This window comes from Suncus etruscus, chromosome 4 (genome assembly GCF_024139225.1).
Source record: "Suncus etruscus isolate mSunEtr1 chromosome 4, mSunEtr1.pri.cur, whole genome shotgun sequence".
Classification (NCBI taxonomy): domain Eukaryota; kingdom Metazoa; phylum Chordata; class Mammalia; order Eulipotyphla; family Soricidae; genus Suncus; species Suncus etruscus.
In genome coordinates this window covers 109,434,383-109,506,471 of record NC_064851.1, presented here as the reverse complement: position 1 = coordinate 109,506,471, position 72,089 = coordinate 109,434,383, and positions in this window count along the sequence as shown.

Below are 72,089 nucleotides of genomic sequence, written 5' to 3'. Positions count from 1 at the left end.
TCTTCTTCTTCTTCTTCTTCTTCTTCTTCTTTCTTCTCCTTCTCCTCCTCCTCCTCCTCCTCGTCCTCCTCCTTCTCCTCCTCCTTCTCCTCCTCCTCCTCCTCCTCCTCCTCCATCCGCTGCTGCTGCTGCTGCTTAGGCATGTTAAGTATTGGGGAAATTAGAAAGGGAATTCTCTTGACCTAAGAGATACCGGGTTTCTCCGCCCTTGAAGCATACTGCCATGGGACCAACTACAAGCTGCGTACACACTCAGGAAACTTTTTGTTAAGTTTTGGATGATAAAATCAGGCCTCTCCAACTAGAGATTTTTAAATTTACACAGGTCATAGGACAAAACCTAGGGTAGAGTCTTTCTTTACAGTTCTTGTATAAGTTCTGTTTCATCACTGTTGTTGTATTATAATCAGTCTTTTATAAATGGTTTGACCAATATTTTTTTAATTTTATTTTAAGAGATTTTATTGGAATTGTGAAAAGTTATCTAAAGAAATGAGATAGAAGTAAATAAACTGATTTCAGGTGTTAAATAAATGTTTTGCTATTTGTGATTAAATCAACATTGGACTATCTATGTATGTGAAAAATGTTGCAGCCAGATGTATTTGAATAAAAAGGGAAATAAGCAAGATTTATTTAAAAAATAGTACTATTGACAACTTTACATTACCATCAATGGGAGACCAGGAAGATAGTACAATGGCTAAGGTGATTGCCTTCCCATCTCTGATGTAGGTCTAATCCCAGCTCACCAGAATGATGGTCCTACAGAAAGTATCCCTCAGAGCAGATCCAGCAGCATTCCCAGAGTACTTCTGGGTGTATACTTCGAACCAATCAAAAACAAAAGTACTGTCAATAGTAGAGTTCGATGCACATAGCATTCCACCACGCCCAGCAAAGTGTCTCCCTCCAACTTTTCCCTGGGTCCTCCGTCAATACCCTGACACTGCCCCCACATCTCAACATCCTAGGTCTTTAAACAATGATTCCATAGACCAATATTATGTTGTTATTTTCATTTTCTATATCCATACAATAAAAGGTATTTCTATATAAATAGTTTTCAAAGCCTGAAATGTTTAGGCAATTTTCAAATCAGTTACAATATTGAAATACTTCTTTCTTATGCGCATTTCAGTATGAGGTGCTTAAATTTTAGGAATGGAAAGCATAGAGATTTTTTTAATGATTTTTAGACTGCATTATTGAAATAGCTTACTTTTATATTATAATAATACTATTCTCAAATTATGATGGCATATTATATTTTGGTTGTTGTTGTTTGTTTTGGGGTCACACCCAGCAACGCTCAGGGGTTACTGCTGGCTCTATGCTCAGAAATTGCTCCTGGCAGGCTTGGGGGGAAATTTGGGATGCTGGAATTCGAACCAACATCCTTCTGCATTCAAGGCAAACACCCTACCTCTATGCTATCTTTCTGGTCCTGGCATATTATCTTTATTCTACAAAGTATAAAAATGGGGACTGGAGTGGTAGCACAGCGCTGGGGCATTTACCTTGCACATGACTGACCCAGTATGGATGCGGGTTCCACCCCTGGCATGACGTATGATCCCAGAGGCAGGAGTGATTTCTGAGCCCAGAGCCAGGAGAAATCCTTGAGTGCTGTCGGGTGTGGCCTCAAAAACAAATGAATATACAAACAAAAAGGATATATAGTACATAAAATATGGATAGCATCTGGACTGTGATATCATTATTTGTATAAAACTCCTTTATTATATATATTGATATAATTTGCCTCTCTATTCTTACATCTCCTAATACATAAGGACCTGTTCTGGATTCTCTGCAGCAAACTAAATTAGAATATTGAACAGTCTGGCATCAATCAAAGGTCTGTTCATTAAAAAAATTGTGACTGGATTATTAATCCAAGTGCTCATGAAATTGAAATGCCTGAGGATTGCCTTAATGATTTTAAGGTAGTAATTAAAGGGAATTTAAAATTATCATTTCATAAATGATCTTTTTATTCTATTTATGAAAGAAATAGATCCATTTGTTTTCATCACTTCAGTACACAGAGAACAGCTTAGGTAATATCATATCTACTTGGCATGGAATTTTATCTCAGCTATTTCAATATATTTGCCATCAATGGCTGGTCCACAATTGTGTATCTAGCTGCTTATAGCCACTAAAAAGTGTGGTGATACCTAAATATACATACGTTTTCACATTTAAAACATTTTACAAAAAAATCTTTACAAGTAAATATATTGAGTACAAGGATGTTGCCACACATGCACATTATTATTTGAGCTAACTATATTGGACAATTTTAGTGAATTAAGTATTGAGTAAATTCATTTGTAATATAAATATTTCAATATTCTAGCCCTATTTAGAAATTTTTCTCAACAAAAATCTTCCCAAACTTTTCTATAAAAATTGTCTTACTATAAATATTATCATAGTTTTCTCCTAATTTCTTGAACAAGTGATAATATTAGTGATTACTGCCTTGCGAACTGTTATTCTTTCCAAGACAGCTGTTGAATGTGATTATCTGCTTGAAATTCTGTCACTGAGAGGAAATTCAAATATTAATAAGTTTCAAAAATACGATAGGTCTAATTACAGTACTGGAAATATCAATATATTGACATGTTAACTCTCACTGAAAGATTGTGTTTATCAGTATTTATAGAGTTTTTGATTTTATGTAATGCCACACATTATAATAATAGTTGCATTGTTTTCAGTTTAATTACAGGTATTTATGATGTGCCTCTGGAAAGAACACCAACTTTAATTGTGTGTCAGACTACATTATGCAAACTGATAGCCAAAGATGAGAATTTTGATTTCCAACACAGAGATAAATTAGTTCTCACAAACAAAAAAAAAAGGTTATTTCCTCCTGAACACCACCAGAAATGATGTGAGTGCAGAGCTAGGAGTAAGCCCTGAGCATTACTGTGTGACCCCCAAATAAGAAATAATAAAATATTTAAGTATAGTTTTGTTTGTTTTGCGAGGGTCAGAGAGAATGTTGAGTATAATAACTTGCTTGGGATGCCACTGAGTTTGTGTAGACTCTGGCACCACATATGTCCTCTGAGTATTCTGAGGGGTCATTTCTGAGCACAGAGTCAATAGTAATCCTGAGCACTGCTGGGTATTATTTTTAACACTCCCCACAAGCAATAGTTTTGCCAAGCTTTAGTTTTCTAAAAATATTTGTCTATAACCAAGGTTAAAATATCATGAATTATGTCCATCTTCCAGTGAAGAGAAACTAAAAAACTAAATATTATCAGATTATAGATTGTACATCCAAATTTTACTTTTAGAGATAGTGGGCTAGATTTTTTTCTCTTAGTAGAATGATTTTAAAAAATATAAAAAATAAAGAAATGTGTGTGGATGCACCTGGCCCTTAATATAGACTTGTGCATCAAGATTCTCGTAAGGATGAAGGCCAGGGATACAAGTTCAGTATTTGCTTGGGTTTTATTGATTTCAAGAAATTACTAATAGAGCAGCATTTTTCAGAGTTTCAAAGTGCTGAAAGTAAGTACAACTATTTGGTTTAAATGACCACTATAGAAAATAAGTCATTGTAAGTACTTCAGGCTTTCCTTTGAAGATTTGAAGGCTTTCAATAAGAGTAAGATACAGAAATAAATAAGACTTAAAAAAGTAAAATATAGCTTCAAATAAGTTTAGTCTCTGCACTAACCTATTTTTGAAAAAGTAACCAAAGGCAAAACTTAATCCGTTCAAGTAGAAAATAACATTACCAAAAGCTTCAAATTATTTTATTTTTTTTTTTTTTGGTTTTTGGGCCACACCCTGTGACGCTCAGGGGTTACTCCTGGCTATGCGCTCAGAAGTTGCTCCTGGCTTCTTGGGGGACCATATGGGACGCCGGGGGATCGAACTGCGGTCCGTCCTAGGCTAGCGCAGGCAAGGCAGGCACCTTAGCTCCAGCGCCACCGCCCGGCCCCCCAAATTATTTATATTTTTCATTTGTGGACTGTCTTTAAAAAGTATAAGGTAATTGTGGGAATAAAGTCATTAATTACAAACTAAAAATACACAGAAGTTCTGCAACTCAAGTTTTAAACTTTAATATTAAATTAATTTGATTACTACTAAAAATAAACTTTGTAAGTAAAATAAAAATTATCTTTAAAAATTTAATTCTAAAACTATAAAGGATACACAAATATGAATTAAAAATGTACTTAAGAGATCAATAGAAACACTAAATGAAAAGAAAGAAAAAAGAAACAAAATTAGGAAAGAAAAAATGACAAGGAAGGAAGGAAAGAGGGAAGGATGGGCAGGAGGGAAGAAGGGAGGAAGAGAGAAAGAAAAAGAAGGAGGGAGGGAGGAAGAACTAAAGACAAAGAAAAAATACAAAGCATATTTTAAGATGGAGCAGTATTTATATAATTGGAATTAATGTAAATGATGGTGGGAATAGTTTAGATATAATGCTGGAAAATTCTATGGCCTTATTTAAAACAGATAAAAATTTAGATTATATCTAAAATCTTCAATATGTAAAAGTAGATAAAAAATCTTTGTAAAATTTAGAAAATGATGCATCATTCTATTAAGTATTAGTCAAATTTGTATTGAAACCAGAGTAGCAATTTTTATATGAACATAATATAGTTTTATACAAAAGCAATATATAAAATACTATAGCAGAGAAAAAGAAATATAAAATACCTTGGAAAATGTAACAGAAAACATTAAATGAACATGTAACGCATATTGACAAATGAACTTAAATATGTGATCCTGCGTCAAGTGAATAATACACAAGATCAGCAAATATAATAAAATAGCACATTTTATATCAGGGTCTTCATAAAATTGTTGAATACAATATCAAATGAATTTTTTAAACTAAAAATTAAAGGTATAATATTTGTGGACTATTTTAGAAACTTGCATAGTTAGTTTTATATTGTAAACATATGCATTAAGGAAGATATTGATAATTTGAACTATTTTAAGTCATTTAATTGCTAGTAATCTGGGGAGATAAAAAAACAAAAAAATTAGAATATTGTATAAACCCGAAGGCTGGAGAGATAGCACAGCGGTAGTGCATTTGTCTTGCAAGCAGCCAATCCAGGACGAATGGGATTTTGAATCTTGGCATCCCATTTGGTCCTTGAGCTGCCAGGAGCGATTTCTGAGTGCAGAGCCAGGACTTAAGCCCTGAGCTCAGCCAGGCGTGACCCAAAAAAATAAAACCCTAAAATCAACAAAAGAGGCTGAAGAGATAGTACAGAGGTTAAGTCTCTTACTTGCATATAAACAGTAAACATAAAACATCCCATGATACCCAAAAGGAGTGATTTCTGAGCACAGAGCCAGGAATAATCCATGAACACATCTGGATTTGTCCCCTAAACCAAGCCAAACAAAACAAAATAAAACCAAACAAACAAATCGAAATATCACCTAAGGATTCTTATTCCGACTATATAATTTCTGTCAAAGCAATAAAAATAAAGATAATTGAAATGAGCAGAAAAAGGAGCAAGAGTTTCACAAAACTAGACATTACATATCTCTTTAGATTATGGATTTAAATAATTATTTTTGTGACATTTCCAGAAACTGTAGTTTTTTCTGATGAGATATATGTATGGATATATAGTTATATGGATTATGAATTAATATACATAGAGATTATAGATAATTACTCAAGTTGATAGCAACATTTTCATTAGTTTTTAAATAAAGACAAAAAGTGAGTGATAAAACTAGTAGACATCATGTTAACCAAGCATTTAAGGTTAGCATGGATAATAATAAAACTAAAAGCCCAAGCTATAGCGCAGCAGTAGGGTGTTTGCCTTGCACTCGGCTGACCCAGGATGTACCTGGGGTTCTATCCCCGGCATGCCATCTGGTCCTCACAGCCAGGATCAACTTTTGAGCACATAGCCAGGAGTAACCCTTGAGCATCACCGGATGTGTCCCAAAAACCGAAAAAAAAAAATAGAACTAATAGTATATGCACACTGCTAATTATGAATTGCTAATTATGACAACTGTTACTAATGTGCTATTTGTAGATAAAGTATATAAACTAATTCTAATAGTGATGCAGGATCAATTGTATTAACATATGACCTTTTTTTTGGTTTTTGGTTTTTGGGTTACACCCGGCAGCACACAGGGGCTACTCCTGGTTCTACACTCAGAAATCGCTCCTGGCAGGCTCAGGGGACAATACAGGATGCCGGGATTTGAACCACTGACCTCATGATTGCAAGGCAAATGCCTTAACTCCATGCCATCTCTCCGACCCTAACTTTTTTTTTAAATTTTTATTTTGACCCAGGTGGATTACAAATCTTTCAGAGTAATATTTTAGGTACATAGTGACATTGAATCAGGGGCATTCCCACCACCAATGTTGTCCTTCCTCCACCTCTGTTTCAAGCATGCATCCCATATCCTCCTTCTTTATCCCCCTACCCTAGGCTGCTAGTATAAGTGGTCCCCTCTGTGTCTAGCTTGTTGTAGATGTGGTATAGATTCTGTTGTCATTGGTTTTGGATTTGGTGTTTAAGTCTGATCATTTTTTATTTCTACTTAATGTCCATACAACTGTTTGGTTTGGTACCCTCCATTATTTCACCCTCAAGGTGTGAGTTGGAACAAGGTGCTTTAATTTGTATGGTTCTATTTGAAGGAAATAAGAGAAAAAGAAAAAGAAAATAAAGTGGGGCAATAATCAAAAAAGCAAAAATTGGGAGGAGTTCTTCTAGAACTATAATTATCAATTTAAGAGAAAAAAAGAAAAAGGAAGAAAAGCATAACAACAATACAAAAAGGATAAAAAACTCAAACAAAAAACTCGAAAAGCACCACAGCAATAAAGACAACAACCACACAATAACCACAGTCCTCAAATAAAAACAAAACCAAGCACACACACACACACACACACACACACACACACACACACACACAAAACCACTGGGAAAAAACAAACAACAATAACAAAACCAAAAAACCAAAAAATAAATTTAATTTGTGCTTTTTTTTATTGGAGAAATTAGAAAGGGAATTCCCTTTGCCTAACAGATACAGGGTTTCTCTACCCTAGAAGTAAACTGTCATGGGAATAACTACAGGTCCATACATGTTCTTTTACTCTCCCCTAGGTCCTTTTGTGGTGTCTGGAAATTTTTCTGCTCCTTTGTGGATGATAAAATCAGGTATCTGTAGCTAAAGATCTTGGTATTTGCACATATCAAAGGTTGGAACCTAGGATGGAATGAGTCTTTATGGTTCTAGACGTTCTGTTCCATCACTGTTGTTTTAATCATTCTTCTGTAGTTAGTGGTCTTGGTTTTTGCACTGATCCTAGGACAAAGAATAAGATAGTCTTTATTATGTTTTCAGAAGATCTGCTCAGTTGCAGTTGTCTCAGTTACCTCTGGAATTAGAGATCTTGGTTGTTAAATCAAGGCCTAGACTAAGGTTTTTTTATTGGTCCCAGGATAATTTCTGCCCAGTCTTGGTTGTCACAATCAGTCTTCTGTACATAGAGAACTTGACTTTTGTACAAATCAGAAGATAACATGTCTTCTGATTTCATCGTGTCATTAGGAGATGAGGTAAGACAACTTGCTCTTAGACCAAGTTGTTGCCATTTCTTCATTGTCAGGATGTCATTATCAAAACTGGTGCATGTTGGTGTCAGAGCAGTTTTAAAAATGTCCCAGGGGGGAAATTGGTTCCTGAAGCTGTTGTGGAGAACTGTGTAGGTTCTTTGTCTGGAATCTAGGATTCGGGGTTGGACGGTCGCTGTCTAAGTTAGGTCCACATGACATATGTTCAAGGTGGGAGGTGCCCCTGTATTAAAAATTTATGAGTTATCCCTAGTAGATTAGAGCTTGTGTCTATACGTAAAATTTTTCCTTTTTTTTTTTGTATGCCTTTGCAAGAAAAAAGGGTGCAATATTATATTGCTGGTGCATTTGGGGGAGTGTCAAGCTCCATCATCTCTGTGCCCTGGTTTTAACCTGAGCTATTATGCCAGGCAAGACTTTTCCTTGTAAGTTTTTGTATCAAGCAAAACCAGAACAGGTGGAGTTAAGGAGAAAAAAGCAATGAGAAACAAGACCCCAGCTGCAGTGACTAAGCTCCACAGGTCTGGCCTGGGTCTATCTCCCCTCACTCTCTACTTGGCAGAAAGCGTGGTTCAGCCACAAGCCACAGTGACTCCAGATGACATTTAAAAAAAATGGCCTGCACTTCTCAAAACAATGGCGTTATAATACAAAGGCAGTAAATTTTCCAGACTAAATTTTATTAATCATGATTTATACAAGTTTTCAATATTCATCAAATTTTATAGAAATTGTTATAGAAATATTTTATTTTTATAAAAATATTATGTTAATTAGTAATTTTTGAATAAATGTATTATAATAATCTAAATGAATGTGTGTTTCAAAAAGTATTAGTTTTTATGCAAATATAATAACATTTCTGTTAAAATCTAAATATATGCAATTTGAAGTGAAAGGGACATAATATACTTGCAATTAAGAAAATGTGTATAAGTAAACATATATGAAATAAAAAATAAAACCAATGTAATATTATACTAATATTTGTGTATAATGAGAATAAAATATCTAAGAGTTTTATACTTACAGTTTGCCAATTAGTTTGAAACTGTCAAACACAAACTTTCAAAAAAAAACTTACTGTATATGTCATATGTTTTGTGTTATTGCCATTTTTAGGATATACCCAAAATTTGCTCTGAGCTTTTTTCTGTTTCTGTTTTCAGAGGTCACTTATGGCAGGGACTGACAGAAGGACCATCTGAAAGGTCAGGTTTGAGTTGGCTTTCTACAAGGCAAGTGCCCTTAAAATAATAGTAATAAAACTAGAAAACAGCATTGAAGTCTAGAGTATACCCAAACTCTAATAAGTTATGAAGTCAATTAAAATTTTCATTATTAAGTATCTCTTGAGTTAGATGAACTCTAAAAATTTTTAGGTAGAAATTTATTTGTTTATATTGCTAATGCTAAAATAAAGAGTGAGTGAAAGGAAATAAATTAGCATGCCTTACTTTTTTAGAACCAGTTATATAGAACAGTAACCTGACTAATTCTTCTTGACTTAATAAAATTAGCTTGTGTGAATGAGGATACATCTGGGGAAGTTAGTGTTGATTGGAACATATGTGATATTCCATATTTTTTATGAGAATCGAAGCAAATTACTAACACCTCCAGCTAGAACCAAATTATTAAATACACTATGGAACTTGTTAATCCATCATTTATTCATTTTCTCTGATTATCTCTTCCTTAGTTTATCTCTCATCATTTACTTCTACAGTATTAGCATGATGTATATATATTCCCATGTGTTTTTATCTATAATATACTGTTTTCACTCAACTTCTTTTAAATGAAAACAAACATAAGATCTATCAATTTTAAAAAGCAATAATATTCACATGTGCTCAGGTACGGTTGAAAGTTGTTTATCAATACCAAAAGTGGTTGAACATATCCAAATGATATTAAAAGATTTTAGATAATTTAGGTGTTCGAATAATAAAAATAGGCTAGCCACATTCAGTCCCAACATCCCATATGGTCCCCTGTGCCTGTCATGAATAATTTCTGAGTGCAAAGCCAAGAAGAAGCTCTGAACATCAACAGGTGTGGCCCAAAAAGCAAAAGAAACAAACAAAACAAACAAGGAATTTTAGAAATGTCAATGAATTAATTTTAAACATCCATGTAGTCTTTCATTTTGATCTTAATAACTTGAGTTTCTAATAAAAATAAATGTAGATTGTTTGATTAATATATTTTCAAATAATTAAATTATCAGTCTATATACCTTGAATAATTCTTAATATATTGATTTACAAGCAAGTCTTTTCCTTTGCATTCTTGTACTATTCACCATCAACTGCCATGACATGGGCACACAAAAAGTTGATATGTAATGTTAGTGTAGTTATCATAACTACTTTTTTGTTTTTCAGGTCTAAGCAGAAATCTTGAATGCATTTCCCCATGTTTTATGAGAACAAAGAAATCAACCCTGCTTTATTTGTATGTGTTATGTGTTGCAAAGAGTCATGTCAAAAATAATTCTGAATCATCACATTAATTAGAAGTGTAAATTTAAAATTTATGGTGGGAAAATATCTATTTTTATCTAATTTTAACAATTGAGAAATTATGCTTATGTTGGGGCCGGAGAGATAGCATGGAGGTAAAGCATTTGCCTTTCATACAGGAGGTCATCGGTTCGAATCCCGGCGTCCCATATGGTCCCCCGTGCCTGCCAGGAGCAATTTCTGAGCCTGGAGCCAGGAATAACCCCTGAGCACTGCCTGGTGTGACCCAAAAACCAAAAAAAAAAAAAAAAAAAAAAGAGAAATTATGCTTATGCATGCACACATCAGGCATGTTGGCACCTGCATTTTTCCTTCCTTTTATATTTTTCTTGATCATCGGGCAGTCAAAATACTTGATACTGACATATTATACTAATAAATAGTGATCTGCATAATGTGATATATGCAGGTTTTCCTCAGAATCTATTCTTGGTAATTCCAGTTGACTTATCAATCACACACACATACACACAAACACACAAATTATTTTATTTTCAGTATCATTTTTGAAATATCCCTAGATACTGATCTGAATATTCTTTTTTATCTTTTTTTCTTTATTTTAACATCTTGATTACAAATATGATTGTGATTAGGTTTCAGTCATGTAAAGAACAATCCCCTTCACCAGTGCAACTTTCCCACCACCAATGTCCCATATCTCCCTCCATCCCACCCCACCCCCACCTGTACTTCAGACAGGCTTTCCAGTTCCCTCATTCATTCACATGCTTATGGTAGTTCTCTGTGTAGTTATTTCTATAACAGCACTCACCACTCTTTGTGGTGAGCTTCATGAAGTGAGCTGGAAGTTCCAGCCCTCCTCTCATTGTCTCTGAGGATTGTTGCAAAAAATGACTTATTTTTCTTAAAACCAATAGAGAAGTGAGACTATTTTGCATCTCTCTTTCTCTCTCTCCCTCTGACTTATTTCATTCAGCATTATAGATTCCATGTACATCCATATATAGGAAAATTTCATGACTTTATCTCTCCTTAGGCTTCATAATATTCCATTGTGTATATGTACCACAGTTTATTTAGTCATTCATCTGTTGAAGGGCATCTTGGTTGTTTCCAGAGCCTGGCTATTGTGAATAGTGCTGCAATAAATACAAGTGTGAGGAAGGCGTTTTTGTATTGTATTCTTGTGTTCTTAGGGTATATCTCTAGGAGTGGAATAGCTGGGTCGAATGGGAGCTCAATTTCCAGATTTTGGAGGAATCTCCATATCACTTACTATAGAGGTTGGACTAGACGACATTCCCAACAGCAGTGGATAAGAGTTCCTTTCTTTCCACATCCCTGCCAGCACTGATTATTCTCATTTTTTGTGATGTATGCCAATCTCTGTGGTGTGAGATGGTATCTTATCGTTGTTTTTATTTGCATCTTCCTGATGATTAGGGGTGAGGAGCATTTTTTCATGTGCCTTTTGGCCATTTGTATTTCTTTTTTATCAAAGTGTCTGTTCATTTCTTCTCCCCATTTTTGATGGGATTAGATGTTTTTTTCTTATAAAGTTCAGTCAGTGCCCTGTATATTTTGGATATTAGCCCCTTATCTGATGGGTGTTGGGTGAATAGTTTCTCCCAGTCGGTGGGTGGCTCTTGTATTCTTGGAGTCAACTTGACCAAAGACGTGAAGGACCTATACAAAGAAAACTATAAAGTTCTACTCCAAGAAATAAGAGAGGACACACGGAAATAGAAATACATACCCTGATCATGGATTGGCAGGATTAACATCATTAAAATGGCAATACTCCCCAAAGCATTATACAGATTTAATGCGATCCCCTTAAAAATACCCATGACATTCTTCAACGAGGTGGATCAAACACTTATGAAATTCATCTGGAATAATAAACACCATCGAATAGCTAAAGCACTCCTAGGGAAAAGGAAAATGGGATGCATTACTTTCCCCAACTTTAAACTGTACTACAAAGCAATAGTTATAAAAACAGCATGGTATTGGAATAAAGACAGACCCTCAGATCAGTGAAATAGGCTTGAATTCTCAGACAATGTCCCCTAGACATACAATCACCTAATTTTTGACAAAGGAGCAAGAATTCTAAGTGGAGCAGGGAAAACCTCTTCAACAAGTGGTGTTGGCAGAACTGGTTAGCCACTTGCAAAAAAGCGAACATTGACCCCCAGTTAACATCATGTAGGAAGGTAAAATCTAAATGAATTAAAGACCTTGATATCAGACCTGATACCATAAGGTATATAGAACAACACGTCGGTAAAACACTCCATGACATTGAGACTAAAGGCATCTTCAAGGAGGAAACTGCATTTCCAAACAAGTGGAAGCAGAGATTAACAGATAGGAATACATTAAGCTGAGAAGCTTCTGCACCTCAAAAGTGATCTGAATATTCTTTATATATGTTAACTAAGAACTAACATGCAAAATACACATCAATGTAAATACTTTATTTGCTTTTTAATATTTTTATCCTACCACAAAATGATAATTCACAAAGTTACGGATAGTTGAATTTTAGGCATTGAATATATTTTTTTTTTTTTTTTGGTTTTTGGGCCACATCCGGCGGAGCTCAGGGGTTATTCCTGGCTGTCTGCTCAGAAACAGCTCCTGGCAGGCACGGGGGACCATATGGGACACCGGGATTCGAACCAACCACCTTTGGTCCTGGATCGGCTGCTTGCAAGGCAAACGCCGCTGTGCTATCTCTCCGGGCCCGGCATTGAATATTTTAACACCAATCCTACCACCAATGGTAACGCCCATTTACCAATGCTCCTTACCCTATCCTCCACCCTCCTCCATTACACCTGACACCTTGCCAGGCACAAAATTCAGAGGTAGCAGATTAGATCTTATTTTTTCAGTGTTATTGAGTCTGTAATTTAGATTTGTAGCTCTACCCCTTCCCCACATCATCACTATAACCTGTTCTACGTTACTTCCATTTCTGATCTTCTTTCTTCCCTTTTAAAATTATTTTTTATTAGTTAGTATTGTTTTAGTAGAGGGATTTGATATGTAAAGTTAATGTAGATTTTAATAATGCATTCATTAAATAATAATCGTTCATTACTATCAATTTCACTGGAATTCAAAGCATTTATTAAATTCAGGATATAGATGTTTAATTTATTTATTTTTATTTGTTTATTTTAAAGAAGTTCATTTTATACTCAGCAGTGCTTATGGCTTATTCCTTGCTCTGTGCTCGGGATCCATTCTGGCAGTGCTGAGGACCATATGCAGAACCAAGGGTTGAATCAAGTTCAAGCTCATTTAAAGGAAACCCCTTATTACCTACAATACATTTCTTGACCAGGGAATGAACATATAACTAATTTAAACAGATTTCATATATGTCATCATCGCATTAAAATTTGTTTTAAAGATAATATACATTCATGCATGGTTATTAATATTACAATCAAGAATATTAACTCATTAATTTTCATTATATATTTACTAAAATTTCCATTAAGTTATGTGACTTTTTTCCTTCAGCTTCCTCAACTCTTAACTGGGAATTATAATACATTAAAAAAGTTATTAGTTTGAGGATTAAATATAATAATTTATAGCAAGTCTTAAGCTTGGAGCCTTGCATTTTTTTGATCCTTACTAGTTGAAAGGATTAGTATTATTTATAATAATTTTTAATTTCATTTCTTAAGTAAGTTAATTCTACTGTTGTTCAGTGTAGCACTTATTTAACTCATCAGGAATCAAAATGGTTAACTTGCTATATCACTTTCTAATAACAAAAGCTTTAGTGTTAATACCACATTTACGTAATTTACAAAAATTACGTATGGAGAAAATGCTTTATATTTTCAATATAGTGATATTTCTTTCTGATTTAATTTCATTTAGTACATATTATATATATATGAAAAGGTCTTGGATTTGTATTTACAATATTGACATAAAATTTTCTACTATACCACTTTTATTTCATGTTGTATTATTGATGTTGGATAAAATTAGTGTATAATAATGTATGATTGTATACCTTAAATTATGTGCACAATATAATCATCATGATAATAAACACATAGCAATACATGCACATAACAATATATAGATTATAAATATATACCAGTTCTTAGTCATTATTATAAATTTCTGTAATGAAAAGATGAAGAATATAAATTCTCTTTAGAAGATAGAAAAGCTTTTTAGAAATAGATTGAAGAAACCAATAAAGGAAAAGATTGAGAAGTTACTTTGTTCTAATTGGGACATTTTTTTCCCTCCTATAAATTTTGAGTGTAAAACCGGAATTGAGTTGGAAAGATAGAGAGGAATGGGTTTTCAGTAGATCTTTATTTTTTTTCTTTTTGGGCCACACCCTGTGATGCTCAGGGATTACTCCTGGCTATGTGCTCAGAAATCGCTCCTGGAGATGAAATCATAAAATTTTCCTATACATGGATGTACAAGGAATCTATTATGCTGAGTGAAATAAGTCAGAGGGAGAGAGATAAATGCAGAATAGTCTCAATCATCTATGAGTTTTAAGAAAAATAAAAGACATTTTTGCAATAATTTTCAATGACAGAAGGAGAAGGACTGGAAAGTCCAGCTCATGGCAGGAAGCTCACCACAAAGAGTGATGAGCGCAGTTAGAGAAATAACTATATTGAGAACTATCAAAACAATGTGATGGAATGAGGGAAGTAGAAAGCCTGTCTAGAGTACAGGCGGGGGTGGCATGGGGAGGAGGGATATTTAAGACATTGGTGATGGGAATGTTCTACTGGTGAAGGGGCATGTTCTTTACATGATTGAAACCTAACTACACTCATATTTGTAATCACGGTATTTAAATAAAGATATTAATAACAAAAAAGGAATAGAAATCGCTCCTGACCATATGGGTCTCTGGGGGGATTGAACCAAGGTCTGTCCTAGATCGGCAGGGCCAAGGCAAACGCCCTACCACTGTGCTATTGCTCTTGCCCAAGATCTTTATTTTTTATGAAGAGTTTTTTTTTTCTTTTATTTTAGGCAGAGATTTGGGTAAAAATAATTACAGTCAATTTCTTTATTGTGGATTAAATTACAGCATTTTGTTGAAGGCCCTTTGCTTTTTTTATTCGACAACCATGGTAGATTAATGTGACACTAATATTCACATCCTGGACATAAGACCAAGATTCTAGAACCTGGTGAGATAGTATAGAGCATAGACTGCTTGCTTTGCATGCAGCCATCCTAGATCCAAACCCCAGCACACTTCAGAAGATCTCCTATCAGCCTTATTAACAGCTCCAGAATTAGAAGTAAGCCCTGAGTACATTAGGTATATACCAAGAACAAAAACAAAACAAAGCAAAACAAAAAATAGAAAAGAAAATGAAAAAAGAAACAAAGACAGAAATGTTTTCTTCAATATTAATACAACAAAATAAAATTAAGTGCCTGTGATTGAGAATTTGAATTCATTTCTTATTGGTAGTTGTATGGTCAGTTCTGTGACAGTTATGAATGGCAGACATTATCTAGCTGAAGATACTAGATTCATGAATATAATGTTGGCTGAAGCTTTAAGAGAGCTATAACTTCAATGGTAATTAGTTTTAATCAGTTTGTGTTTATTTTTTGTTTTATTTTATATGGCTTTGGGGCCACACCCAACTGTACTCAGGACTTATTCCTGGTTCTACATTTTCAAATCACTCCTGATGGTGTTTAGGTGACCACATGTAGTACTAATGCTGGGGATTAAACCTGGATTGTTTGTATATAATGCAAGTACCTTATATGTTATACTGTCTCTCAGATCCCTGATTTGTTTATCTAACTGAGCAATTATGGTGACTTTGTTTTAATACCATTTGTCTCACTTTCTGTAAAATTAAGAAAGCTTTCACACAATGACATGATAGTGAATAAGTAAAAAAAAAAGAAAAAGTTTGTAAATAGGCACACACAGTCTTCAGTGTGTGATTCTCCACAAAGTAGAAATGTCATATATCTCATGAGGTGAAAATTGTTGACATGGTTATAAATATTTATTGTTTTCTTTTACATTTCATCACAAAGAAATTGTTCAGCATTTTCCATTCAAATACTCAGGGAAGCAATAATGAACAAAACTACAATGCCTGGTTGTTAAAGATATTATATAGGGAACACTGCATAGGATAATAACACTGTTACATAGAAACATAAATTTTATTTCATGCTTTTATCTTTATAATTGTTGTTATTTGGATTTTATTTTTCTTTTAATTCAATGCTCTTGTTGAGTGTTGCTTATTTTGATCTCTCAAAATTGTTTGTGAATTAATATCATAAGGTTTCTTCAGTGAGATCAAATGCTGACATACAATATACAAAGAGCATATTGCTAAATATTGAAGTGTGATTTCTAATTTGTACTAACAAGTATATTAAACATAACATAGCAAAAACATATTAATGCAATCTGGGCATATTTGAGTACTCAATGCTTCTGGGGTTAATCACATAGCTGAACATGGAATCTTCAGAATTTTTCATTTTCATGGAACCCTAATAGATTTTTCTCATGGTACTCAATATTAGTCAAAGTTTCCAAAGTATGGTACTGGAAAGATGATATAGGGTCTTGGGTCTTATTTCTGGCACTCATGTCCTACTGAACATTTACAGGATTAGCTCTGGAGCCCCAAAGCACCAGCCTGGAAATCCCTAGATTTTCAGTGCTGAAGGACCATCCAACAAACTCCCACATCTAGCTTTCAATTAATGGCCCAGTTTACCTAGTATCAACCTAAGTAGGCCATGGGTATCTAAACAGCACTTGAAAAACAAAGATACACACACACACACACACACACACACACACACACACACACACACACGGATACACAGGCAAACACTACAAAAATACTAGAGCAGTGACTTATCTACTTCTTAAATTTTTATAGCACGAAAGGTAAGAAGTATTTGAATTCCATTCAATATGACCTACCTATTTATATTTATATGGATGAATAAAGATTTTTTAGACTTTAGCTTGGTGTGCTAGATCATAATTTGCAGAATTAATCACTCCACAATTCAGAAAACACCAGGACTCCTAAATCTGTGCTTGTCTTCCTAGTAAACATTTATTAATTATGCTTTTGGCACAGAAAACTAATGAGTTGTTCTTTGAAGAAATAGATTAAAAATGATTTAATACATATTTCAGGTAACTTTATAATATCACAAGTGCCATGCCTTCTAAAGCTCTTTATTAATAATGTCATTGGTATTACCTGGTTTTTAGCATTATATCTTCTATCTTCTTGATATGCATTCCTATGGTCATTGATAAGGAAGTTTATGCAAGCTTCACTCCTCTCTCTGGCTGGCAGGTATCCAGAACTCTCCTGATAGTCTGTACTCACTTTTAGCAATGTGTACAGAGTTTTGATGAATCCATAGACACTGGTATTCTCTGAGAACTATCTACTCATATTTATACTATAGAAATATGTACAATAATATCCTATTGCTCTGTATTGCTCTACCCTTTCTCTTATATGCAATTTACCTCTGTTCTGCCTCCAACTTTTTGGTAGCTTTGAGAAAAACTAAGTTTTTAGTTTTAGTTCATGATATTTTTCTTTTTGTGAGTTAGAGTGGCATTCTTTGTACTGTTCAATCATCTGTTTCTTTAGAGCAGAATTAGAGCTCAAGTACAATTTGGATAGCTAGATTTTTAGGGGATCCCATTCTTACTTTTTTATAATAAACTCCCATATTGTTTTCTTTAGAAGGTAGATAAAATGGTATTCTAACCAACAGTGAAAAACATGTGCTATTTCTTGGCATAAGCCCACCGGCACTGGTAGTTTTCTACTCTTAATACCTGCCATTCTCATCTGGAATCAGATTATACTTTATTGTCATTTTGATTTGGATTATTATAGTACTAATTTATGATAAATTATGTATTTTGTTTGTTAGTTTATTTTCTTGGGGTTACACCTTGTTCAGCACTCATGAATCACTCTTGGCACAGTTGGGGGACCAGATGGGATGCTGGGGCTCAAACCTGGATCAGCTGCATGCAAGGTAACAGCCCTACTCACTTTCTATCACTTTTGGTCCAGTGATGATACATTTTTATATGCTTATGATCCATCCCTTTGTCCTCTTCATGAAAGAGGACATTCATATTCACGTTTTTTCTATTTTTAATGTGTTTATTAGTGTTTTAGATGCTGAGATTGGTGAGTGCTTTATAATGATTTAAAGTTCATCCATTATATTATGTGTTGCATGCTGTTGTCTTTTCCCAAAGGTTAGATAGCTTTTTACTTGAAGTAGAGTTTCTTTTTCTAAGTCCCTTTTTAACGTCATGTTAATGCCTCCCTTGAATTTTTATTTTAACCTTTCTGAGTGGAATCTTCACTGTGAGTTACAAATTTTCTGACCAAAAACAAACAAAAAATCAGCTTAGCTTTTATATGGATAAAAGCACAGTAAAAAAAAATAAAGTCATTATTTCTTAAACACACTTGAGTGTCACTAACAAAAAGGTAGACTAGACATGGTGTGTCCAAGAGAAGTTCATGGAAGAGCTGATTTAGTGCACAAACTGTGTTCATTTTGGGAAAATTCCAGAAACCTGTTGAGAGCTTGCAGCACCCTATGGATGTGCCAACTCAAAAATAAAGGCATCAAAAGAAGCAGGGAATGTCACAGCATTTCACCCTTGCCCCCCCCCCCCCCACACACACACTGTACCTTCACACCCATCTAACCAGCTAACACAGTATAACCTGGAGACAACTTGTCATTTGCTACATCTTACTGGGGAGAAAAGAGAAGAATCGTTTTTGAAGCCACAACTTGATCTGCTGTAGGAAGAGAACTATCAGAGGGGCTGCTTTAAATTTGTTTAATTTAGGCTCCTGAGCTACAATTTGCAGGACTGAAGGCAGACAAGAGTAAAGAAAGAGAGGGATTAACCATTTTATGTTAAATATTATAAACATTAATACTACAAATAGACAGCAGGGGGAGAAAGGCACACAGGTTGGAGCAGCAGCAGGCACTACTTCTAAGGTGCCCTCATGGCTCCAGTGAACAGAAAGAAGGACCCCAAGATCTCAATTGGACTAAATGGCATTTTTTTTCACAATATATAAATGCAAGAAAGAAATATCTTTAAAATACTTCATCAATTGAAAACAAGCACAGAGGTTTGTAATACAATATAGGGAGAGGTCGGATAATGCATTGTATGAATTGTATAAAGTTCCCACTCATATCAGCATTTCTCTGCTCCAGTCGCACATTTGTGACGATTGACAAAACATGAAACTGAAAAACAAAATTAATAACTTTAAGTGTCCTTTCATGATGCGATGTTAGTTTTGATTTTAGTGTTGTTTTTAGTGTTGTTTAATCTTCTGTTTCCTTGATTTTAATGAATGTATTTCATGAATTTGTCCATTAATCAACTGAATGTTTGTAGTTCTCAATAAACAATTATTGATTATTTGGGCAATCATTTAATAAAAATTGTTACTTTAGTGTGAAAGGTCTTTTTTGTTTGATATTTTCTTTTTGTTTGGTTGTTTGATATTGTTAATTACTTTAGCTTAATACCATAATGGAATACAATTCTAGATTCAATTTGTGATCAGAATCTATTGTGAAGAACAAAATTATTGCTTGTTGTATACCTGGGAATATATTTTTTATTATACCTACTCATTTTCAGTAAATAGATGTTCTCTTTTTGTTCTAAATTTTGTTTCAAATCATAACTATACTCCATCTTACTTATAAATAAGGCATCTTTACTTGTAGGTATTGCTTTTTGATTTTTTTAAAAGCATGTTTATAACAAACAATTGACAGCTAGAAGTTTGATAGAATATATTTAAATTGTAAGAATTAGCCAAATCATCTTTAATGAGAATGTTTCTTTTATATTCCAGCCATAAATTGATGTGATTTTGTTGGCTTTCAATCACACTAGTACATAGAGTCATTAATGTTGACTATTCTAATAAGAGGGTTGAAGGATCTTGTAGCTTTAATTAATTTTTCTAGGCAATGGAGACATAGGTCATTTATTCAAATTTTGTTGTTTTTTTATGAGACACATTTATCCTGGCTTAGCCCTGGTTTTGTGCTCAGAGATCCACCTAGGGAGACTCAGGGACAGTACATGTTGTCAAGGTTAGAACCAGTGTCATCATCTGTAATCAAGGCAAGTGCCCTACCACTGTACTATCTTTTTGGTTCTCAAATATTTACTTACCATTGTCTACTGTCTTTGGTGTAGTGGGTCTAATTTTTAAATTAGGTATATTTTCTCCTGGTTCAATTTTAAGTGGGTCTTAAATATTTGAGATAAAAGTATTTTATCAAATATTTCTTTTGCAATTTTTGTTTGATAGTTTTTGACTTTCTTCCTCTCTTGTCTTTCACAGAGCAGAAAATGTTTAATCCTAATGAAGTCGAGCTTATCAATTTTCTTTCATAAATTGTGTCTATAGGCCTATATCTAAAATGTTATCACCATATTCAAGGTCACCTACTACTCTTAATTTCTAGGCAGTTTATAATTTCTCATTTTATGTTTAGGTCTTTTATTCATTTGAACTAATCTTTGCTAAATATATAAGCTGTGTGCAACATTTTTTTTGTTTTCCAATTTTCCCAGACTAATTAGTGTAAAAATGAATTCTCTTTTTGAAAGACTTTGGTTATATTAATTGCATTTAAAACTTTTTTTATCAACACTATTTTATTTTACTCTGTTCTTTTTTCTGCTTGTTTTTAACCATAACTACCGTGGGGCTCAGGGCTCAGTCTTGGCATTGCACTTAGATATCACTCCTGGGAAGACTCGGGAGACCATATGTGATGCTGGGATCCAATGCCAGTCAACCATACACAAAGCAAACACCCTACCCTCTGTACTATTTTCTCAGCCATGCAGACTTCTATTTTTTACACAAACCATCCAATCTTGATTGCTAAATATTTATAGTAAGAGCTTCAATGTGAAAAAAAATGTTGAGAAAAGTCATCCCACAGCAAATGTGTAATACTGCTGAACTGTCCTTTAAAAGAGGTTAAGATGGTTAAGTTTTATGTGAATAGTTTTGAAGAAGAGTAAGAAAATCAACACATTTGCATGGAGGGAGTGTAGATGCAAAAATAATAGCTTTAATATAGTTGATATCACACTTAGAGGAAGTGCAATTCAGACCTGCTAAAAGTTGGTTCCTCCATGAAGAATCATGCAAGGCAAGAGCCAAAGAGAGTTTGGATGTCAACCAGTAGGGCAAAAGAAGGCTTGAGATGCCATCTGACTGGCATGGAGGTATTAACATCCCACAGAGCAATTGGTTAAGAGAGCACCAAAAAAATATTCAGGCCAGTTTTCGGGATCCTTGTTTATTGTGAAGAATAAAATTGTCGCTTGTTATAAACCTGAAAATGTACTTTTTATTAGATCTACTCATTTTCTGTAAATATATGTTCTCTCTTCTCCTAAATTTTATTTCCAAATATAACTCTACTCTATTTTACTAATAAATACTGTACTTTTACCTTTCGGTACTGCTTTTAATTTGTTTGTTTGTTTTTTTTTTGTTAAGCATGCTTTATATCAATTAAGCAATTGACAGTAGAAGGCTGAAAAAAGAAAGGAATAAAAGACAAAACAGGTTTTCTTACTTAGAAAAGTCAAATGACTAAGAGAAACTTTGACAATTGGCTAAATACCTTCTTTGAATTTCATTTTATGTCTGTTAATAATGAAGCTTAGTTTTATAGTTTATTGACCAATGTGATATTTTTATTTATGTGCCAGAGGCACTATTGTTTTGTTGCTAAAGAAGTGCTAATTATTTTAAAGCCAACTTATTCTGGAACTCAACACTTTTTGATTATATTGTCACCATCTTCTTTTCTAAATAAAAGAACACTAAATATAGGATTCACTTAGTTAATTTTCACTTAGTTGATGATGCTTTTCTCTACCTCCGTTCTTGTTTTCAATAGATTGTCAGAACACTCTGAAGTTATTCCAGGACTACTCTGGTGGAAAATAAACAATCTGCATGTGAACTGGAATGGGAGCTGCTGAAACAGAATTTACAGTAATTCAGTATAATGATAAGTTACCTGGAGGGAAATTAGGGGATTTGGTAATAGAATATTGAAGCTGTAATTTCTATCAGCTGATATGGTCAGATCTGTCTCTAGTTGAGAGAAAAATAAAACGAACAAAGCTAGAGTTTACTGCATCACTGAAAACTAGAAAGTGACATTTCCATATGTTTTATTTCACTTTTAATGTTACAGGGATTATCATGAAGCACTAGGTTTTTGCCCTAATTGAAGAACTAGAATTTTACAACAGCATTCAAGACCTACTGTGACAACAACAATAATAATCTAAATAAGTTACGTTCATTCAATTTGATTTTCTCTTCTAATTGATGAATATTTACAGTTCTCTTCTAATGCATAGTTTGATCAGATTTATTAAGGTTTGAATGGAATACATTATAAGATATAAGGTTAATGCTTTTAAAAATCTGCCATAAATATACACCTGAAAATCACCACAATAAGTTAGTGATCATTTTGCTCTTAAATTGTCTTGGCATTTCTGTTCTGTTAATGTTTGTTAATGCTAAATTTAGACAATAATTTCTTTACTTTTTGCCACACAGTAAGTTACATTTTCTCTGTCTCTCTAGCTAACATCTGTCCTATTTATTAAGAGACTTCTGTCTATGTTACATGATATATGATATAGTAATTTATATTAAGATACATAATATGCAGTAATACATATGTGATGTTTTGTACTTTACTTTTCAAAATCAAAAGAATCATTTGATAGTTATACCGAAGCATAACTCATATTTGTTGTTTTCATGTTTTAAACTTAAACTTTATTGTTAAAAAACATGGAGCATATGACCACAATAGAGTGGAAATATTTTAACGTGTTTAAATTTTAAAATAAATATATTTCAATTTAACAAAATAAGTATGTATATAAACAATGAAAAATAAACCTTACATGCAATGAATCATTATATTATGTAGACAATGCAATATTTTATAATTCAAAATTAAATGATTATCAAAATAACATTTCATTTATTTTAGTATCTGATGCAATTTTTATGCTTAATGGAGATAAAATTGCTATATTTTCATTATTTTACAATGGAAGATCAAGTAGGAGCACTGTCCTACATCATCTTTTTTTGCTGTCTTTAAAATGCTTGCTTTGAAATTTCTAATTTATACTAAAACAGCACATAAGAAAACTACCAAATCAACCTAAGAGACAATGAAATTGTATGTGTGTGGTGGTATTTGAGTTTGTTGATTATAGTGGCAGTTGCCAATAGTAAGAATGACCTAAATCAACTTTCAACCCAGCTTCCTAAAGTTAAAATCAAATACAGTATAATCTGACTATAGAAGTGATTTAAAATAAATTCCACCTAGAGTTGAGTTAAGATTTTGCCAGGTATTCAAATATTGCCTCTGAGGCTTTCTTTGTATTTCTGACTTTTCTTAGTAAAGGGCAAAAATGAATTGCCAGCAACCCAAGGTTATGTTCTATTAGTTTCACAACCACTGTGAGGAAAAGAAATTATTCCTCTGCGATAGTTCCAGGAGATGTTTAATGGTTCTGACTACTCGGATCCGATTCAACCCATTAATTAACCACTTTGGTCAGAAAGATATCATGTAGATGAGCTACTTGATATAATTTGGAGTCATGTAAAAGAAAATTAGAAGCCTGTTTAAAGAGAAAAGGGAATATATGTTGGGCAAAGGAACATAACAAATGTTCCCTAATAAATGAGTCAGGTTCCATATGGGAAAAGATCCCCCCTCTAGTCTTGCTGGAATAGTGAAATAGCTGTGTGAGCAAGATGGTAACTTTCAAATTGACAGGTAAACTGAGATAGATTATTGCTATTGGGATGTCCATTGTATCAAAGATTCATAATGTGCAGATGGATTAGTTTTTTGTTTTGTTTTGTTTTTGTTTTGTTTTGTTTTGTTTTACTTTTTTTACCAAAGTGTTTGAAACATTCAGGATGAAACAAAAGTCTTTGGTCATGGCCAAACATGTTATATCATGAAATAGGATTCCAGCTCCCATATCTTCTTCCTTCCCAGGAAAGCTAGGAAAGTTCAATGAGAAATAGACTAAACACCCAATTCAAGAGAACATTTTCACCAAGAATGCAGGTATATCTGTTTGCTGGATGTAAGAATTGACAATGCTAGTATAAATATAAATTATCTATGGCTTTTATTTTGAGGAGTGTAACATTGACCTATTAAACTGTATGTTACATTCCTTAAAGTAGATGTTATAGCATATTCGATTGCTAGAAGCCTTCTAACATGCTTACTGGTCTTGGTTTACAATCTAAGAAAAGAGTTTTCATTTTATATTGTCTTCATGTACATTTGTATTCTTCAAACTATGCCATCAACACTACTGAGACCAGGTTGAACTAAAAACGTAGTGACTCTGAATACGAAACTGTCTAGCCACATGGATCAGTTGTGAATAGGTGCTTTAAATCTTCTTGGATCATTGAGCTGGACGGAGCAGAAAAGACTAGTCAAGGTTCAGAGATTAGCCACATTATCTCTCCAACAAGGTTCCAGTTTGCATAGATCATTATGAAACAAGCCTGTCAAAACAGAATTGCATGCAGAGAACCCAGACAGGATAATGCTGCAGATATTTTCACAGGTGAACTTAGTTGGTGTGTCTAAGGGCTAAATCTATACATACTAAACTGTAGTTTAATGTTTATAAAATCAGTGAGTTTCCTGAATTAATTATACTTATTTAATAATTATTTTACATAATATAGATTCTAATATCTATAATTTAATATAAAAAAGGTTTTGGGGACACACCTGGTGGCTCTTAGGTACTCTGGCTCTGCATTTAGAAATTACTCACAGAAGCCTCTGGACACAATCTGGGATTGAACCCAGGTGAGCTACATACAAGGCAAAGGACCTATTTGCTATATTATTGACTCAACTCTGTAAAAGGTCATTAAATAAAAAATAAAAATAAAAACCAAAACTGTGGTTCCAAATAGCTGTGCTTGGTCCCAGTTAATCTTGGGGCTTTCAAGGTTATACCAGGTGGCATTTGGGGGTCAGGTAGAAATCAAACTCAGAAATCCAACGTAGTCTAGACCATCCACGCAGTCTAAAAGAGGTCGCTTTCAGTTTTTTTTTTAAATGACACGTACAGCTTTCAAATTGAGTTAAAATCCACTAAAAATGTTAACAGTGAGAGAAATGCATACATGCATTTCAATCGCTCGATAATATAAATATATTTTTTAGTTTGACGGCAGACATTAAAGAGCAGATTGGCAATTGGGCCATTACCATCTTTTTCAGGAAAGCCATAAGAATGTGTCACAGAAGAAATTGACATAGTTGCTTAAAATTACCCTAAACAGCCCCACATCAAATATTTTAGGCATTATTGAAGATGGTTGTCACCGGCAATATAAGAGGCCTGTTCTGAGATTCCATGTTGCCTTATTGTCTGAGTATGTAACTCTCCACATTGACACTAAATTGCTATCCTGTCAACATGTAAAAGGATGGATCATTTTATCTCTTGAGTGATGAAGTTTCAAATCCACAAAGCCCAGGCCGTCAGTCCTTTGAGGTGATTATGATGCTTCCGACCTGACAGCTTGCTCTGACAGTTTTCACATATTCCTGAAATCAAATTGTCCCTGTTTCTATTAGAAGACGGTAGGTGTGTTAAAGACGAGAGGCAGAAGAAGGTAAATAGAAAAAGGAAATGATGTGCCTGTTCGAGTAATGAGAAAAAGTTGTTTCCAGGGGAAAAGTATAGATATTGATTTTGTGTCTCCGTGTGGTGTGCACAGATGAGACATAAAGACCCCATGTGTGCCTCAGGATTGCCAGAAAAAGGGAATTCAGGAGAAGCAGATGGTAGTGCCTGGGCCATATGGCTACTAGCAATGGGCCTTTATTATGAGTCTTTGCCAGAAGATGCAGCTACAAGTATTTTCAGGCTGCTATTTTAAGCAGAACAAAGAATGCATACATGGTGGTTGACATGAAAAAAAAAATCTCTTAAAAAGTATGACAGCAGTGCTTTTATTACATGTTCCACCCACAAAACAACTCTTTGACTTATGTGACAAACTTAGGACATTCTTCAAATTTGAAAAACAACATTACATGGATTGACTGCAGGCTGTTAAACGTCAAACAAGAACTTCTACTGATTAAAGTTAAGCTCAATATTTTAATTATTTACATAATAACTCTGGCTCAATACAACTCCTTTTAGAGTTTACCACAACAAAACAAACTTCATGTCTCTGTGAGTGTTACTAATATTGTGCAAGCTTGATCGGAAATAAGTGTTTGATTTTTTTTTCATTTTATTGTGTTGTAATTTATACCTAATATTGTTGGGGTGTGAATCCAAAGATTTAATATCTATGATAAAATTATTAGCCAGCTGTTAGTTATCACCCAGAATATTTCCAAATCTTTTTTCTATTAATGGGAAACACGAGTATGGAAGAAGTACTGAATTTAAAATATAAAGAGTGATAATTTAGAACTTGATAAACCTAGTATAGGACAAATATAAAGCCAGATAATATTTCCATGTTTCAATTTTTCTCTCTCTCTAAAAATGTTTCTATCAGGATTCAGCTGATAAAAATTAAATAAATATAATCCCACCCACCACAAAGAACATAGAGTGACTTTAAGGTCATACCAAAAAAATCAATTCAAATCTCTTACTCTTCCCATTATAATCTTGGCTACTTTTTTTATTCAATGCTGCTAAAACTTGAAACACTTTAGGAAACCATGAGATAATTTCTGATGACTCCAGGCTATGAGACAAAATAATGATTGAGAGAAATCTTGACATAACTCTTTTATATCACTTTATCAAGACTGTGGAGGGACTCAGCAAGCCAAATCTCCAAACACATTTATCTACTGGATTCTTGCTAGGCTCTTGGTAGTGTCTTTTAAATATCTTTACCTGTTGACCAGCATGGTATAGTACAGCTCCAAGCTGAAGGCCCTTCTGCCAAGCTTAGGGGAGACTATGGGGCTCGGCCTCCCCACCAACAGCCTTCCTTCTTCTTCCTCCCAGAACTCCAGGGCTATCTCTGGGCCACTGCCCAGGGGGCCAGTGAGGTGGGTGCCGGGGAGGAGTTTAAAGGGGATCTCAGGCTTTCCCCAACCCCACCCTGCACAAGTAGGGCTGTCTTGGGGATGTTGCTGGTAACTTTCCTTCCCACCATTCTTCAAAGCCCCCCCCCCACACACACGTAAAGTATAGATAGTTTAATAGGGTATCATAGGGTTTCATCTATGCTTATAATATACAGAATGTCTTTGTTGTAATACTTTCCTTCCCCCACTAGCTCATCACCTTACAGGCTCATTTCTAGTCCTTTACTCTCACCCCCACTACCTATAACCCCACATTTAACCACTTTTACCCTTAGCTCTTTGCTCCTTATGAAACAGATCATTCTCCTCACTCAAGCCTGCTGCCAGCCGGCTCCCAAAGTGAAAAAATAGACTTTAAGCCTGAGAAGAAACTAATACTTTGTTTCTATTATTCTACTATCAGCAGCTTCCTATCCTCCACCTTCCTTCACTGTGTACCTGTGTTTGCTACCATACTCAGTTTCTGAGAAGCCCCCACTCAAAGACATTTCCTGATACTGGACTGCTGGTAGTTGTTTTCAGACTCCAGATGGTGAAATCTCAAACCAAAGTGGTGTCCTGGATTCAACCCACCCCCGGATTATTTCTAAAGACATAAAAAGAACATGTGTATCTCCTTTGTATATCTCAGATTCTCACATGTATTCCTTAACATCTATAACTCTTTATGAATATACTCTTATATAGTGAAATTTTTCCCACTGTTATTTTTTTTATTTGTTTGTTTTTTCCCCTTTGGGATCTGTTCAATAAGGAATTCTGGTAGAAGAGTCTCTCTGTTTAGAATTCATGTTAGAACCAAGTTACAGGGAACGTTGGACTTGTTCCCTCGGCCCCCAGATACACAGATAATACCTTGTGGCATTGTTCCTCTTTTGCATAGGCACATTAAAATGGGAAAATATCACATATTCAAACAAGTTCTTATCTAATAGAGATTGGCACACAAATTCTGTAATGCAGTTAGGCCTTATACCCTGAACATTGGCATAATGACTTGGCTCAGGCCTCAGAAAAATGGGCATTGCCCATACACCACTGAACCATGGATACCATCTATGGAAACAACCACAATTGTCTATAACATTACCAGGGTGCAAACCTCTACCAGGAAAGACTCTACCACTGCTCTGGCATTGACTTACTCCAAAGAGTGCTCTCTTAACACCCAGACAACTTAGAAACAGCAACAACCTGCTAGCAATGAAGGTCTCTCCGCAACTAATGATTCTCTACATCAGCTTGACTTCAATGAAGGAAGTGCATAGACACCAAAATCTATAACTACAGAAATCTGACACTAACAACAACTAATATGCAAAAAGTTTCACCAGGATCATGGAGAATGACTCAGGGGCTGGTCAGCCTGGTATGCCTGGATCACAGAGTTGGTCTGATGCCAGAAAACATCAGGGGTGAGGCCTCCTTATAATTAGGCCTAGGCTTTTTTTTCCATTTTCTCCATATTTTGCTAGGCTATGCAAACAACAGCGATTGCCACACTCACACCATTACTACTGAATTTTTTAACACTTATACTTTAAGAAAGAAATTAAAAAATAACAGCTTACTAAACTTAAAAAAATAATTGTAGTAAAATGCCTGTCTCAAATACAGGCAGGGGATGGAAAGGAGGGAGGTGGCATTGGTGGTGGGAATGTTGCACTGGTGAAGGGGGGTGTTCTGTTTATGACTGAATCCCAACTAGAATCATGTTGTAATCATGGTGCTTAAATAAATATAGAATTTATAATAACAAAATAAATACCTCAACTTGGTATAGATGTATCTCCTTATTTGCATACAGGGTTGTCCTGAAACCATACTGTGGTTTTCTCAGATGTGATTTTTCCAGCAAAGATGGTGAAAACCCAAGTTTTCTGACATCCCATTGTGTCTTAGTGTCTGATTGGAAACATCAGTTTCTATTTTTACCTGGCAAAAGAAAGCCCAGGATCACAAATATTTTTCTAGATTTTATGTTAAATTCCATCATATGCTGACTGCTGTAAGTTTCCTAAATTTGGCAACTCAACAGAATAATTTGCAGTAGTGAAGAACTATGTCTGCTCTCTCAAAAAAACAAACAAACAAAAAAATAGTACATAAACAAAAAGTATCAGCTTCTACTTGAAGCTGGATGCAGTGCCTGATGATTAGACACTAGGATCATTTTGTTTCATTGTTTTTATTTAATTCTTTATTTATTTGGGCAGTGCTATGAACTGATTCCTGAGCTTCACATATGCAAAACAAATTTCCTAAATATTGGTTTTATTGATTTCAGGCCACAACTCTGGTACTCATGTCATTTTTTTTTTTTTTTTTTGGTTTAGGGTCACACCTGGCAACACTCAGGGGTTACTCCTGGCTCTATGCTCAGGAATCGCTCCTGGCAGGCTCAGGGGACCATATGGGATGCCGGGATTAGAACCACTGACGTTCTGCATGCAAGGAAAACACATTACCTCCATGCTATCCCTGGTACTCAGGTCTTAGACCTTGCTCTACAGAGGAATCACTCCTTGAGGCTCAGGTCTTACCCGTGGTTCTACAGAGGAATCACTCCTTGGGGCTCTCAGAGGACCATATGTGGATAGAATATGCATCGGTGCATGCAAAGCAAGTACCTTACAGATGATATTATTTCTCTAGTCTCCCTGTTCGCTCAAAAGTGTATTTCTCTGCATTGGGTTCTTGACATTTGTATAAAAGATTTGGATTAACTTGGAAAATCAAAACTTTAGTTTGATTAAAACATAAAGTCCTGGGGCCGGGCAGTGGCGCTGAAGGTAAGGTGCCTGCCTTGCCTGCGCTAGCCTAGGACGGACCGCGGTTCGATCCCCCGGCGTCCCATATGGTCCCCCAAGAAGCCAGGAGCAACTTCTGAGCGCATAGCCAGGAGTAACCCCTGAGCGTCACAGGGTGTGGCCCAAAAAACAAAAAACAAAAAAACAAAAAAACATAAAGTCCTTTGTCTGGATCCCTCCCTAAATGTCCAGACCTCTCTATCACTGTATGATGTCACTTGTTCTGTCCCTGGATTCCTGGTCTTATCTCATGTGATCTACTCATCTCCAGAGTAGGTTGAACAGGTCATATCCCTGCATCACACTCTATTCTCTGGACCATTTCTTAATCTCATATTGTATACCTAGGCCTTTCCCAGACAATAAATACCTCAATAGTTCCTGGTCATCCTGCCTTGGTTTACCTTATTCTCCAGCCTGCTAATATTTGCTTGTGCTCTGTAGCTTTATTGGGTCTTTCACAACTTGTTATGATCCAAGTTGACACCCATGTTGGCTCTGAGAGATCACCTCTGATAATGCAAGGAGCAAAAGCGAATGTATTCAGCTAGCTGAGGTCCAAGTCTCATCCAAATTAGGAAGTCTTGCTAAGGACCATGAAGAAAAATCTTAGCTATTTTATAGACACCACAGCATTATTAGCATTAATACAAACAGTTCAACATTCACAGCATACATGATTGGTTTAGATCTCTCATCCCATATATAATTGGCTTGTAATATTTTGTGCACAAAGCATATTTTTCTTAGAATTGATGTTTCAACTATCTTTGACTCATCTGACTCAACTTTGATTCTTAAGGGGGCCTTATCAGGTGGAACATTGCAGACCCACCTAGTTCTTCTATCCTAAAAGAATAGGGAAGGTCTTGACAGTCCTTTATTCTTTCTGTGGTTTTATTTATGAGTTAACTCTGCTCATTTTGGCTTAGAGTGTAAATGAGTTAACTCCCTCTGCTTTAGCTAAAAATGGAAAAGTACCCAACCGTTTAACCTGCCTGAAGAACTGCTTTTAACCTGTCTCAGGAAAACACTACTTTTAACCTGTCTCAAGAAAGACTGCTTTACTAGAGTTTGTGTTCATTTTGTCCAGAGCCTTTATCATGGACCCAGGGGACCTTGGTCCTCACTAACTATAACCAAGCATGTCCTGTTGTCCTGTCCTGGCTTTTCACATCTCTAGACCTAGTGTGAATTTTGAGACTTCTGTGCTCCCTGCCTGGGCTACCAAGCCCTACCTGAACCTGAATTTCCCTGTAAATCCGAATTCTGCTTTTATTCTGCCTCTTAGAACATCTATGAGGTCAGCTTTTTTTTTTTTCTTAATATCTATGGTTTCTGGGACATACCTGGAGGTACTCAGGATTTACTCCTGATTCTGCTTTTAGAAATGACTTCTGGTGGGGACATATGAGATGCTGGAGGTCAAAAATGCAAGGCAAATACTCTACCCTCTGTACTATTGTCCTGTCCCTAAAATGAGATTTTTAAATAATGCCTTAGATTCTGTCTCCTTGACACAATCATGATTTTATTTGTTTTTTTTTCTTCATCCAGAGTCAACTACATGTCACTCTGAGAGTGTAATTTCTCCCCTTTACTTTAAGGTTCTCTTGACTTCAAGAATCACCAGAATCCCAACTTGAAGTGTGTGATTTCTTTCTCTTACTTTTATAAGTACTCTCCTTTCCTGCCTCTCTTAAACATATTAAATAAAATATTGTGCTTTTTTTGTCTGCTCATGGTATATTTTTCTATAATATATGATGAACCTAGTAACCTAGAGACCATGGACATTAAGGCTTTGAAAGAGGAAGCCTTAGTTTCCCCTTGCCAGCATCCAGGCCTAGCTCCATTTTTGGCTACCTCTGTCCTCCACTTAGAAACATTCTTAAAAATTGCAAGCCACTCAACTGAAAAGATAACTTTTCCCCAAGGCCATAGACACTACTCATTTAGATTAGGTCCATCTAGATTAGGAGACAATGGACAATGCCTAAGGCCAAATAGATAACCCAAAATGCCCCAGAAACAAGCCATACTACCTATATAATCTTGGCATTTTCTTTCTTTTCTTTTTCTCATCTTTCTTCTTTTCTTTCTTTTTCATTTCCAATTATTTATTTATTTATTTATTTATTTATTTATTTATTTATCTTTCTTTTTTTCTTTTTTCCCCTTTCTTTTTCTTTTCTTTATTTGAGGGGGGGGGGTTTGGGCCACACCCGGCAACACTCAGGGGATACTCCTGACTAGGCGCTCAGAAGTCACTCGTGGCCTGGGGGACCATATGGGATGCCAGGGGATCGAACCATGGTCTGTCCTAAGCTAGCGCTGGCAAAGCAGACACCTTACCTCTAGCGCCACCATGCCGGCCCCTCTTTTTCTTTCTTTTTTATTTCTTTCTTGCCTGCTTTATTGCTTTCTTTTATCCTACCTTCCCTTTTTACTCGTCTACCTTCTTTTCTATCCTTCATCTCCTTTCTTCCTTTGCATTTTTCCTGCTTTTTCTCCTTCCTTCCTTCTTGATTTGGGGGCTTATCTAGCAGTGCTCAGAGGCTGCTTCTGGCTCTGCACTCAGGAACTAGTCTTAGTTAAATAGATGACCATATGGTGTGCCAGAATTTGAACACAGTTGGGTTGGCTGTGTATAAAGCAAACTTCCCACCCACTGTACTATCACTCCAGCTTCAATCCTTGCATTTTCCTTAAACTTTCTGTTGATTCCTAAGAAAGGCAAGGACCCAGTTGTCATACACAATGACCTATACAAAAAAAAAACAAAACAAACTTTCACTTTTAAATTAGTTCTACGCAAAATTTCTTCCTGGCCGGGAAATTACTTTCCTTTAACTTGTCAACAAAATTTTCTGTTTTATCATTCGCTATCTGAACATCTTTTCTGCTCAGTATTTTTATTGTGGAAAGAATTGAAAACCCTGGGAAAAGTGGACATACACAGAAACCCACAACCCACACTCCTGCTTCAGCTTTAGTGCTTACCCAGAGCAGGAGCTGGTGTAGACCTTTATCATTCCTTAATGCCCATGTTCCTGAAGTCAGAACCTTCACAGACAAGCTTTTCATGGGCAAAATTATGGTGAATCAGGCAGGAAGTGCTGAAACACCTTATGTCTTCTCCCTTGCTATCTTATGTCTTCTCCCTTGCTATCTTGTGGCTCTCACACTCTCCACCAGAAAAGTTAATTTCACTAACTGACCTTGTTACTGCTCCAAACATGCCTAAACCAAGGATAGCTATGAAAGATCAGGAATCTCAAGGGTATCCTCTGTAAGATGAATGAATGAAGACCTCTAGAATTCATTCAAGTCATTCAAATTTCTTGGGTTCTGATGCCTCTATTACACTATGGCAAAGGTTATAAAGTATGCGTGAAATACTTTCCTCTGACCTTAGGAAAAAGTTTTCTTGTTGCTGTTTTTAAGAAAGTAACAGTGATTTGTTATGCTAGATTAAATATTGATGGCACTTGGCTGAGTTTAAAGTTCCCCCCCTAGGACTCTGAAGACTCAAATCAGCCACACACCAGCTGGATGGTTTGTCTCAACAAGCCCCAAGTCTTGACTTATTAGCACAAAGGGGCCTTCAACAGCTGCCTCACCTTTGACAAGAGATTTTTTTAAATGTATATCTAATAAAATATGCGACATGAAATCTTTTTAAAACTGGTGTCAAATATATGTATATAAAGAACTGTCTATTCATATGGATCTTTCTTTGTCATCTCCTTGGTGATTTATAAGGGCCAGTGAGAAACTATAAAATCAGTTCCACAGAGTTATTATTTTCAACATTAAGGAAAGTAAAAATTCTTGTTTAGACCCAAAAAGCAGTTTATGAAAAGTTGCCCTAGGGTAAATATATTGAAGTAGGCAGCCAGGAGGAGCAGTTACAGCTCAAAATGATCCCCAGGTCAGATCAGCTAAAAAGACAGCAGCATTTTGTAGTTAAGAAACGTCTACACCCTTTTAAGTATAAAGAGGATTGAGACACTTAAAAGTCATTTTTTTAATAAGAAGGATGTTAGAGGATATTTGAGGGATTATATAATTTATTAAGTAGTTGTTCCATTTAAAGTCAATTCAACACACTAACTTTGGAGTTTAACTAAAAGGAACTGTTCATTTAAATGGTGAGAATTGAAATAATAGCTAAACTCACAAATCTCAGTGAATTGACAAAATAAATGATTCTTTCTTTGCCAGTAGAATCTAAGACCTAAAGGAAAATTTTTCTTTTCTTTTCACATGTTCATTCAAGCATCTAATATTATCTGAGGTTCTTTTTCCACATAATTTCTGATATTACTCTGTATGATAATGACAATTGATCACAGCTAAAACCAGAACAAAAAATGGATAGATGACTGAATGGAAAAATTTTATTTCATGTTAGGTGTGTGAGAAACACTTTAAATCATGTGGAATATACTGTTTGTTTTGGATTGATTTTTCAAGCCAATCCTGGCAGTGCTCAGGGTTCCTTCTAACTTTTGTACTCAGGAATTATTCCTGTGTGCTCTGGGAACCCTATAGGATGCCAAGAATCAAATGTGGCTTGGGGTGTGCAAGGAAAATGCTCTCTCTGCTGTGCTATTGCTCTTGTTCCATTGTTCATTATTGTATCCATCATCACTGTATCCATTAGATCTGAGTATTTGAATTCATAAAACAAAGAGAAAAGCAAAGTAGCGTATATATAGGAAAGGCATAAAAATAACCATGCATTTTATGCTACATGCTCTGACATTCACTAATTAACTTTATTTAATTTATTTTTTTTAATTTTTATTTTGATCATAGTGGCTTACATATTGTTGACAATGATATTTTAGGTACATATTTACATAAAATCAGGGGGGATTCCCATCACCAAATTGTCTTCCCTACACCTCCGTTTTTGTCCTACCACCCATATCCTCTTCCCTCACCCCCAGGGTAGCTAGAATATGTGGTCTCCTCTGTATCTAGCCTACTGCTTAGTAGTCTTGCACCTGTTTGGTCCTGGTGCCTCCCTTGTTTCCCCCTCTAATTGGGGGGGGGCAGGACTAGCTAGTTCAAGTTACGTGGTTTTGTTTGAAGGAGAGAAAAGTAATAAACTGGGGTAAAAGTCTAATACGCCGAAAATAAGCGGAATTCTTCTAGAGGCTCTCAACATCGGTTTAAGAAACGAAGGAGAGAAAAAAGGTGAATGTAACACAGTATATACTCAGCCTCTTTCCAAGGAGATATTCTTTATTCTCATCAAGCCTCAACTGGCAAAAAAACTATCTGTTGCTCTTGAAGCTGTTGAGATGTGTAAATTATCATTTTTATCTGAGACCTGCCACTGAGAAACAAATCAAGAGAGAACAATATGAAGACAATGAAAACCCTTCTTCACAAAAGAAAGAAGCACAGGTATTATCTCAATAAAATTTTACCAGGGTTCTGGATGTGTAGTAAATTGGAGATAGAAATTGGCTTAGGTTTGCTCTTGATGAGAAAGTCTTTGGATCACTGTTTCCCTCAGTTTTTCTCCATCAACTGGAAGAACTTTATTAAGAAATCAACTTCAATTCTCCTAGGGAAAGTGAGTATTCATCTGAAACAAACAAAAAAAAATTGTGTCAGAGAATCCATTGTAGTTTAATTTTATCTTTAGTTATAGGAATTCAAAAAGAATATATGTTAAAATTGGTTTAAATAACTTAAGATAATTACATTTTAATCTAATTCTATGATTTTTTGGTTCATTTTACCCTGGATGGGGAGGGAATGAGAGTTGGTGCCACATTCAACAATGCTCAGATCTGTGAGTACTATCTCTGTGCTCAGGGATCTGTCCTATTCATATGTGGTACCAAGAATCAAACTCTGGTTAACTAAATGCATGACAAGCATCATCCCTACACTGCTATCCCTTGGGTCTTCAAAGTTCAATTTTATATTTTTGACTAACTGAACATTCTTTGTGAACTCCCAAAAAGTCATGTTGAGAAAGAGGCCTTCTTGAAGGAATATGACCTTTGCAGTCATCATTAAAATTTTACAACCAGGGTAATCACATTGTCCTAAAATTGACAACAAATAAATATTATTCATCTATATGTATATACAAATTTACTATTTTCTAGTAACATTTCTTACTCTAAAGTTTACTGTCCAATGGAATAATTATTTTATCAACAATGACATTAACAAAGGTAAAGCCTTTGCCTTGCATGCAGCCAACCTGGGACGAACCCAGCTTAGATTTCAGGCATCCCATATGGTCCTCTGAGCCTGCCAGGAGTGATTTCTGAGCACAGAGCAAGGAGTAACCCACAAGCAATGCTGGGTGTGCCCCCCCCCAAATAAAACAAACAAACAGGAACATCAAATTGTTTGTTCTAACACAAAAGCAACTGGAATGATTAAAAGTCAGGTCCACACGGATCAACTTGAAATAATTGTTCTATCTCTCCATGGTGTTACTAATGTCAATGTCTAAGAATTTACCAGGCTGTGGTAGTTGGTGTTAGTTGCTCCTGTGTTACTTATTATACTCATTGCACTCTATAGATTTCTATGTAATTTCACCATATGATTTCCTGTGATATTAGTATGCTAACACTACTATAAAATTTTTAGGACCACAAGAAGCATGCAGTGCAAATATATAGATCTGAAGCAAATTTGCTGGCTTGGCTGTTTGATAAGATTCCATTTCAAAGCTGGGCTGATTCTGTCTGAGGGTGTAGAGTGTGGCATTGGTTTGCTGTTGTTTCATTCAGAAAGGGGAAACTGCACCCCTCTTTCTGAAAATGCCCCAGAGATGTTTGGTTGAGAAACTATTGATGTCCTCCATTATTATTGGGTATTATTTATCATTTTATTATTATTATTATTATTATTATTATTATTATTATTATTATTAGAGTTTGGAGAGCACACCTGGCAGTGTGTGCTCTGGTTTACTCTTAGGTTTGCACTCAGGAATCACTCCTGGCAGGACTCAGGAATCATGTGAAATAATGTTAGCTCTATGCAAAGCAAGTGCTTTCCTTTTGTACTATCTGTCTGGCCCCTGATATCCTTCTTTACATTTAGCATATGCTCTGTCAATCAGTTCAATATTTTGTAAAAATATCACATATGATACTTTGGAATTTTGATTACAAACATACTCAAATATATAGATTCAAATACACATTCAAATATATGTTTCAATGTCTTCCAAAATGCAACCAAATCACAAGATATGTATTTTCTAGAAACTTATGAAATCTTTGGTTTGTTAACTTTCTAAATATATCTGATATTTAATGGGGAAACTGAAAAATAACAGGAATATGGATGTGAAATATGTTAGTATTTCTCTTTGTCTATAATTTCTTGACCCTATATTCTTCCACTATCAGAAATATAATACTTGTTTACAGATGAATTTAAAAAGTTTAACTACACAGTTTTCTATTAATGGCTTTGTAAACTAATAAATATTAGAGCATCACTAGATGTATGTGTTATCTTGGAGCATAGATTGGCTACAGATAAACTCTTTGGTGAAAAACTTTCTTCCAATATTTTAAAACTTTAACCAAATTTTTTCATATTTTACTGAGGCTCTCACTTGTCTATGGTATGTAACTTAATAGCAGCTATGATTCTCTAATTCTTTCATACACAAATATAATACTGTCAATCTAAAAAAATGCACATTTGGTTAGTAGAACTGTAGTGTGAAAAGTGTATAATTTTATTAAAAATATAGTTTTATTATAAATACATCTATAAAATTTATACATTTATAATAATTGCTAGAACAAAATGGAAAATAAATTGGAACAAATTTTAACTGTTTTTCTACCACAGATAAACCTAGCTCACTGTATTTTTACTATTATTTTAATGACTTAAAATGTTCAAAATTAAATAAAATTCTGAATTAAATACAATTTTCCCACTCTAATAATCAATAGTGACTAAAATGTAATTTATAACCTTTAGAGTGATGAATTTAAAGGAACAAATAACTTCAACTTATATATATATATATATTTAATAGGGATGGAGTGCTAGAGTCATGGGTAGGGTGCTAACATTGCACAATATGGCCAATCTTACTATTAATTTTTTTATCTTTAGCATCACATTTAGTTCTCTAGCTATCAGAGTTATCCATGAGCATAGGGTTGGGAAAAAGCCCTGAGAATCACTGGGTATGAGACAAAATAAAAATAAAAATATACTAATACTTTTGCTTAAATCATTTATTTGAAAATAATAAAGAATTATTTTATTAGCTCCTTAAAATAATGTAACTGTATTAAAAAAGATACTGAAAACTCTAAATTAGATCAAATAATGTGACGTCTAAGTGAACCAAAGAGATAGTACAGTATATTCGCCATATTCCTTGTACATGGCCAACATGAGTTTAAGCTGTTATTACATATGGTAGTCTATTTTGTCAGGAACAATTTCTGAGAACAGAGTAAAGAATAAGCCATGTGAACAGAAAGTATGACCCCAAACCAATAAATAAGTAAATATAGGAGATATAAATTTTCTGCAAAACAAAAATTGATCCAGTTGCCCAGTTATTGATTACTTTATATAAAAGAAAGTTGACTTATTAAGTGCATAGACTCCATTCTGTTCTCTCAGCTTTGGCATACATTTTAATATTTCTATAATGAAAATTAAAAGAAAGTTTCACTCAAAGCCAAATTTAAAATTACCTAACTATTCCAAAAAGAAATTTATTTTGCTGCATTCTATATGCCACATATGTCAAATGAAATGCCAGTCTACAGGGCATTGAAAACCAGACACTATTCATGTTGTTGTTAATAATAAAACAAAAATAGCTTAGTCTAATTGAAAACCATGTGTCTCTAAGAAGAGCTTTATGGCTTAAAACAACCTTACTATTAATTTTTATTTTGTTCTTTTTCGTTTACATTTCCAACTGAATATAGTTAGCAAAAATGTCTACAAAGAAGGACTCAATCACTGGCAATTCTTCACCTTCTATTTCATACCACTCTTGGCTAAAGCCCAGATATTACTGCAGTAAGGATGCTCAAACTGTGGCCACAGGAACAGCAGGAAAACTTTCTAGGAACAAATTATCAGCCCTACTTCAGATCATTCAAGGAAAAACTCTATAGGTGAAAAGGCTCAGTGTATTTAGTTTCTATTCATATGGAACAAAACACCACAAACATAGCAACTTAAAACAATACTCCTTTCTTGGATCACAGATCTGCTGGTTGAAATTCATTATGGCATGAATGGGTGTGCTTCTAAGGGGAACTCAAGACTGAAAATGAGGTGCTGGAAGAGTTCAGTAATAATTTAGAAGCTCTAGAGAAAAAATCTACTTTCATTCCGGTTGCTAGATGAATTTAGTTCCTTATAAGTATAGGAGTGCAGTGCCATGTACTACTCATATTTCTAAAATCTAGTGATAATTTTGTAAATTTTGTAAATCAAGAGGACTAGAAAGAGCCAAGTCTGGTAGGATCTGATAAAAAAGAAACCCTAATACCCTTTCAGTGGTAATGTTATCTTCTTTTGCCCATAGAGAAGGCAGAATGGACACCTCAAAAAGTAAGTCTAGAACTCCCAAACTATACAATCATTCAACTTCTTGGCATCTACCCCCAAACATACATACTCTCTGTCTCACTCTCACACACACAAATACATACACACACACTAAAATATTCATTTCAAAGATATATGTATTCCAACATTCATTATAGCTCAAGTACAATAGTCAAGAAATGGAAACAACACAAATATCCAACAACAAAGAAAAGGATCAAGATCAAGAAATATTGGCAAACATACAAAATGGACCATATGAAATAATGGAATCGTGTTAAGAAAGAAAGTGCAGTGGAAGATTCTTGTCTTGTAAAGAGATGACCCAGATTCAATCCCTAGAATCCAATATGATTCCCTAAACACCTTCAAGAGTAATGCTTGAGTGCAAAGCAAGAAGTGTGTCCTCAAGAAACAAACAAATAAGATAGAAGTAATTGCATTATGCTGTTCACAGCAATATAAATGAAATTGGGGGGTATTATATTATGTGAAATAAGATAGAGGATGAAGAAAAAATAAAGATGATCATATATCCATGGAAGATAGGGAGATAAAACAAGGGTAAAACATAGTGTCTGCCAATGACATATGTTGGCTTTGATTCCCAAAACGTTGATAAGCAGTGTCAGGAGATGTTCAAAGGTTTGTAGTTTGTTTATGATTATCAACTTACTCAGGAACAATAAAAACATATATAAAAATTAGTTAATGATTGCTATACTAAAATAATCTAGGTTAATTAATTACCATATAATGAAAATGACTTCAATTTTTATTAAAGTGTGAGATTTATAAAACCATATTTGAGAAATCAACATATACATATATGGAACCTATTATAAAGCATTAAATTTTATTTCTTTCCTAGCCTTCCTTAATTCAAGTCCATGAATGCAATCACTGAAGTATCAAAGTTCTTATGTCAAAGTTAATATGTTAAAATATGTTAGAACAGTCATTTTTCTCAAATCTAGTTCATTTTTTGAAAGACAAAAAATGGAATGATTGAGGAATAATTGAAGTAAGAGATCAACTGAAGAATTTAGGGTGGATTAAAGCTGTCATAGATATATAATCCTTTAATTTAAAAATGAGATTTCACAGAAGGTATATAAAAAGAAAAAAATTAGTGGTAAAAGATAGATGAAATCTGAATAGTGAACATGCAGAGAAACTGAAAAATCAGTTCAATTTGACTGTGCAAATATTAAAGTAATTGATGGTTTGATTTAGGAAGAAATTAGATGCCAATTTATTGGTTTATTAGAAAAGAATGTTATTTCCATTGAATTTCATGAATATCTGTTAATTTTGAATTATTAATTAGTGCATTTGTGCATTGACTGAATGAACAGTAAACTTTGCACAGTCAATTTAAAACTCACAAGAACGTTTGGACTATTTTCTTTTATACTCGATAGATATCAAGTACCACATGTCCTAGTTTTCTATGGGATGGCAGTAGAGTTGATTTGGAGATGATGGACATACTGCTATTACAAAAACTGCTTTACTTGGAGCAGCCTTTAAAGTAGTGGAATAAGTGGAAATTATCTTTGAAAGATAGATTGCAACAAAATAAAGGTAATTAAAAAGATACAACCATACTACACCAAGCACTGGAAAACAGATGCAATGCAATTGCTGTAAAAATCCCCATGGAATATTTTAAGGTGATAGACCAAATATTAAAACTTCATTACAGTAACAAAACTCCCTAAAAAGCCAAAGCTATCCTAGGCTTTGATATCCTAAAATACCAAAGATACCCTAAGCTATATAACCCTAACTCTACCCCTAATTCTAACCATAACCATAACCCTAATGAACACTGGGAGGTCTTATGAGATAATACAGCTTTGCATGTGGCCAACCCCAGTTATAATTAATGTAATGCAAAAGCTACTAGAAACAGCCCCTCAGCTCAGAACAAGAAATAGCCACCAAGTACTGGTGAATATGATCTCAGATCCCTCACCTCTCAAATGGAAAGCTTTTCTTTTCCTGACTTTTAGTTATATTATACATCTATAGGAATCAAGTCTTTTGTTGGATTAAAAGACTGTCAGATCAATGGAACATAATCGAGAGCTCAGGGAAAAACCATCATGTACATGGATAGCTAATCTTGACAACAGTGAATGACATGATGCAAGTAAATGTCTACAACAAATTGCACTGGCAATATGGGTTATATACATATCTCCATCCACTTCTAAATATATGTATTTATATATATCCATACTTATTCATATTGTAATTTTACTTAGTAACAACAACAAAATCATAATTTGCAGCTATGTGGATGCAAATATGGTGTGTAAAATAATCATAGGGAGAGGGCCAAATACAGAGTTATTTCTCACATGTGGTGTATAAAGAAACACTCAAGGAACAACAAATGATCAATGTCAGAAAGATATTTGGCCTATAGACCAAAATTTGTCAAAATGGTTGACTGGGTGCTTAATAGGGACATTGAGACTTTAGTAAAGAAACCATAACACTTTGTGGTGGATGTGGTTTGGGAACATTTTATATTGTGAACTCTAACAGTAATATTAATGTAAATCACCGTTACTAAATAAAAAAATAGAAAAAAACGGTGCCTAAAATAAAAATCTAAGTTAAAAATAAAGAAGAAAATTAAGATGAAATTTTTGGGAACGAAAGTCGAGTAACTTTTTTCTTGAGCACATATATGTCTTCAAAGAAGTTATGAGGAAGCAGCTGCAAGCATCCTTCTCAATGATGTCTGGAGAGCAGAGCAAATGCAGAGCAAATGCCATAAATGCAGAAGTCCAAAAACACATTGGAAAAGAAATTGGTATATCATCCACTATTTATTCTAAAGTAAATAACAGGAGATTGGAAAGTACGGTGATGCTGGACTTTAAGATAGAAACATCAATAGATTGGAGTTCATGAAACACATATATCTTTGGTCAGTGATATAGTTCAGTGCTATGAGATTTTTCTTGTAAAAAACAGGTCTTGGGTTCAATTCATTGAATAATCTGTACTCATGCATGTGCGAGCCAGCACAAACTCACACATACACAAACCACACATACAGTAGTTGTTCATTAATTTCATTTATCTTCTCTATATCCAGGAACCTTGATTTATTCTATGCCACAACATTTTCCTTTTCAAAGTGTGTATTATAATAGAATTATTTAATACCTGTTAATTTATTAAAAGTCATGTGATATGGAAAATAAAAATGTATATGCTGTTTCATTCCTGAAAGTATTTTAATTTCATTCTCTCCCTTCAAAAATAATAAATAAATATACCAGAGTTGAAATTCATTTGGTATTACTGAAATTAGACACTATATATCAAAATTTTACAATTCTTTCAGCTGTTTCTGCTTTCACAATTTCTTTTGAAAGAATAAAGTGAACACCCAAAATGATGATTAATAATGAATCATATTCTTGGGGAGTGACCTTTTAAAACATGACTTTCAGAATGCTTAAAGGTGACTATGTGTGATTTATTATGTCATGTATCTAATCCCATAAACTCTCCTGACTGTTTTTTAATTAATCTTATGGTAAATTTTATTCTTGAAACTATTAATAACATTTTCAAACACAGGACTCTGAGGGACAAGATTTTTGATGATTAAATATTCTATTGGCTAGCATTTAAAATGTTGATACTTAATTATGTTAAGATATTATGAAAATATATTTGTATTATGCAATTATGTTTCTCCTGCAATAATTTTTACAATATTCTTTTCTTCGTTATTGGCTAGTCATGTAACATTATAGTCTATTTAAAGTTAATCCTAAAATCTACTTAATTATTAGTTTTACATTATAAAACTTGTTACCTAATTTTAGTAGTGTTTAAATTGCTTCTACCTAAGATGCCTTCAATTTCTTGAATGCTTCTAGATGCAGGCCATATAGAAATCATGAATCTTTAATGAAAGGAATTATAGGTAGAGAATATTTTGGTCCTTTTACATCCATTACTATATGTAGGGTACATAATTATCATCAACAGTAAGTTATGAGAATACAAAAATACAATAAAATATTTTATATGTAATCAGCTTCCCCTTCTAATAGATAAAAATTACTTTTTTTGAACTATTGGTCTTACTTCTAATGATCTCAGAACAGATTGTCTATAAAGGTGGACTTCTGAACAAATGAGGTGGAAAGAAAAGGGATATTACTTGTTTTGATTACTTGTTTCATGAGAGCAGGGAAAGAAAATAAGATGATTATATGGCTTTGACTTATTTTGTAAATAGCTATAGTTATCTTTCATGGCCAGGATATCTTTATTATTAATATACGAAAACAGACAGAAACTACAAAGAAAAATCTGATATTTTTAACTCTTAAAGATAATCAAAACGTCTATGGGCTTTAAGAAAAATGAAAGACATTTTTAACAGTGTCTCAGAGACAAGAGAGATAAGGGCTGGTAGGTGCAGCTCATGACATGAAGCTCATCACATAGAGTGATGAGTGCAGTTGGAGAGATGACTACACTGAAAACTATCATGACAATGTGAATGAATGAGGGAAGTAGAATGCCTGTCTCGAGTACAGGTGTAGGGGGGTGGGGAGGAGGGAGATCTGGGAAATTGGTGGTGGGAATGTTGCACTGGTGAAGGGGGGTGTTCTTTACATGACTGTAATCATACAACTATAATCATGTTTGTAATCACAGTGTTTAAATAAAGATAATTATAAAAATTAAAAAAGATAATCAAAACAGAAACAGCAATCACCACTTTTTCTAGTTGGTTTAATTTATTTCTTACTACTTCTTATTGTTTATATATATTAATCTTTCTTAATAATATTTTATTTAAACGCTTGGTTACAAACATGATTGAGGTTGGGTTTCAGTCATATCTTGCTCAAGTTTGGTAACCATGAATAGGTGGTTGGCCATTGTGGTGTTAACAAAGCTGTACATAAATTAGAGCTTACATATTTTGTTATAATTATATATTTTTATTCAGTTGAATAACTGTTTCTAGATGGTCCTAATATTTTCAAATCCTTAGCAAATTATAGTTTCTCTGTTGCTCTGATATATTTTTCTAGAAATAAATAGAAAATACTGGAAGCACATATGTGCACACACATTCCTTGGAATAAAAGACTGCATGCTCTCATACTGCCAGTATACATATAATAAAATGATACCCATGACCATTAGATATTATCTGAGCAAGGAATTTGGAGTAGTTTTACTGTCTTATGAAAAGAACCAAGTTAACTATAGCTCAGCTAAATATAGCTATAGGTTGCCTTAACGATCTCTTTTCTTAGAAATGTTTATTTCTTAGAAATTTTTCAAGTTTTTATAAAGATTATGAAAATTTATTTTTGGATTTAGAAGCAGTAATAAATAATCCCTAAACCCACAACTCAGAGAAATGCAGTATGAGCTCGATTCCTCAAAGTAGATAAAATAATTAGTCAAATACATACAAATTCAGAGGATAATTTAATAAATTAGAATGAACAACACATAGGAAACAATAGAAGACATACAATTTCCACAATGATGAAAAATAAGTGACTCAGGGATTCCACAATGATCTTATTCAGATAATCATTAAATTATTGTTAATTCAGCCAATGGCATCTGTCTAGTTCTATAAATAGCATGGAATAGAGGCTATCGCAGGAGTCTCTTCTCATTTCTATATATTAATTATTAAAGTAAAAGGGAATGTCTAAAAGGAAATTTCTGAATTTGACTATCATTAATTTATTTATCCTAAGAATACTGTTTATTTGAAAAATCTTAAATGTTCAGATTTAAATGCTCTATGGCAAGGCAGTTTTAAGACCAGCATTAAAGTCAGTATGAAGATTGCTTATCTAGATTTAGAAATAAAGCACTTAGGTAACTTATTTTTATATTTGTTACAGAAGGAATACAATCTTAGTCTAGTCGTCTAAAGTTAGGAACTAATGCTTTATTTTTATTTAACTCTTTTGACTAAGAAAAACCATATATATATATTAAGAACTGGAACTTCATATTAATATACACCATCATACAGGTACAAACATACATACATACATGCAGATCACATACTATGTATGCATCACTCTTCCTTAAAAAGCATAAATCGGTATTATCTCTTTCATATTTATAGGGCCCTTCACTTAGAATCTCCTTACGTGTTTAATTATCATTATCTGATCCAGATTTTCATATGCTATTATGCTTTTTCTATTAGCCTAATTTCTGGTCTAGTGAAACAAAAACAAGAACAAAAGTTTTACTAAAACCACACATTCTAATTAACTATGCATATGTAATTAAGTGAACTTACTGACTGTATGTTCCAGATGTTTTCTTCCAAATATGGCAATCGTGCTTGGTTGCCAAACTTCAATAGCTATTGCCTATATGAAATAATTTGTTGCAACAACCATAATTCCAATCTCATCTTTAAAGTGAGTGTGGATGGCAGAAGCTTATTTTGGAAATGCATCATAAATTGTCATAGGGTTATCTCAAAATAAATGATATAAAAATACTTATTTGGGTCATCTACAAAGCACACAAACTTTTAAATAATACTTAAAAGACATTCACCAAACATATGTATGCTTAATTGATCATTTTCTTTAATTCAAAATGATAGGGATGCTGAATATATCTTTTTTCAAATAAAAAACTAACTCCAAAAGTTTATTTAACTTTCACATCCTAAAGTTTATGATTAATGAAGTTACAGAAATCATTTTCTAAAATTGAAAAACAAGACATTGGTATCCAGAATATAATAGAGTCTTCATCAATCTATTAGCAACCATCTACACATCTTTATTTTCACACATACTGAAAGACTTTCACTCAGTAATTGTATCCTAGACATTAGAGATTGGTATTCATATCACTGGGGATAAGTGTTGAACCTTAAATCACATTCTTTCTTCAGGTGACATCTTATAACATTGAATGATGGCATAATTTTCCTATCAGGGTTTCTTCAGTCTTAGGACTGTGACTTTTTCCTCCTGGTGTAAATGACACAATTACAGCAAGGACAAATTTAGTGTTTTGCTCTTTTGGTAACATGTTCTCTAAATAAGAACATCTGTTTTACAGTCACTTCCTGTTTATAGGGTAAGCTATTGTAGTTAAATTTCAAAATGTCAAACTCAATCAAAAATACTGATCTGCTTCAGTGTGCAAGTGAAATAGCTAATGTGTCTAAAGAGTCAATATAATCTAGTGGCAAGAATATTCTGCTGGGGACATGGAGGACTGTTTTCTATTCCCAGGTCTCTCGTGAATTTATTGTTGATGTCTAGAGAAGGATAGAAATGTATTCCAAGGACAAACAGGCTAATACACACAGGGATGAACCTGTTGTATGAATAGGAAACACTAGTTACTCTGACAAAAGTATTTATGTGCTGTGCTAAGGTCATACCTGGCTGCAAACCTCTACACATGGCCTGATTGCCTACTATGCCTCAATAGCTCATGGCAGACATAACATTAGCCTCAATATAAAAGAAGATTTATTGGCTAGAAATGTCTTGAAAAAAAAAAAAAAAAAGCATGCCTTTAAGCAAACTGTATTTCAGTGATTCGGCACTGGCAGGTTGTGAGATCTACTTGATGTTGTTCAGGTTTGGTTGGATTAAAGGAAGTGGAGGGAGAACATGGAAAGAGACGGTGAAAAGAAGTTCTCTTATGTGTAAGAAATTCGAAGATGCCTCTGCAAATATTTCACAGTGGAAATCTAAACTCTAAGAGAGAGTATGTTTTCTTTGGTATCTTTATTCATCTTGAACTTTTTGACAGTTGTAGTAAGTCCATATTGCCATCTGTGTGTTAATTATGTTTTTGCAAGATTCTAGTTGACCAAAAGCGTCAGGTGGCCCAGCCTGAACAAATTGCACTGCCAGATGCTCACTCAGAGCCGCCATGTGTATGTTCTTCTCTGAAAGCAGCGTTGCTTGCCTTACAGCTGTAAAGTGCCAAAGCTGATCCATTAGAAGTGAAGTCTTGAGTTAAATGATCTCATAGACATGCGGCTTAAATCTCTTTCTGCCTACTATTTCAAATAGGAGGAATCTGAATAAACCCAGAGCAATAAAAATTAGCTATAAAGGAAACATAAAATAGGGAAAATTCCCAAATTCCAAAATATGAGAACTTCTACTCAAGTGGAATATTTCTATTCATAGATGGAAATGGTATAGGGAACATTTTTTTTCTACCCATGAGCTTTTGGTCTAAACTAAAATTCTGCTGAGATTATTCAAAAGCATACTAAGTCAGGTTGATAGAGGACCAGAAATCAAATTTGCTGAATGACTATTTAAGATAGAGTGAAGAATTGTGAGTCAGCTCTAACTTCCTCAGGACCTTGAACTTGGTGGTTTTCATTCATCTTCCTTATCTTTCTCCTCTAGAGAACTCTGGGGAAGTTTTTCCTCCCAATTTTGAGATAATATTCACCTGTTTTTCCATAAATATCATTCCAGAAATTACCTTCAGAGAATTCTAATGATAAGTTCTCTCCCATATATTTCACCTTATATGAACCAGAAAAAAGCAAGTGTGCTTTATCTCTTCTTGCCTCTCTATGCAACATTTTATGGTGTGTTGAGGAATATCTGTGAAATGGAGGAAACAGCAAGCTTATTATTCCGGTTCACTAATTGAATTCAAGATGGTTTGCAATTACGAGTTATTGCAATTAGACTATTTGTGCAATTGTCATACAAGTTTCATAGTTTTCCTTTGTTTGTTTATTTGTTTGTTTGAACCACACCAGTGACAATCAGGGGTTACTCCTGGCTATGCGCTCAGAAATCGCTCCTGACTTGAAGGACCATAGGGGACACTGGGGATTAAACCGAGGTTCGTTCTGGGTCAGAAGCGTGCAAGACAAAACTCCCTATCTCTGTGCTATCACTCCGGCCCCAGTTTCATAGTTCTCTTTAGAGTGTTAAGCAAGGGACACTGGGGAGAAAGAATGTATTTAAGCTATCTATTGCAATTTTGGAGCCTTCTAAGTGATGCCTAGGACCTTCATGGACACTGCCAAGCAATTCTTGGCTAACTAAGCCTAAAGATAATTGTGGAGGCCAGGAGATCAGGTGTTGCTTGAACAATGTGCTATTCATAAATTACTGAAACCAGTACTCAGGGACACCTTCCACAATGCAAAATCGAGAAGCATGACAAACATCACTTACTCATGTATCTATTTTTCTTCTTTTTAAAAAATGTTAAATAGTAAGAAATATTGTTCCATCATGGGGAAATTTTTCCTACAAAGTGTGAAACAATAAATCAGGATCTCTAATCAACTCCATGTTCCATGATTTCTGGGAGAATCAAATAGCAAGTTAGTGTTTCTGGCAGAGGCAAAAGAACTTGAGATTGAGAGAAATGATTATCCAAAACTACCTTTATATTTTTTTTGTATTTCATAATCTCCTTGCTATACCCATATTCTACTTCTCTCTACCAAATTCCCCTTTATAAAAACAATTATCTACAACTTAAGAAATACAAGGGGAAAATGACCTAAATTTTTATGACATGTATTTTATGAAAATACATTAATTTACATTTAATTCATTAATAGCTTTATGTATGCCATCAATAGCTGTGCAATATGCTTTCTTATATAAAACATAATAATTTCATATAATTATTTTAACATTGTGTCTTCAATAAAACATGTCATATACCAGTAAAAATTTAATCATAGGTGCTAAGATATCCACTCCCTTAAAATTTTAGAATTTGAATTGGGAAATAAATAAGTCCTTAGTCTAGGGAGCTGGAAAGATAGCACAGTGGTAGGGTATTTGCCATGCATGCCAGGATGGATGGTGGTTTAAAACCTGGCATCCTATATGGTTCCCTGTGCCTGCCAGGAACGATTTCTTAGTGTATAGCCAGGAGTACCCTGAGCGCTGCTGGGTGTGATCCAAAAACCAAAATAAAATAAAAAGTCCTTAGTCAATTTGTTTTAATAGATAGATAGATAGATAGATAGATAGATAGATAGATAGAGAGAGAGAGAGAGAGAGAGAGAGAAAGAGAGAGAGAGAAAGAGAGAGAGTGAGTGAGTTAGTGAGAGAAAGGAAAAAGAGATTTAGATTCCAGTAAGAAAGATTGTCTGGAAGAAATGTAAAGACCGACTTTCCAAGCACTACTAAAATCTGTGTATTTTCCATGGCTCTACCTATCTTTGGCGTGGGAGCTTCAAACTCCATATATTGTTCTTAAGGAACATAAACAGAGAAATACTGCTTTTAATATTCTCAGATTATAGGAATGTAAAAATTTCATATCTTAAAATAACCTTTAATAAGTAGTTTATTCTTAGTAAAAGTGCAAATTCTGGCAATCCCCAAACATTCCAATTACCTCTTTAAATTTGCTTATAAATCATTAAGATATTTGCAACATGTATAAAAACGTTGTCATATAAAATTTCAAGAAATATATTTGTTTTATTCACTATTACACTGGTAATAATGTAGACAACATAATATTTCTAAGAGCATAACCTTTGAATGCAAATGATATCATTTTGCATATTTGCATCATTTATTTATGATTATGATTATAGATAAAATTATTTTCAAATAAATATTGAAGAAAGCACTGAAATGGTTTGATAAATATGCAAAAATACTTTGGTTAAGATGATCAATTTAATTCTCCATTACAAGATAAATTTATAAAGAAGCATACACATTAAGAAAATATAAGAAAAATTGTATTTACAAAATACATTTAAAGACACTCAAGTTTCATAAAAAGTCATGTTATAATTTTTTTAGAATTTGTTTCATACTTTATATATGATTCAGTTAACAGTATTAAACATTTACTATGAATAAGCAATGTTGTGATTTCACAAAGACATACATTAATAAAGTTCAGGTGCATGGTCATGGAGAAAATATTGCAAAAGGAAAAAATTCTTAGAATTCAAAGGGAAACAAAGAAATGAGTTATTTTTGAAGTTTTAATTGGAAAGAGGAACCAAAAAGGCATAAAGACAAGAGGCAAACAGATGTAAAAATGACATATTGCAGAGCTTAGAGAATCACCCTTGAGGACTTGAGATACATTTCACATATTTTCAGACAAGTAGGCTTAAGAATTAATAATCACCCTTATTTAATAAGTGTCAGTGAGCAATTTTAATATTGTCCTCTTCAAATAATGGCTAGAACCCAGAATTTTTTTTTCAGAAACTCATTCAAATTATCTATACAAAATATCATATGAGTCCTTTTATTTATTATTTTTTTTTAGCCAGAGTAAACACATATCTCTAACAAAAATTAGAGGCAATTGTAAATTTATTGTAAATCCTTTTTCTTTATGTGTTTTGGGATGCCTTTTTGTTTTTCCATGTGTATGTATGTATCAAGCACTGAGATAAAAAGAGGGTATTTTCCACCCCAAAGATGGAGACATATTTTATTTTAAATTTAGTATTTTGTTTAGCAGCAGGATTTATAAAGCTCCTCACATTTGAGATTCAAACACAGAGTTTTCTGAACTCCGCTGCCACTAGTGTCAACTTCCCTCCACTACCCTGTTTTCTCCCACCCCTGCCCCCAGCATACCTCCCTGATAGACACATTTTTATATTTGGTTATTGTAGTTCGGATCTTATGCTTCTGGTCTTGTTGGTTCCATGGTTCAGATGATCTAGTTACATACAGCTTTTCACCAGCAGTGTGTACAGAAGAAAGCCTTAACCCCTGACCCTGATCCTGCTCCCTCCATTCACCAATTTTTTTGCTTTTCTCCCTTCAGTTCTTTCCTATTCTATCCCCCATTCTATAGTCCATGGTGTTTCAGTCTAATCTGAGAATTATTTGTTGATATATTGCTTTCTCTTATCCTGTTATCAACGTATATAGATGAATATATCTCTCTGTATAAACCTGATATGTTTCCCAAAATATGTTTAGGGGTTGGACTGATAGAACAGTGCATAGAGTTGCTATCTTACATACAACCTACCTGGATTTCATTCCCAGAATTTCATAAAATTGTTGAGCCTGCTAGAAGTGATCCCAAAGAGAAATAAACCCTATATACCCCCAAGTGTCTCCCCAAAACAAACAAACAAAAATAAAAGATCAATGATTTATCAGCGTCTATCTGCTGTTAGTAACACCCAAAGCATGAGTTTATATAACATGTGTCATTTCTCACAATTGTCTCTATGATCTTTCTTATAGTATATTATTATTGCAAATGATCACATCATTTACCCTAACTTTTTTCTTTTTAGTCTAATTTTATGCCTAGCAGACTTTAACATAGAAAAATTAAATAACTCTCTTGTGCTTAGAATGTCTTGTGACTCCATCAGTGGTAAACTTTATTAGAGGGTGATCATAGTTTTTTGCTGATGGCAATATAACAGAGGGTTGGTTGTTCATATATACTAAGTGAAAGTATTGATATGATTTAATCCAGTATCACTTAAGTCTTAAAAATAATCCATCAAATCAGCCATACTCAATTCCAAACTTGAGGTCTGTCACTTTTAAGTTACCTTGTAGATTCATTGGATATAATCATGGTTCATTCCTCTTATAACTTTTGCTTAAACTCAATGTAAATTTTAGTATATCATTTCATTTCAAATGAGAGATACAATGCAGTAAAAATACTTTGAACCTCAGTGGCTACAATTCTGGCAACTCACATTTCTGTAAAACTTTTCTAACTCTATTCCACATTGTTATAATTATTATATGGCACTTGCGCAAAGATTCAATGCATATTTGTTCCTAATAGTTTGTAATAATTTTATAAGCTTATATTAAACATTATTATGCAAATTAAACCAAAGGCAATATTCTTTGATTTCCAAAAATATCCAGAAAAATAAGTCATATGAGATATGTGATAACTTTGGCCACAAAAACTAACAGAACCGATGCATGGTTTTCCGTTCCTAAAATAATGAAAACACTATTTGAAGGGGAAAAAATGATGTGTGTGCTTGGTGCATTTTTGTCAGAAACTCATAAATGTTCCCAGAACGAGTGATAGTATTTTATTAAAAATAGTTCTGTTTCTCACTAGTCTGTATGTAGGTAGTTCACCATCTGTAAAACATCCTAAAAAGAGCATGAATATGGAATAAGTGCAGGATGTAAGTATGCCCTATTTGCAAAACAAATTGGCAGATTGCATTTGGCTTGTTCTGGGAAACAAAAATAAATATGTTCCTTTAAACTCTTATTTATTCCATGTTCATGAACTAAAACAGAACTGTGTTACAAATACAAAACCTGAAGTTAAATAGAAATATCAAAAGGGAAAATTAGATGGTGCTTTCTTGAAATGAATTTAGTTGCATACTTCATTTATTTTTCTTGGAAATTATATGTCACTCTTGGAAAAATTCAAATTAAAAGGATTTTTTCCTATATATTTATATATATACATTATTCAAAATTGTCATTACTTCCAAATGTTTGCAAGTTTTTTCTTTGAAGATTTACATGTTTTCACTAGCATAATTGGACCAGAATATTAAATGCTGGGAAGCCAAGTGTTTGAATAAATTGTGTATAAACACTTATGTGAAAAATATAGTCTTTTAAAATCAGGTTTATATCTCTATTGTAATCATCATCTATATTTTATTTTGTTATGCAGTCTATTATATTAACTTTTAAATGATTTATTAGTGTCTGTATATTAATATATACTTAATTAATCTATAAATTTATACCACTAGAAATTTTAAGTGAACCTGTTTATTTTCCAAACTACATTCTAATTGTATCAAATTTATTTTTATAACATAAAGATTTTTATTTTTTTTTTGTATTTGGGTTTGGGCCACACCTGGTGATGCTTAGGGGTTACTCCTGGCTATGTGCTCAGAAATTGCCCCTGGCTTGGAGGAACATACGGGATGCTGGGGATAGAACCAAGGTCTGTCCTAGGTCAGCCACCTGTAAGGAAAATGCCCAACATCTGCACTATTTCTCTGATCCCAAAATAAAAAAAATTCAACATAAAAATAAATTAAATTTTACTTTATTATTTCTTTTCTGGATACTTTGTATATTTCTACTTTTGACTTGTGTATTTATATTGCATGTATATTGTATATATGAATATATGCATTTATTTCTATGTCATGATACATAGATATGTGATATTTGTAATACCACACATTTTACTAGGTTTAGATTCAAAAACTCCATGAGTTAAAAATCATGGAGTACTTGGACAAAATTAATACTGGCAGGAACATAAACTCTGAGACACTGAACGTACTTTTATTTTTTTTATATTTTATTTAAACACCTTGATTACATACATGATTGTGTTTGGGTTTCAGTCATGTAAAGAACACTACCATTACCAGTGCAACATTCCCATCACCAATGTCCCAAATCTCCTTCCTCCCCACCCAACCCCCACCTGTACTCTAGACAGGCTTTCTATCTCCCTCAGACATTCTCATTATTAAGATAGTTCAAAATGTAGTTATTTCTCTAACTAAACTCATCACTCTTTGTGGTGAGCTTCATGAGGTGAGCTGTAACTTCCAGCCCTTCTCTCTTTAGTGTCTGAAAATTATTATTGCAAGAATGTCTTTCAATTTTCTTAAAACTCATAGAAGTGTGGCCATTCTGCGTTTTTCTCTCTCTCTCTCTCTGACTTATTTCACTCAGCATAATAGATTCCATGTACATCCATGTATATGTAAATTTCATGACTTTATATCTCCTGACAGCTGCATAATATTCTATTGTGTATATGCACCACTGTTTCTATAGCCATTCACTTGTTGAAGGGCATCTTGGTTGTTTCCAGAGTCTTGCTATGGTAAATAGTGCTGCAATGAATACAGGTGTAAGGAAGGGAATTTTGTATTGTGTTTTTGTATTCCTGAGTTATATCCTTAGGAGTGGTATAGCTGGATTATATGGAAGCTTGATTTCCAGTTTTTGGAGGAATCTCCATATTGCTTTCCATAAAGGTTGAACTAGACGGCATTCCCACCAGCAGTGGATAAGAGTTCCTTTCTCTCCACATCCCGGCCAACACTGCTTGTTCTCATTCTTTGTGATGTGTGCCAATCTCTGTGTGTGTTTTTATTTGCATCTTCCTGATGATTAGTGGTGAGGACATTTTTTCATGTGCCTTTTGGCCATTTGTATTTGTTGTTTTTTTTTTAATCAAAGTGTCCATCCATTTCTTCTCCCATTTTTTGATGGGATTAGATGTTTTTTTTCTTGTAAAGTTCTGTAAGTGATTTTTATATTTCGGAGATTAGCCCCTTATCTGATGGGTATTGGGTGAATAGTTTCTCCCACTCAGTGAGTGGCTCTTGGATTCTGGGCACTATTTCCTTTGAGGTGCAGAAGCTTCTCAGCTTTATATATTCCTATCTGTCAATATCTGCTTTCACTTGCTTTGAGAGTGCAGTTTCCTCCTTGAAGATGCTGTAGTCTCAATGTCCTGGAGTGTTTTGCCTATGCGTTGTTCTACATATCTTATGGTGTCAGGTCTGATATCGAGGTTTTTCATCCATTTGGATTTTACCTTCATACATGAGGTTAACTGGGGGGGTTTAAGTTCAATTTTTTGCAAGTGGCTAGCCAGTTGTGACAACACCACTTGTTGAAAAGGATTTATTTGCTCCATTTAGTATTTCTTGCTCCTTTATCAACATTTAGGTGATTGTGTATCTGGGGAACATTCTCTCAGTATTCAAGCCTATTCCACTGATCCGAGAGCCTGTTTTTATTCCAATACCATGCTGTTTTGATAACTATTGCTTTGTAGTAAAGTTTAAAGTTGGGGAAAGTAATTCCCCCCATATTCTTTTTCCCAATGATTGCTTTAGCTATTCTAGGGTGTTTATTGTTCCAAATTAATTTAAAAAGTGCCTGATCCAGTTCTTTGAAGAATGTCACGGGTATCTTTAGAGGGATCGCATTAAATCTGTACAATGCTTTGGGAAGTATTGCCATTTTAATTATGTTAATCCTGCCAATACATGAGCAGGGTATGTGCTTCCATAAATTTATCAACATAATAAACAACATCAACAAAAAGAAAAATAAAAATCACATGATCATATCAGTAGATGCAGAGAAAGTATTTGATAAGGTCCAATACCCATTCTTGATCAAAACTCTCAGCAAGATGGGAATGAAAGGAACTTTTCTCAATATAGTTAAGGCCATCTACCACAAGCCAGTGGCAAATATTATCCTCAATGGAGAAAAACTAAAAGCCTTCGCTCTAAATTCTGGCACAAGACAAGACTGTCCTCTCTCACCACTCCTATTCACCATAGCACTGGAAGTACTTGCTATAGCAATTAGGCAAGAAAAATATATCAAGGGAATCCAGATAGGAAAGGAAGAAGTCAAGCTCTTGCTATTTGTAGATGACATGATACTCTACTTAGAAAACCCTAAAGACTATACCAAAAAGCTTCTAAAAACAGTAGACCCATATAGCAAGGTGGCAGGCTACAAAATTAACACACAAAAATCAATGGTCTTTCAATAGTACTTTTAATAGTACTCTCAATAGTAATAAGGAAGTAATGGACATTAAGAAAACAACCCCATTCACAATAGTGCCACACAAACTCAAATATCTTGGAATCAACTTGACTAAAAATGTGAAGGTCCTATACAAAAAAAAAAAAACTATAAAACTCTGCTCCAAGAAATATCATAGTTTTCTAAATGTATTATTTGGAAAGAAAAAAAATAAGCATTTGAAATCATTTAGATAGAAAAAGATGTCATCTTGTGAAACTCTATGAGCATTCAGAACTCACTGAAATTCTCTACATTAAGATATAATTGTGTTGAAAAAAGTATAATACTTAAATTGCATAACTTGATAACTCTTTATATGCATATATGTATATATTTGGGGTTTTTTTTGGGGGGGGGATCACACCTGGTGGCGCTCTAGTTACTCCTGGTTCTGAGCTCAGAAATCGCTCTCCAGGCTTGGGGAATGCCATATGGGATGCCAAGGATTGAACCTGGGTCTATCCTAAACTGGCTGCATACAAAGCAAATGCCGTACCACTGTGCTATCACTTTGGCCCCGAATATATGTACATTTTAATAAAACCACTACTATTGAAATCATGAATATATTACTATATCATATTTTTTCTCATGTTCCTTTTCTATCCCTCTCTCCCTCATGACTTATCCCAATTTTAAATCATCATTAATACATTTTCTGTCCCTCTTGATTAGCTTGCCTTCTACAGATATTTATGTAAATGAAATCATACAATTTGTTGAGAAAAATGTTTGGTTTGTTTGGTTTAGTATGGCCTTAGCTAGTGTGATTTTGTTAACCCATGCGATTGCATTATCAGTAGTAAATTTCTTTTTTTATAGTTGACTTGTTAGAAGCTAGAAGGGATGTAAGTTTGGAAGTAAAGGCCCAGAAGAACAACCAAATCCTGAAACCAGCCCTCATGGGTACATACCATAAAATACTGCAATGGTCAGATGACAACCACATCCTGGGTCTGGAGACACTTACAGGAACTGACAATCGTACCCTGGATCTGAAGATAAATTATTTCCCCTACTATGACCAATCCTAGCTATTTGCTTGATGCATTATATACTAAGAACCTATACTTTAAAAGCCAGCTACTTAGAGGCAGGAATCCCCTAAATTCTCTATAAAAGGGACCTGTGAGCCCACTAGGGGTTCAGCACCTCCAGCAAATGCAACCCCAGCAGGCTGGTCTTTGAATAAACTCTCACGTTTTTTACATTACTGACTAAGCTCCTAGAAGTCTTAGTGGGTTGGATCTTGAGTCCTGATATAACAGACTAATATTCTATTGCATAGAAAGAACAATTGCTTATTTGTTAAATGGAAATATTTTTTATTTCAACATTTAGTTTAACGGTGGTAATGTTATTCAGGTTCAGGTATGTGTATGTTTTCACTCTTACTTCTCTTCTGTTGCTTCGAAATCTGTTCTTATCCTTGTCTATATCTAAAACAGTTGGCTCAGATATTTGTGCTTACTTTTAAATGAATTAGGAATAATTCAAAGTCAGTTCCATTTATTGTATCTTGGTAAAAGTAAGTATTTTCTTATGCCATTTTCGTGATGTATTCTTGTTTGTTTGTTTGTTTGTTTGCTTTTGAGGACTACACCTGGTGATGCTCAGAAGCACAGGGGTTACTCCTGGCGATGCGCTCAGAAATTGCTCCTGGCTGGGAGACCATGCTGGGAGAATGAACCTCAGACAGTCCTAGGCTAGCGCATGCAGATGCCCCACTGCTTGCACCACTGTTCCACCCCAGTGATATATTCTTCATTAGTTATCATTTATAGTTTTTCTGCAACAGATTCAGTGAGTTGAAGGCCATGGGATTATTTTTTTATGTTTTGTTAATGATATTTTTAGTGTCATATAAAATATGTCTACCATTTAATAGAAACTCCATAAATATCCATTGGATTGATTTTTTAATATAATGCAGAAAATTTAAATGATGGAGAGTAAAAACACATGAAAATTTATTCCTTAAACACACTTTATGAGGTTCAAAATGATTTGTAGACTTGTCTGTGCTATTCAAGACCCTGATTTATTATATCTTTCCACTTAACTCATTTTGGTATATTGAACTTTTATTATAAGTTTTATTGCTTCATAGGTCATCATAGCTCCTAGTTTAGGTATTTACTGTATATCAGCCAAAGGATAATTATGATAGTGGAGAAAAAATAGAACAAAATCAATTTTTATCAATAACTTACATTTTTTACTATTTTAAATTGTTGAATAGTATAATTCTTATAATTGTTATCTATGGCCAAACTTTAATAAAGAGAAAGTCAGCAAAAATTCTGTGTGAATTTCTAGGAAGCTCTTGATCCTTTGGTCACTCCTAAGAAAATGGAGGCAGGGAATTTACTCACTTTTGAAATTTTCAGATAAAAATCTAACCCGTGGAGAACAGATTTGGTAAAATAGTATCTGCCACTCTCTGCTACAGTGAGTTTCTTTTTAATATTTGTTTCTTTTACTGGGAGGGCTGTCCCAACCCAGTAGTGCTCAGGGCTCACTCCAGACTCAGAAGATCACACTTAGTGGCGCTCATGAAACCATTTGAGTCTAGATTGTTGAAATGGGGTTGGCAGAATGTGAGAAAAGCACCTGAAACTTTGTACTGTTGCTGCCTTATATTCCTTTATTTTTATAATATGTATGCATTATATATGAACTTCAAAATTTACATAACATTTTAGACTTCTATTATAACATTATTAAATTAATATAAATTATATATATAAAATCTTGGCAAATATGACTAATTTTTTTATACATTGTGTCAAGAATTGCTTCATATATCCCATGAAGATTTTACTTTGGGGCCCAGAGAACAGTGGATAATGTCCTCAGCAATCTGTAGCTCACCAGAAGTTATTTCTGAGTGCACAAGTATCACCTGAGTACTTCCAAGTGTAAGCCTCACCCCCAAAAATGATTTAAACACTTAAAATTTATTAAATTTTCATGAAATACAAGTACGTAAATTTATTATTTTTATTTTGGCTTTTAAGCCACACACAGTTGATGTTCAGGGGTTAATCCTGGCTCTATGTTCAGAAAGCAATCCTGGCAGGCTCAGGGGACCTTATGGGATTCTTGAGATAGAACCCAGGTCTGACACATGCAAGGCAAACTGCCTACTAGCTGTGCTATCACTCTTGCCCAATAAAAATTTAATTTTATGTCTAGTTATTTTATAGCATTTAGTTATCAACTTAGATTTAATAAATATATTTATTGAATACTTTTATTAATATTATTACATAATTAAAAATTAAAATTTGGGGACCTTGTTCAGTGCCTCATACAAACAAGCCTATTGTTCTTATATTGAGCCATATCTTCAAATCATAACACAAAATATTCATTCAAATACTGTATTGATTGAGATTATGCAATTGATGATACTGTTCATAATATAAAATCTTCGCTTTTAAATTTTTTAAAGTTTAACTTTTCAATATTTTCTTTTTGAATTATTTATTGCATATTTTATTTTCTTGAAGTTGAAAATAATACTATGTCAGGCAATATTCATCTTATAAAATTAATATTTAACCACTTAATGATATTTTTCTTATTTTTTAACATAGTTACCATCTACATCTACTGGCAGATTAACTGAACTGCTTTCACTAATACTATTCTTCTGCTCTATGAAGTGATTTATCATCTATCATTTAATGTTGTTTCTATTGGCTAAACCTTATAAATGTTACACTTTGGTCACTCCTCTTAGTTTTTTGGGGAGGATTGATTCTGTATTACAATAACTTATCTATGTCACCTTAAATTAAAATATTTTCCCAACATTCCTTCAAAACTCAATATATCCTTCCTATGGAATACTAAATACTTTATAGATCCTACTTCTTTTATGATCACTCCTGTGCACTCCAAATGCCTTCTCAAAGTTTCCTGTTGATTTGCTTTCACAATTGCTTAAACAGAGTTATGTAAGCACAAACTAGAGGAGGTTGTTAAATATAATTGACTGAAGGGGACTCATCCTTAAGTGTAATTTCCTTTCCACTTTGAGCACAATGGATAATGAGAGGCTTATAAATGTCACTTTATTCCAGGACCTATCAAATAGAAAGATTTCTCTTTGAAAATATCACAGGGCACATGGAGAATGAATCACCATTTACATATATATATATATATATATATATATATAAATGTTCTTGTATAGAGAAAAGTTTACCTGGCATAGTCATATACTAAAATATATGAAATGTTTTTATGTGAATATACACAGAGTTTGATAGATAAATGAAAGAAGTAAAAGAAAAATTTGCAACATAAAACGCGGAGAAACTGATACCCAAAAGTGAAGAGAAATCATTAAAATTTCTATCACATGAGATAATCAAAGCAAAAAGTTTTTGGGTAGTAATATAGAAATGTGTTCTGAGAAAAAGATAATAATATTCAATTAATACTTTCATATTTACATAAATAATAATACACAGCTGTTTTAAAAGTTTTTCAGCAAACAGATTCTTACTATAGTGAAAGGGAACACCTAATTTTTTAAATGTGTATTTTTCCAGATGCTTCTATTATTTAAAAATATTTAGAACGTTAAGGTATAGGGCTGGAGAGATAGCACAGCAGTAGGGCATTTGCCTTGCACACAGCCAATTCAGAACAGATGGTGGTTCGAATCCTGGCATCCCATATGGTTCCCCATGCCTGTCAGGATCAATTACTGAGTGCAGAGGCAGGAGTAACCCCTGTGTGCTGCCAGGTATGACCCAAAAACCAAAAAAATCAAAAACAAAAACATTAAGGTATAGAATATATATGTAAGTCAATTAGACTAGAGAGCAATCATTGATTTATAAAGTGATATTTATTTATATAAAGGCATGTTACCTGTAAATAAGAATAAATGAAGATAAATATTAAATATTAAAATATTTTTCCTTTTACATAAGCAGGGTAAAATTCATAAGACTATTGTCAGAAGTAGAAAACTCCAAACTAATTGAACTAAATTAAATAACTAATTGAGATAAGGTGATAGGAAATATGACAGAATTTTTCAATTTACTTAATAAGTAAAAGTCAAAATGAGCATTTTCTCTGTGTTCTGAAATGCAAGTATTACTGGGGAGATAGCTAGTGTTGGAGAAAGCGAATCAAGAAGAGAAGAGGTAGGAAATGGTTGTCTTAAACACTAAAAACTTGCTCTATGGAACCTTCTAGAAAGGCAGTATGTATACCTCTACTTCTCAAGGCAAGAGAGATTGTACTGTAGAAAAGGTGTTTGTCTGGAATATACTGGATCACAGTTCAAATCTCAAGAACAGTATATAGATCTCTAAGCACCACCATGGGTCACCTTAAATAAAGAGTCAAAACTAGCCCCTGAGAACTGTGAAATATGGACAAATAAAGTATAATAATAATAATAAATAATAATAATAAATCAGTAATGATGTTGGAGCATTAGCACAGTGTGTAGGATGTTTACCTAGAATGAGGAGGCCTCACATACAATCCCCTGAGATTGTCAGAACTAATTTCCGAATGCAGAGGCAGGCAGGAGTAACTCCTGCGTGCCACTGGGTGTGGCTCAAAAACAAAGAAAATAATAATGATAATGAAAACAATACCTTACAAATGCATTAAACATGGTTATTTTGGAGGGTGAAAATGAGATAATTGTTTATTAAATTACAATCTTCTTTGACTCACATTTCTACCATATTGACACGTGTTATTTCCTTCTCAAGGTTGTGGTACTTGGACCACACTGCATTTCTGCAACATCCCAAATTTTCTGAGGTGCTGTGATTAGAACCAGGGAACCAGGAACAGATACGTCTAAAGCTGTGCAGATCTCATGCTACAGCTCTAATGAGATGGTTAAGGTGGACCAATAACTGAGGTGTCAAATATGGTAAGGAAGTAAGACTAAAAAATATTGCAAATGAATATGGAATGAGAAGAATCTCAGAATGTAGCAATGTCACATGTCCAGTGCAAGTCTTAAGAGTTTGCATTTGTATTTCTAGAATTTTGCCCCAGTCTGGCAGCTGAACATGCAGACCTGATTCTGCCGGAAGCTCCTTTGCCTCTTTTCCAAAGTTGCTTAACTCTTTTTCTCTTTTAGAAAAGTTAGTTATTTGGACTGCCTTTCTAAGAAAGGGGGGGAAAGTCTTTTGAATCATAAAATGTGCCCATGGAGACCTGTTTTCAGACACTATTTGGGATTCTTTTGACCAAAGTAGTAATCTTCATAGCAGAACTCCCAGCATAAAAGTTATTTGGCTTTTAGATTCATCTCTGAATATAGCTATGCTAAAAGAAAGTTTTACAAAACAAGAATAAAGCTTTTAAACTTCATACATAGCCACAGGGAAACCTTCCTTATGCATAGCCAAAGGGAAACCCAGAGCTTTTAAATGTTGAGCGGAAAGAAAGGCAGCAAATAATGCCTTTACCTATCATACCACCTGGAGGACATTTACCAGACAAGACACACAGACTCACAGACACATGTGCATATTGAGCACTCAATAACATACACACATACACACACACACACACACATGCGTGCGCATACACACATCACTGTTAACAGTGTTAACTCAGCAACAATATGGAGCTATTTCTCCTTCTTTTGATTAGTTCTTAGAATTTATTTTAGAGAAGTTAAATTTTGTTCTATACTGCCTGAACTTTTAGATTTCTATTTATTACATAGTGGTATTATTGAATAAAGAATCTCAAAAAATTTAAACTTATAGAAAAAAATCTCTGGTTATAATTTCCTTGCTTTTTTACTTGTTCAAAGTAAGACATTTAGGTAGTGATTTAATATCTATCACCTAAAAATTCAAAATAGGAGCCAGAAGGATAGTATAGCTATCTATGTAATTGGGAATGATTGTTCTAAAGTGTTTAGGATATTGATAATCTGTTATGTCTTGACAATAATTATGGTTTTAAGGCTGCTCAGTTTTTAATAATATTCTCCTCATTACCAGCAAGTGACTTTATCAGATATGTAATATTTCAAAATTATAAAGGGAAACTCAAATCATTGTACGCATACTCTAAAGCACCATTTAAAATAACATATCAGCTAGTTTTAGATATCAAATCAACTAGATATCTCCCCAAAGAGATAATTATTCTCTTTGGGATGTTTATCAAATTCTCATGCCTTACTAAAAATGCAGCACACTACAATTAGCATTTATAGTTTCTAGATATATTCCAAACTCTGAAAATACAGAGAAGATGCAATTTTATTAGCAATTTTATATCATGAATACATTTATTACTATCAGCAACAACACCATTTTATAGACATTGTTATATTTAAAACTTCAAATCCACTTTGGTGAAAATGAAATAAATTCATTTTTGTGGAGTTTGAATTTTACCAACAAACACTTATTCTAATCTTGCATATTTTCATGAATTATTTAAGAAGAACAAATATTTTGATCATACAGTAAGTTTTTCTTATTAGAGCAGATGTTCATCTTTTTTAGAATGGTCACATTTCCATTATCAACAGCTTTTATTTGTGTGTGTGTTACAACCAAAAATGTACAATAAATGTAACAGACAAAATGATAGTCATATTTGCTCTAATTTCCACTAATGACAGAAAATGAACAACAACAATTGACTTAAGGTTACAAATATATTTATTTGTTTCCTGTAGTCTTATTCTCTCTTTCTCTCTCTCTCTCTCTCTCAATCTCTCTCACTGTTTCTGAGTCATGCATGACTGTATGAAAAGCATATCCCTGAATCTGTGCTTCTGTTGCCTTTGAGAGAACATCTGTGGTGTTGGAGTTTAAACAGGGGCAATACTTACTCTCTGTACTATTTCTCTGTTATTCTAATACTCATAATACTATTATTTCTTATTCTATTATTATTACTTATACCATTATTATTCCTTCAATAATTTTAAAATAGAGAAGAAATCACATAACTATTTCATACTTTCCCAGGAAGAGGACTCCACTAAAGAAATATCCTGATGTCATGATCCAGATTTTAGTATTTCTGGATGTAACTAGTAATGTGAATGGGTAATTATTTTTACTGATTTAAGCACCTAAATAGTGATTGACCACACCCCAAATCAGAGGCTCATACACTGTACTGATATAAATAACAAATAAATAAATTAAAATGCTCCTGTGCAGATACACACAATAATAGCACTTCAGTCAACAAGGCAACTCATAGTATTCACTAAATAAACAAATAATAGACAAGAAAATAGAGAAAAAGCTTAACCTAACTAGAAATAAATGATATTAGAGTAAAGGGATGGGAAGAGTCTATGTTCTTATAAGTGGTAAAATATAATTACAATTTGATAGTGAAAAATAAAATTTTAAAAAAGCTAAAAGAGGAAATAACAAACTTGAGAATAGCTATTACTATTCATTGTCATTTGTATAACTTTCATGATAAATGGGTCAATTTTATTCAATAAAATAGCTTATATCTAGTCATTCCAAGGAAGATTTTTATTCTCATTTTTTTTTCACAAGCAATACTTTTTACATACTTGATCTAAATCAGAGAGCCCTCTATATATTGAAGCAATGAAGTCAATTTGGTCAGTTTTTGTTTGGTTGTTTTGTTTTGTTTTGTTTAGCATAGCTAAACTTGGCTGTGCTCACTTGCACTGGGCTCTGGTTTAGGAATCACTCCTGGCAGTGCTTGGAGATAGATTATAGGGTGTCAGTGATGAACCCATGTTGGCCACTTGCAAGACAAGAATCACACTCTATACTCTCTCCCTGGTCCCAATTTGGTCAGTTTTCTCAGTAAATAGGACATAATGTTGACTGATGACATATTTTATAATAGTACTTAAATAAAATAAGAACCATCACACATTGTGAAACAGAAACTTGGTCTTTACAAGTATCTATTACTATGAATGTTTCTCCTGCATCATATGGGGTTAAGATTTTAAGTTTTTTTTTTTTTTTAATAATGTATATTTTGGAGGTCCACACCTAGCAGTACTTAGGGGTCACTCCTGGTACTCAGAAATCACTCCTGGACTACATGGGATGCTGAGAATTGTTGAACTGTTTTGTCCTGGGTCAGCTGCATGCAAGACAAATGCCCTACCACTGTGCTATGTTTCTGGCCCCAGATTTCAATGTTTTGTCCCTTAAATTTACATAGTTCCAGACCCTAAATATAGTACAACCAATAGGTATGGCACTTGCTAACAAAATTAAATACAGTTTAATTTTATTCATTGTAAAAGATTAAAACAATTACATAACTCTAATAGAATTAATTTTTTCATAAAATTACACAATTTGGTTTTATTCCCTTACCTAAAGGAACGATTCTTGAAGCTCCCTATAACAAGAGCAGGAATTGCATTAATTAAACTAATATTTACAGAAGATTGGAATCACAGAAGATTGAAATCAGTATTGCCCCTGTTTTTTTATTTTCAAAAATAATTTTTTTGTTTTTGTTTGTTATTAATTTTTGTTTTTTGTTTTAATTTGTTTTTCATTTGTTCTCAGCATCCCATATAGTCCAGAAGCAATTTCTGAGTCCCAGGACTGACCCCTACGTACCGCCAGTTGTGCGCCTCCAAAAAATACATTATTAAAGAAAACACCTTAAAATCTTAACCCCATAAGATGCAGGAGAAGCATTCATAGTAATAGATACTTATAAAGACCAAGTTTCTGGGTATTTTTGTTTAGATTTGGGAAGTACTTTATGGGGAAAGATGTTGTTAGTTTTGTTTGATTTCTGGGTCACATGCAACAGTGCTCCGGGCTTACTCCTAACTCTGCTCTCAGGGAATTGCTCATGACAGTGCCCAAGTTAGATGTGACATGACCAGGGACCAAATCTGAGTTAGCTGCCTGCAATGCAAGTGCCTTACCCACTATACTATTTCTCCAGTCTGTGAAATCCTTTTGTAGGGGCCATTTAAGGATCCTCTTTTATATGGAGAATATTTTAACCCATTTCTGTTTCTTTTCTGTGTTCCATTGAAGGAAATGTCTGTGCAGAATCGATCAAAACTACTTCGACTTCGGATGGGTCACTTTTTATGTCAGGACTGATTGATACTAATTGCTGAGATGCATGTGTCTTAGTCGGCTCTTTTAAAAGTTAAGACTCTGAAGAATAGAGCACATGAGTAGAACTGCTTCCTTGTGAGCTGTTTCTAGTTTTATTTAGTAGTGCCTGGATCCCTCTTGTATGTGGGAACATGCAGCTGTGAAGTTGTTCTCTAATAGGCAACAAGACTCGCTCCTTCTGAACTGCTGATCAGAGCTCTACAGAAAGTGTCTCTTCAAATCTTGCAATACCCTTTACATTACAATTTCTTCCTTCTCAATGCTTCCAACTAATGATAATAACTTATTGTTCATTGTCTTTATAACGATAAATGTTACTTTTATATTTAATTTTCTTTCTGTAGAATTACTGAGTTTTCCATCAAAATAAATATATTCGATTCCTCCTTAGTTCTCTAACTCTGATTATTTACCTTTGTTTTATTTTTGCTTTGTTTTGTTTTCTTTTGTAATAGTTTTTGTTGTTTGTGTTTTGGGGGATGGGGCATATCCAACTATGTTCAGGGCTTATTCCAGGCTCTATACTCAGAAATTACTTTGGTGGATATGGGGGACCATACATGATGCTGGAGATAGAATCAAAAAACTCTCAGTAAGGATTTAAACCAAAGGTCAAGGAAAACATATATGAAAAATGATAAATATCCTGTATAGGGCCTGATGTTCCAAGGATTCCCAGATTACCTCTAGCAATTTGGAGATAGACTATCTTACATTGTTTATTTAAATCTGGTTAATCTCTATTTTCTTTTTATTTATAGATTGTCTCCTTCCATTAAGACTTTAGGTCAAATTTCATCTTTGGAAACTGTATATTTTTCTTATTAAAATATTATTATTGATGGGCCAGAGCAACAGCGCAGTGGTAGGACATTTGCCTTTCATGTTGCTGATCCAGGATGGACCTTGGTTCCATTCCCAGGGTCCCATGTGGTCCCTCCATGCCAGGAACAATTTCTGAGAGCATAGCCAGGAATAACCCCTGAGCATCACCTGGTGTGGTCAAAAAAAACAAAAAAAATTAAAAATATTATTATTGATATATTTTTTATCAAACCCATATCTACTGCAGATAATTATTAAAATGTTATAATTAAAATATTTTTACTTAAGCACTCTTATTTACAATTATGTTAAGAATATACTGTCCCAACACTGAAACCCTCATCCCCCACACACCCATTGTTTATACCTCCACCATATCCTCTCCCACATTCCAACCCATGACTATAGCAGATTCATTTTTTAAGTTTAATTTGTAAAGTTGGGACCCAGATATACAATAATCTTGGCTCTTATATTTTTACCCTATGTAGTTACCTTATCTCTCTACTTGTCTGTGTTCCCACTAGTCTGGCCCCATATTCTTTGCATCTTCTTTGACATTCATCATTTCAGTAACACAGGAATAAAGGTTTTCCCACACTAATACCTTCCATTCACTTGTCAAGTTACACTGTATCCCACAGATAAGCGATATTATCTAGTACTTGTCTTCACCTTTTGATTTGCTTTATTTGACTTCACACCCTCCAGAACTACACAAGCTGAATGCTTCCTCCTTTCTTGTGCACTTATAGAATTCCATTGTGCATATAAACAATACAATTTGTATCCATTCATCTATTATTAAATAGTAGTTTTGTCTCCAATATCCCTATAATTATATTAACTGCAGCAAGGAGCATAGATGTGCACTTGCCTTTTCTACTTAATATTTTTATGTATTGGGAATTAATGCTTAGAAGTGGATTGCTCTAATCTTTCCTTTGTTTCAGAAATCTCCAGCAACTGTAGGTGAGGACTTTTTATTCCACTCCAGGCCAATTCTGCTTGTTTCTAGTTTCTTTGATATATGTCTTTGACTGGTAGTGGCTGATGTCACATTTTAATGTGGACTATGAGTAGCCCACATTTGAACTCTTTCATATTCTTGTTGATTATCTATGTATCTTTCTTCTCCATGCAAGTATCCACTTGACACTTTTGATGGGGTTATTATTTACTGTGTTATTTGGCATGTTGAGAGCATTTTAGATCTTGAACTTTCCTTCTTTATTAAATATAATGCATCATATATGCCTTTGCCCATTTAGTTGGGTATCTTATTTATAGTTAATGTCTCTTTTGACATGTAAACATTTCATTGTTTTATTGTTTTGGGCATACACCTAAAATTGCTCAGAAATTATTCCTGGCACTATGTAAGGGAGCAAAAGAGGTGATGGGAAATGAAGCTAGGTCAACTGCATGCAAGGCAAGCACTCACCTATTGTAACATTCCTGCCTCACCATACAAACACCTTCACATTTGATGTAATTCCATTTCTTTGTTTTGGAAAACAAAGTTACTGACACACTGTACAATAGTGCTCTGTTCTTGGAATGGTAAATAACAATTCAGATTGATGAGTACTTTGCATTTTTTAATCTTCAAAATTTCTAGTCACAATATTTGTTTCTTGTCTTATTTACCATTTACTACCATGATCTTTTTCTCTACTGTGCAGTATCTTTGCACTCTCTTCCCATAATCATGTTTGGACCTTACGAACCTAGTCTGTTTCTTACAAATAGGCAATGTAAATAGCTAATAACAAAAGATATAGTCAAAGGTTCACACTAACTTTATTTATGCTACGCAATTTTGCCTTTGTGTTCTCCACATCTATTATATCATCACATAATATTTATTAAAGGTTCTTTTGATTTATTTAAAAATTTATTTACTTGCCTAACAAATATTTACTGGAACCCCACTTAATTTTCTGTTCTATGCTAAGGACTGGACATATAACTATAAATAAGAGAGAGGTTTCTATTTTAAAAAAGCTCATAATCTATGATACAAATAATCAGTGTGTTTTTATTTCTAAGGAAATACTCCTTTCCAGACATACGAAAGAAAACAAAACCAGTTCTACTATGAATAGTCAAATGGTCATGTAGATAAAAAAGTTCTTAGGATTTTCATAGTAAGTGTACTGACTTTCTGAAAACAGACAAACAAAAAAACAAACTAGTACTTGCTGAAAGAGATCAGATTGGTGCTCATTATCTAATTTGCAGGCTCAATCACCTTATCAAACTCTTCTCTTAGTTTGCATATTTCTTTAATTTTTATTTTGATCATAATGGCTTACATATCTTTCACAGTAAAATTTTAGGTACATATTAACACTGAATCAGGGGAATACCCATCACCAAATTTGTCCTCCCCTCATCCCAGTTTCTTTCTGCAATCCATATACCCCACCATTACCCCCCCCCACCAGGCTGCTAGAGTAGGTGGTCCCCTCTTTGTCTAGATTACTATTAGTGATCATATATCTGTTTGGTCCTGGTACCCTCCTTTGTTTCCCCCTCTATTTAAGAGGCGGAGCTAGATAAATCGAGTTATGTGGTTTTGTTTGAAGGAAAGAAAAGCAATAGAATGGGGTACAAAATAAGAAAAAAAAACAAAAGAATTCAAATACGCTGAAAATGGGCCAAGTCCTTCTAGAGGCTTTCAACCTCAGTTTGAGAGAGGATGTGAAAAAGGTAATTGAAACACCTCAAAAATCCAGAAAGAAATATCAAAGTAAATTAATTTGCATATTTATTTGATTTACTTTCAGCTTTGTCTGGGGAGAAGCTGTCTTCCCCATTCCTCCTAAACCTTCCACTTTTCTTACCCTCTAAACTAGTCAGCCACTAAAAATACATCTAAGAAAGAAGAAGCTTATTTGCTTCTTTGTTTAGAGGCCAGATCCAGCAGTTTTCAGAGCTTACTCCATGATTGAACCTACGTGGACTCCATGCAAAGTAATTGTCTCACCTGTAGTACTATCTCTCTAGCCCCAAGAAAGAATATAGTTGAAAGACAATTGAGTAACATGGGAATGGGAGAGTCTGATCTTAATTGTAGGGAAGAAGGTTATAGTGGATGACATCAATATTTTGAAACTTACCATAAAATCAGTAAATAACAAAAAAACGAGGAGGGGCAGTCTATGCATATAGGTATGATAATTGTATATGTGTCTCAAGGTCATTTGACTATAATAGCTAATATTGTACAATAGATATAGAGTAAGAATGCATTACAATATTAAAACACTTATAAGATTAATAAATATTGAGATGAAAGAAAAATAATTGTGTTTTGTTAAACTATTAAAAATATGTCATTGTTAGGATACAGAATAAAAGGTAAATATTGCTATGCCATACTCTAATGGATTACATTTAGCTGACAAGGTTTGAATATATTTTAGACTTTTAAATTATGTGGCCATTTAAGAAGATGAGTATATCTCAAAGCAGCATCTTATTATTAACATTAAATTATAGTTTTTATAAGTATTGCCCTCATTATAGCAACAATTTTGTTTTATGTAATTTTATATGGCTGTGTATAGGCTTATACATATACATACATACATACTAATTAATTAAATGTGCACAATAATTATGGAATGATTTCGAAAATTATGTAAAATATTATAAACTAATAATAAAATGTAAGATAAATGCACAAAATGTGTGAATCTAAATGTATGAATATGAAATAATATAACTGTTTTCCTAAAATTGAAAAATTTTGTGTGTGTGTTTTGAAGCCTCATCTGATAAATCTCTTTTTTTTTTTTTGTATTGAGAATATATCCAGCAGTGCTCAGGGTTACTCCTGGCTCTGCATTTAGAAAGTACTCCTGGCAAGCTCAGAAGACCACATGGGATGCAATAGATCAAACGTGGGTCAGCTGTTTGTAAGGAAAATTCCCTACTTGCTTTTCTATATTTCTGGCCCCATGAAAAAAGCATTTTATTTTAAACAAAGTTATTTCTTTATATGTTTATAAACAATTTTATAAACATATCAGATAAAGACAATAATTATGAATAGTTTTTTTCAGATAAAGTATAAGGAAAAAATGTCTTAAATGCATGTACAAAAGCCCTTTGCACTTTTATGTTATCACAATACTATTCACAAAAGTCATAATCTGGAGATAACTCAAGTGCCCAAGAACAGAATATTTACTAAAGAAACTGTTGTACATATACACAATGGAATACAATATTGCTGTTAAGAAAATGAAGTCATGAAATTTTCTTGTATGAGGATGGTTAGAGAGAGTATTATGCTGGCCAAAATGAGTCAGAGAGAGGATAAACAGAATAATTACACTCATTTGTGAAATATAAAGTAAAGATGAAATGGTAATAATATCCAGAGATAATAGAGAGGAAGTGCAAAGTACTAGTTTATGGTAGTAAGCTTGCCATAAATAGTGGGGGAGTGAAATCAACACAAAGAAGGGTCTGCTATGATAGTTGGAAATGATTACTCTGGACAAGAGATTCGTGCCAAAGGAGATGAAGAAATATGCATGATACCCCCTCAGTAGAAATATTGCAAACAATAGTTTTAAAAAGAAAAAAGGAAGAGAGAGAAGAAAAATAGTTGCCACAGAGGAAGGCAAGATGGAGGTTATAGGGAAGTGGGATGGAAACTGAGAAC